Genomic DNA, 70497 nt, shown 5'->3' on the forward strand with positions numbered 1-70497 from the left:
AAACTAATTTTATGAGTGCTTGGTTGGAGACAATTGGAGGATGAAAAATTAGTGGGGCATAGGTGTATTTGTTCCTAACCCACCAAAATTCTATCTTTCTAATTTGGGGAGAAAATTGAGAGGAGAGGAATAGTTGTAGTCAATGACTAAACTACCCCCCTCCTCTTACGTGTTGACCTGTTATTTTTTTTTCTTTCTTGGGCATGATACAGATTGTGAGTGCTTTCTTTTGTTTTGCCCTTCTTCTTTTCTTTTATTTATTTATTTTTCTTTCCATCTCTCCGATCAAACAAAGCCTAAAGATGTGTTAGTTGAGTTGCGAAGCTCTTAACACCAATAAACCAACTTAAACACAATACAAGTTACTCTTTACTCTAAATAAGGGATTTCTAAGATTTTGAGATGGATTTATGAGTTGTTGCTTGCATTAAGTTTGTGTGAGAAAATATCTCTCTTTGAAGACATGAGGCCCATAAAAAATTCGTGTTTGGCCATTTTTGCTAGGCATCATGAATAAGAGATGCATGATTTTGAAATGATGCTTCATGCATGCCTAATACTTAATAAGCTTTAGGTTTGATAATTATAATTTATCTATATGCCAATAGCCAATGATAGTATGAAATATGAATACTTAAAAAAAAAAAAAATCACCAAATAAATGAGCGATAGGCTAAGAGCCTTACTACTCAACTCACACTTTTTGGTGATTTCTTTAAGGATGTCAGTGCCTCAGGGCTTCAAATCCCCCAACTCAACCGTTAAATTATCAAAAAAGAAAAGAAAAGAAAAGAAAATATATATATATATTTTTTTTTTTTTATATTACCCAGAACCAAAAGTTACTTTCAGGTCAGTAGTTAAGAGTTATGATTGTTGGAAATAAAATGTAGTTGATAGTTACCCCATAGCATAGCGTAGAACTGAAAATTTTCTTCTAGTTCCAAAAACACATGTATGAGTTACACATTTACATCTTTGGCCGCTGAGCACTAAAAAGTGTATATATTATGCATTTGATATATATTATATATATATATATATTTCTAGACTATTGTATAATTTTTCAAATTCGTATAATCTTATGAAACCACACCTTAGAAACCACGCATTATTCCTTATAAGAGGGAATATGCATAATTGCATATATTCATAAAGTACCTTCTTTAGTAATGCAACAGCACTTACAATTAGACAAAAGCATTATGAGAACATAGATGAATGATGATAATTAAAACAATCATTCATATGTGTTTTCAAACAATTGAATTGATGTTTCAAAAAAAAAAAAAACAAACAATTGAATTGATTTTTATTGATATTTTCATTTTCAAGCACAATTAATTTCAATATAATTATGTGTTTGAATTTTATTAAAAAATGTATCACATCTAATGCATTATACTGCCGTTTTACCTTCTAAAAATTAGTACTTTTTTAATAACTTTATAAATTATATGAATAAAATATAATGATAATTATATGAAATGTAAGGACAAAATTATTTTTAACCAATTTGAAATGTCAAAAATTATATCCATTAGTATTGACTATAATTGACTACTAGTCATTCTTTTTCAAACTTACTGTATTGTGTACTACTTTTCAATAAGAAGAAACAAAAGCAAGAAGATTCCACACCAACTAAATAGGGCAGTTGAGAGAGAGAGAGCGATAGAGGTTTTCTTAGGAGTAATAGGAGGGATGTGCAAATCAAGCAATAAAACAGAGAGAGAATACGTGGAAGCCTTAATTACCACCCTCTCTTAATCCTCCTACCACATAATGTATATACCCTCGCACAAACACGACGACACTAAACAGTTTTTGACGATATAAACTGAATGCAATTCTTGAATATCTTATTCAATTACAAGGTCACAAGATATATATTTAGGGATATATTAGTAAACTAATTTAGAAAATTTTTTATAAAAAAATAAAAAAAGTTACAAATTTTTTTTGACAATTCTTTCACTTTTTTATATATTTTTTTTAAAATAAATAATTAATGTGTACCTTAAGGTCATACATGATTCATATATTTAAAACTATGATAAAATATCAATCTTCTAATTTATGATCAATTTTTTTTTTTTGTCATTGAACAAAAACATTTATTTGAACTCAAATTTATTTTTTTATTTGCTGACAAAAAAACTTTCCTAATTGAATTTATTGTATAGACCACATAATATAATAATAATCTTTTTTTAGAAAAAGACTGTTCACTTTGGTTGTTTTGTTCTTTCTTTCCCAAATATTGTTTCTTGGAATGGAATCATCGTCATTCGTCACCCACCATTTCCATCCATCTTATAATAAGTGGTAACTCTCTCTCTGTCTCTCTGTCTCTTTGTCTTTGTGTTTCTCTTCCAATATCTTAAAAACAAAAAACCACTAAAACAAGAAAGCAAGAAAAAAAAAAAAAAAAGAAACCAAATCTGAGACACTAGTGTCTGAAGAAAGCACCCACCTCTCTCAGCGTTTTCAGACAAACAAAACGACCAACTTCCGATAATCCCGCAACTCTCTCTCTCTCTCTGTCTTTAGATTTTTGTGTTCTTTTCTAAATCCTTGCTTTCTGGATTTATCTTTAGCCTCCTGAATTCCTGGGAAAAAAAAATTCTTTTCTCTGCCACCATCTCCACCTCAATTCATTGCCAAACACACAGTATCTCTCTTTCTCTCTCTCTCATATATTTTATTTTTTGAATTTTGATAAACGCAAACTTCACTCACTTTTTGTTAAATTTCTTAACCAAAAAGTATTTTTTTTTGTTTTTTTTTTTTCCTAATACAGTAGAATGGATTTGTGTTTTGTTTCATAATTATTCTGATTCTTTTTTTTTCATGCAATAGAATTCCAACTACCTTTATTGTTAATATTATTTTTATAGTTTTTTGAATTGCTGTGTGAACGTTGACTAATTATTTGTATTTTGTTTAATTTTTGTTTCACTATTTCAGATTCAGATATAATAGTAACAGTAGCAGAAAGAAAGAAAGAAAGAAAGAAAAATGGTGAAGAATCTCAAAAAAGCTAATCCATCTGTGGTGCTCGCCGCCGATTCCAATCTGGTAATCTCAATTTCATTCTTAACTTTTTCAATCTTAGATACTGCCAGCTTAATAATTTTCTCTAATTTTTTTTCCAAGCCTCTTTGAAATTAGCATATAAGAGAGACACTTAAAACATGTTTCTGTGGCTTTTTTTCTAAATGATTTTCTCAGTTCCATGCCTTTTATTTCCCTGGAAAAATTGGTAGGAATTAAAACAATATGTTCTTCAAGTTTTTGTTTTTTTCCCTTTTAAAAAAAATATTTTTGAATAATTATGCTTTCGGATGGAATTGGAAACCAAGAAATCAGCCTCTATAAGCTCTTGTTCATGATTGATGCCTGTATTAAATTTGAATATTATTGCTTACCCATCACTTCTCCATCTGCAAAATTGGGAGCTTTGTGTACTGGGTACGAGTACGACCTTTATTATTGCATCCATTTCAAATTTTCCATCAATATTTTGATCAAAATTGGAGCTTTTCCCTTATGTTTTTATCAAACATGGAGTCTTTTCCTCTGCATTTTACTGATTTGTCAACTTGGGTAAATAATTTCAGGCTCCATCAAAGGACACAGGCCATCAATCTGATGCAATGTCGTGTATATCATCTGCTGGAGATGCAACAAGTAGCATCAAAGGAAGCGAAGTTGACCATGATTCCCTTACTACAGATCAAGGCGGTTCTTATTCAACCAGCAGCTATTATGGATACTATTATCCAGGTTGGCTCATGCTAATCAAATACAGTTCAGACGATTCTAGTCTTGTCTTTTTATTGATTGTGTATTTATGTTTTCACATCTTACAATAGCGTGTTCACAGGTTACGATGGTTCCTATGGAGAGTTGGACAACCAAGGGTACTATGTTGGTGGGGATGGATCGGAATTTCAATATCCTGTAAGTATCTCAATCTGTTACCTGATTGAAATTTATATGCTTTTAAACACTAGTTATTATAACCCCATTCTTTTGGCTTGTTCCCTGCAACAGTGGTATTGTAATTTGTGATACTATAGTTTTTAGAATCTCTCTGTGATGATGGGCCTTGTTTGCTCATTTATCCCGTGAAATTTGAATTTTCTGCATGGGATTAATTTTCTATAGAAGAAATTTTGTCACTTGTGATATAGATTGCACGATGCAAATATACCTATATGCAAGATGCACTAGCTCCTCTGGATATAGTTGTTACTACAAATTAATATTGATTAACTGCCCAAATATCTTTGTAATTTGATCTGTTGGTCTTTAAGATCTTACATTGGAATATGGAGATGTTTCATTGGAATTCCCATTTTTGTTTTGTGAGTTTTACCATATGATCAGCATTTATATGCAATTTGACATTTCATAACAAGTCGAACTTACATTGGCTTTTGCTTCATTTAGGTCATGCAAGCAGATAATGGATCTTTTGCCTACTTCATGCCAGGGTTTCAGCCTAGTTACGCTCCATACTTGCCTGTAACCACAATTGGTGTTGATGGACAGTATGTAGATCAGCAGGCATATCTATCAAGCCCCATGTTTCAACCACCTGTTGCCTCCCCTGGTTATTATGCCCCTAATTTCCCTTACGGGGAGTTGTTACCGTCACCCTATATGTGGGATCCATCCCTTCGTGTTGGAGATGGAGCTTTTGGAAATAGCTATGCTGGCTTTCCAGAATTTTCAGACCCTAAATCCAATTTATCTACCCCAAGTCATACCCGTGCTCCTCTTTCTAAAGGCTATTCTGAGTTTAGCAGTCCGTTGGGTATCAATAGCTCCCTACCATCATTGGATATCTCATCAGGCCATGGCATGCGCAAGCAACTAAAGCCAGTGAACAAGGTATTCTAGCTCTTTAAGCTGTGTGTTGTTACGTCCTCTTCTCAGGCAATTTTAGTGAATTTTCTATTGATTTTTTGGCCTTTCCTCATGGCACATCTTTCCTGTCAGATGTACTCACTAAAGTTTACTTTCTGGTTTCAAAGTTTTCAGCCCAAAATCAAGGGAAGGGTGCTTTGCTTTATTCAAACAACCTGGTTAATTTAAAAGCAAATGTGACGGGTTGGGGCAGCACTGAGAAGATGAAATCAAGAAGCAAGATTAATGGTGTTACCACTATCGGTTCCCTTAATGAGCAGAACCAGGGTCCTAGAACAGCCAATGCAAAAGGTGCATTGTTGTCTGGAGGTAATGCTGCTGGACCCTTGGCAACTGATGGGAATGGAAATAGTAACAGCATAACCTCTCTAATCAGGACGGATCAATATAACCTTCCTGACTTTCCGACCAAATATGATCATGCTTTTTTCTTTGTTATCAAATCTTACAGTGAAGATGATATTCATAAGAGCATCAAATACAATGTGTGGGCTAGCACTCCTAATGGGAATAAGAGGCTGGATGGTGTATATCAAGATGCCCAAGAGAAGATGGCGGAGAAAGGCAGCAAGTGTCCTGTGTTTCTTTTCTTTTCGGTATGCTCTAGAGTTCGTTATGGTTCTGATGTTGGTGTTTCCACTCTGCACACCCATTGATCCCCAATAAAAGGACTAATGTCTCTTTTTGTTTGTTCGCTTGGTTCAGGTTAATGCAAGTGGTCAGTTTTGTGGAGTAGCAGAGATGATTGGCCGAGTTGATTTTAATAAAAGCATGGATTTCTGGCAGCAAGACAAGTGGAATGGTTATTTCCCTGTCAAGTGGCATATAATAAAAGATGTTCCAAACCCTCATTTACGACATATAATACTTGAGAATAATGACAACAAGCCTGTTACCAACAGTCGAGACACGCAAGAGGTATGCAAAACTAACTAGTAGACAAGTACTGTTTTATTTTATTTTTCTGTATTTTTATAATAAAAAAAATTTGTTGTTTTATTTTACTATTATTTCTTTTAAATTTGGTAGCAAACTTGTAAGCCATTTCTGCCATGCTTATTTTTTTCATCTTCCATTTTCAGGTGAGATTTCCCCAAGGTCTTGAAATGTTGAATATTTTTAAGAACCATGTTTCAAAGACATCCATATTAGATGACTTTGATTTTTATGAAAGCCGCGAGAGGGTGATGCAAGAGAAGAGGATGAGGCAATCAGTACCCCTTTTTAGCCTGCAGGTTTTGTCTTCCTCCCCCCTTATGCTTAATCCTTTCTAACAAGTTTCTCACTTTTCAAACTTTTCAATGAGTGCATGTAATGTGGGGCCATATAAGCATAATTAGAGGTGGAGGGTTAGGAACATATGTCCGGTCTGGACCAATAACTAATTGGTGGAGTTTTTTATCTTAAGATTCTTAAAATGATTCTCCTTGATTACAAAATGATTAAAGAATAAAGAAGGGTTCCGCATACAAATAGCATGGTGGAGCGTGGTGTGCCAATGAAATTTGACTTTATTCCATTCTATAGAATGGGCCTTTGGAGTTCTTTATTTTAGTTATACTTGAGATGACAAGTCTTTTTTATATTGATATTTGATTTTGATGTTGTGTCTTATTATTCATTATTTGGCAGCAGAAGATAGATGAATTAAACACCAGTTTTAAATCATAGATCTGTTGGCAGTGAAGAGCATTGAGCAACCTGAGGTCGGAGACAAAGTGAAGAAATGAAGGTAATAGGGCCGGATGGTTTTCCCGAGGAAATGAAGCTTCATTTTGGAGGCTTTTACTTGGGTCCAATTGCTGCTGATACCAATGCACTTGGATGGAAATAAGAGTTCTCAGGAAAAAAAAAAAGGGATTAAATTAATTTATTGAAGATTTTCAGTGACCTTTACTAGGAAAGGAATGGAAATGTTGATCCTTTCAGAATTGAGTTGGTGGCTTGGCTGGTTGCCAAGGAGTTGCTGTTAATTGTGTACCATATAGTATAAAAGAAACTGGATGATCCCATTGATTTATATGGTTATGTGGTGTCATGCAATCCAAGTTTTTCCCATTTTTTCCTTTTAAAAGTTTTCTCTTTGTATAAAGTGTGTATCTGGGTTTCTTTTTCCTTTTCCTTTTCCTTGTTATAATTTTTCCCGTATTCGAATTTCCTCTTTTGGACTAGACAGCTAGGCAACACACGTTGCTATATGTGTAGGAATATCTTAGAAAGAGACGTGAGTGGTGGTGGTGGTGTTTGGTCTCTCACGTGGATGAAGTAGAAATTTGCACAAGGCATGAGATAAATTTTTCTAAAAGTTGTAATTCTAATCATAATGGGTTTGAGTGTAGCACATAGCATGGATTTATTTATTTGTTTTTAATCACTCACTTTTAACTAAAAAAAACAAATTGAGGGAATCGGAGAATTCAATGGGAGAAAATTCTTTTCCGAACCTTTATTGACGATAATATAAATAAGATTTACAACCCATAACCACCATGTACACAGCCAAAAAATTCCTCAGCAGACCAGATACAGAGGCAAATTAGCTCATATCAGTTACATTGTTTCACACTTGCTGAGCATTTTGCTAGCTCTGTGGTTTCAGTATCTGCCTATTTCTGTAGTGTCCACCATTGAAATATAGCAGTGAATGCGAAGCTGCTCTGTTGTAGTCATGCAGCAACGAGTCTACAGCCAAACGTGCATGTCGAAATTCATAGCAGTCCACACAAGTCACAACCAGGCTCCATGTCTCCACTTCGAAATTTACTCCTAACAATGCCAATACATTTCTGGCCATAGGACATACCCACAAGTAACACATTCATAACCATCTCTGTGCTTTGATTGGAGAAGCCGTAAGTTAAATTTATCTCCATGTGTCAGCTTATAAGATTGTTTCACATGGAAATTTTAATAACTTCATTTCTAGTGGGTACAACTTTGGTATGTGATGAACCCAACCCAAGCCTAGCTAGTCCAACCTACTAATATCACACATGACATGAATGCATGTGAATTCATGGATATGATCAAAGTAGAAGAGCAAGATTTGCATAGATAATTAGTTACAAAATAGTTAGTTACATATTGTTTTTACAAGAGTTTGATATATCATCAATGATGCAAGTTTCTCAACGTCTTCTCTAAAGTTCTCCTTTCTTTTTTTGATTTATTTTTAGAGGGTAACTATTTCAAATTAAGTTAATTTTTCTCACATTATCATTCATTTTTCAGTTCATTTCATTCACCTACATTAGAACTCAAGAAGTTGTAGTTCACTTTAAAATTTTCAATTAAATTCAAAAGACATAGTTATTGGTAAATTTTCCTTGGAAATAAATAATATTGTTTATTTTTCATTGATCAATGCATATATGTGTTTGAATTTAATTAGGAAATCAAATCTATTACACTCCAGGAACTATACAAATATAACTTGACTTTCTCTTTATTCCTATATATAATGAGATTTTTTTGTGTTTATGTTTGGTTGCCAAAAAAGTACAAGAAAATTTGACAATGTTCCTAAAATTTTCTTTTCTACCTTTAAAATTTGAGAAATTAATTTTTTTTTTCAATTTAAAAATGATAATGTGACATTTTTAAATTTATTATTATTATTTTACTAGTCACGTCAGCGTCAATAATGCCAATTGTGCACGATGTGTGCCACATAAGCATTTTTTGATATTGAATTGATAGTAGGAACTAAATTGATTGCAAGTTGAAAATAATTTGGATCAAATTGACTGTTACCAAAATGTAGTTGTGCGCACCCAAAGTATGGCTAACGGGCTTAACCTGTATTTGGGCTCACAATCTATTTATATCGTGGGCTTCATGTTTCCTACTATGGGTAATATTTTGCTCGGAGACCCAGTTGTGCACTCATTTTCGTAAACCCTCTTTTTCTCCTGATATAGTCACTCTTATTCTCTCTCTTTTCTCTCTGGAGTTGCCAACCCTCTCTTCTCAATCCATTCTCTTATTTATAGCTTGAGGCGAGTGAAGGTGTCATGATTACTTCCTTACTCGTGCAAAGGGGGGTCAAATCTTATCGTTTCTAAGTGGATGTTTCATCGAGAAAGGTGGTAATGGCATTGGAATTGATTCCCACCTTCAAAAGACCACTTGGCAGCGATATTCCCTAAGGCACTTCTAAGCAGCTGAGTACAGGGCGTCTTCGAGCTATGATACTCCTGACCAGGTTAANATCAAGGCAAATCTAAATCCCCAAACCCACAAACCAAACAAAGAGAAAATAGAAGAATGAGAATAAAGAGAGTGTAAAAATAGCGAGATTGAATGATGGTCATGAACCACCGCTATTGCCGGTGCTTGTGGTCACTTGGGCTTAGCTATCACTGAGCTTGGTGCAAAAAGAATAAAGAAAGTGAGATTGAATGAAGGAAAACCAGTACTAAATGTGGAAAAGGCAAGCAGCGACTTACAAGGTCTAGTCATGGAGGCTTTTTGAGAGAGAGAGAGAGAGAGAGAGAGAGAGAGAGAGAGAGAGAGAGAGAGAGAGAGAGAGAGAGAGAGAGAGAGGAAGAAGAAGAAGAAGAAGAAGAAGAAGAAGAAGAAGAAACTATTGAAATACAAAGCAATAGTAACTATATATATGTACATGATTATTGTAGCAACAATGCTATTTTACACAACTTTAACTTGATTGATGTGGATGATTTTGGAGCTTGGATGTATAAATTGAGCCCTTGCGTTACTTTACATTGTTTGGTGCAAATGCTCTAATGATCACATCTTCATACTTGAAGTTTAGGGACCTTAATCATATTTTCATAATGAATGGAAAAGGAGAATGTGAAAATTAAAGAGAACAATGGAAAATGGTAGAAGATGTGGAAGCGAAAGTAAGGAGAAAAGAAAGGAAAGAACAAATGTGATTTGGCCTAACGGCCTACCACCACACCAACAAAGGCCAAAAGACAACACATCTTGAATTACTTAACTTGAAAACACATTACAAGAGCCCTATATTTATAATGAGACTACACATAATAGTCAAACATAATCTAAATTGCATATTAATTGTCTAAATTCCATGATTTTCTCTAACAATCAATCTCATAATTTTATTTTACAAATCAATCTCTTGATTTTTGGTCTTCATTAACATCGAAAGTAAAATATACTTTCCAATGGAGAATGATGGCTATACCATATGGGGTACCTAATCCCCCTGGTAATTCCTTGCGGGATGATGAATTTAGGCTCCCAATTTATTTATTGGTAGGTATCCTAGCACTCCTACTAAATGTTACCTCAAACACTGCCTTGATAGCCCAAACTCCTCCCCTTCCTTGCCACCAGCCCAACTCTAACCCTCATTAACCTCTCCTCTAACTCTCACTCTTCCTCACTTTCCTTCTGAATTCCTTTCCCTGTGTTTTTCGACCAACCCCCTTCCCGTCATCCTATCTTTCCTTTTATAATCTCCTATTAGTGGGGTTCCAAATTATTACTTTTGCACCAATCCCTATACAATTCCACTTTTGCCTGGAATCCCAAGAAAAGTGATTCCTTCTGAAGATTCTCTTGAAACTTGTTCCTGACGTCAAATAGCGTTCGACAACAAACTTCCCAAAGGCACTATAGTGCTTGGGGGAAACGACTTGAATATGACTGTCCTTTCATTGGTTCCTCCTAGCTTGTTAGTCGGTATTAGACCTGACTAACTCGAGATCTAATCGTCCCCCAACCTTACATCCTTACATTTTTGTTGTTAGGCTGGGTCTATCCCTAAAGTGTTGGGCCAGTTTCAGTTACTTGGGGCAGCTTCGATGGTTTGGACCAGCCTTGGACCTAGTCCTTGAGCCATTCTTGGTTAGCAGGGCCCAAGTCCTTACACTGTATATATAAATGAGAAGCTTTCCCACATTTTAGTCTCATCTAAGAGTCCTACACCTACATTAATCTTTCATGGCAAACAACCATATACATCACACGCCCTTTTTACTTGATAGGGAAAATGTTATGCTAGTAAAACCCTCAAAACCCACATCTTCAGGACTCTTTTCTCTTTCTAGCATTGACAAAGATCCCCACCTTGAGATTTTTTGCCAAACTGTTAATGTATATCGATTAAATGTTGATTCCTCTTATTATGATAATCATAATTGCACCTCAAGTTTTGATGGGCAAGTAGGCATAGCTTATGTCATCAAAGAAGCCTTCTCCAAGGTTCTGGTTTTTTATCATCCTCTGGCAGGCAAGCTAGAAAAGCATAGTGATGGAAAACTTCATATCAATTGCAATGAAGATGGAGTGCCATTCTTAGTGGCAGCTACCAATTTTCAGCTCTTTTCCCTTAATTATCTAGATGGGGTTGATGGTGAAGTATCCAAATAGCTTGCCCTTGATTTACCTTCTAAAGGTGACTTAGTTTGCCACCCTCTTGTCTTGCAGGTGACCAAATTTTCATGTGGGGGTTGCACAATTGGGATGGGCTTGTCACACTCCATATGTGACGGATTCGGTGCAGCCCAGTTCTTTCGAGCTTTGGTTGAGCTTGCAAGCGAAAAAAGTGAGCTCTTGGTGAAACCTGTGTGGGAGAGGGAAAGACTGGTGGCAACACCTACTAAAAAGCCTTTCCAATTAATGTTTCTGGATGGGCCTTCTTTAGCAACTTCACCATATATGTCAATAATAGACCTCTTGCACGAATGCTTTCATGTAAGTAGTGAAAGTATAAAAAAAAATCAAAATGAGTTTGATAGAGGAATTCGGAACAGAAAATTTGTATGAAAGTTTCACGACTATTGAGGTCTTGGGTGCCTATGTTTGGAGATCAAGGTTTAGAGCTTTAAAATTGAACTCAAATGGGAGAACCAATTTCTGGTTAGTTATGTGATCTGGAAACTATTGAATCCACCTTTGCCAGATAGGTATTATGGGAATGCTTTTGTGTCTCAAGCGTTGGAGCTAATAGGTGGTGAGCTTAATGAACTACCACTCTCTAAGGTGGCGAAGCTTATAAAAGAGAGCAAAAAAGGTGCTTCCACCACTGATTACATCATGACCTCACTACGCATGTTAGAAAGATTCAGACAACTTGATATAAAGTTTAAAGATGATGTTGCAATCATGGTTTTAATAGATTGGAGGCAACTGGGTTTCCTAGAAAATGTAGATTTTGGTAGAATAGAATCAGTGAACATGATAACCCTGCCATGGAACATGATAGGGTATGTAGATATGTGTGTGCTCTTGCCTCCCACCTCCAAGGTGGATGCTTCAATGAAAGGTGGGGTTAGGTTATTTCTTTCCCTTCCCAGCGCTGCCATGGCCAAATTTAAAGAAGAAATGGACACTCTCAAGCTCTTGTAAATGATGTTGTCTGCTTCCAAAAAAAGAAAATTTGGATGCTGCTGTGCACACAATGAAGACATAAATATTTGAAGTGGCAGCTAGAACAATGCCAACAGACTCCGTGGTTGGACATCATGAATTAGATTCATGCTTAAGTATTGTATTGTTGTGAAAATTAAAGTAATGCTTGAATATTTATATAAAGTTTTTTTTTCTACAATAAGCTGAAGAAAATGGTTCAAACTTCACTAGAATTATCTTTTAGCAGGAGGTTCTTCATACTTTTTTTTTTGAGAACAAGGTTCTTCGTACTTGAATAACCAAACGTATGATGTTAGTTTTTCAATTTTTTTTTTTTTTTTGAAAAAGTTTCAACCTATGGTGTTCGCTCTTGATGATAGTTCTTTATTATCAGACCAAGACACTAATCAACTTTTTATATAGGTGAGGATTAAACCCTAGATCTCTTATATAACCATCAGAGACTTTACCAATTGAGTTTATTGGAACCTACTTTTTATTAAACTTTTGGTGCTTGAATATCTTCCAAATCAAATGTATGAATAGTTATCAAAAAAAGAAAAAGAAAAATCAAATGTATGAAGAATCCTCGTGCAAAATGAATATACTTATATGGAAGGTCAATAATAAATGATCAAGCTAATTTACTACTATTCAATATATATTTAGTATTAATTACACCACCATTTCTTGAGGTTTTACAAATTAACACTCCTCTCCAAACATTTCATGAAATGACACTCTTCCCTTTTTAAGGTTTGTAACTTCATATAAATGCAACATTTAAGGCAGAGTGTTATTTAGAAAAGGAATATTTCATTATTGGAACTTTTTTCTAAATGAATTTTAGTTGAAGTAGAATTTTAAATTTCTTAAAACTTAGGTAAATTTTAACGTAAATTCCATTATTGGTAATAGTGTTTAATGGCAAAAAGAAAGTAGTTATGTAGCACAACCATGCTTCTGAGATACAAATTTTATTATACAGTATATGATATGATTTGAAAAAAAAAATGAACATTAAATAAATTCTTTGTATTGCAATAACAAAATTGTGTTAAGAATTAAAAACTAATTATATAAATAGGTCAACAAATTACATTTCTTTTTTTCTTGCTATCCATGATAAGCAATTTGCAAATTTGAAATGTTTCAATCAAATTGGTTGTAATCATTCACTTATAATATTATTTGCAAATATCTAATACGATTTAATTTCTAAAGATGATAAAAAAAATTAATCATTATTGGTAATGGACAATTATATATTTATATTCACTATTCTTGTAAAGTGTACAAAATTGTATACATTTGTTTAGTCTACAATATAAAGGATAAAAACCGAGTCCTTACCTAATTTGCCCTACTTCATGGTACACCCTTTCTTAGGCCAAGTGCTTATAAGGCAAGGGTGGGAGGCATCTCTCCCCGATGTGAGATTGAGCAAATCTGTGCAAGTGGGAGCAAAGGTTGACCTTGCCCATCCAAAAGCGAACAATACTTGATTGGGGAAAGATTCGTTCCTCCCATAAAAAGGCACATTTTGGGGTTAAGGGGAAACCCCACCTTCCTCTTGCTAGTTTATTAGACTTGCTCAGGAATGCATAGTGCATGCGATGCGTAGCAGTTTTTGAGACTTGCTTTGTGATTACACACACACTATGGTACACAATTTCTTAGGCCAAGTGCTTATAAGGCGGGTGGGAGGCGTCTCTCCCCGATGTGGGATTGAGCAAATCCATGCGAGTAGGAGAAAGGGTCGACCCTACCTATCCTAAAGTGGACAATACCTGATTGGGGAAAGATTTGTTCCTCCTACACTCATCAATAATTATTTTGTTAGATTAGAGATCATTTGGGATGGACTGAAATTTTCAACTTCTTTGTAATTTTAGCTTATTTTTGCTACTATTTATGAATCTCACTGCACTTTTTGATACTATTCATTAGTCTTATTGTACTATTTAGCTTATTTTTCAACTTTTTTCTATATTTTTAGCAAAAAAATTCAAGTTTTAACTATTAATGAATTTATCAATAGCACAACTATTAATGACCACGCTTATCAATTTACAAAACTAAAAATTTAGGTCCCTCAAATTTGAGTGCAAGATTTAGTTCCCTCCTCAATTTACAGAACCAAACCACATTTCAATGCAAGATTTCAATTTGGGCCCTTTGGGCTAAAAAGCCCAAGCTACCATGTCATACGAGAATAGGATAAGAAAAACTAATAACATGCCTAAATCCTGTAGCTAAAAAATCTTTGTATAATTGTATCATCCAATTCAAGCACAAGCCAAGCTCTCCTTCTATTTCAACAATGAGATTGCTTCAAATCAATTTTTTTTTTCTCTCTCTTTTACTATTTCGGCAGTGAGATTGCCACAATTCAATTTTTTTTTTCTCTCCTCTCTCTTCCTATTTTGGCAATGAGATTATCACAATTCAACTTTTTCCTCTCTCCTCTCCTCCTATTTTGGCACTTTAATTGCCACAATTTAATTTTTTTTTATCTCTCTTCCTTTCTCCTATTTTGGCAATGAGATTGTCATAATTCAACTTTTTTTTTCTCACTGCCCTTTTCTTATATTTTAGTTTGTGTCGGTCAACTAGGCAATCAAGCACGGGCCAAATTTTGGGCAGCAAATATTTTTTGGCAATGATGTTGTCGAAATTACTTTTTCTCTCTCCTCTCTTCGATGACATCATTTTTCTTTCCTCTCTTGCTTTTTCTCACAATTTAGTTAACGATATTGCCAAAATTTATCTCTCTCTTTACTCAACTAAATAACTTTAAACAGTACATATATCACAAATAAACTCGCATTTAAACAATGTTTAGCCAAAAGATCTAACCATTGAATTTCATATTCTTAACATGTATATCAAATTTCATTCAAATCAGATGTTAGTTATTATTCAATCAATGAACTTATTTTTTATATACAATTTTAGATCATAAGAACTTGAAATGTTAACATTTATTTGATAACATAGTAATTGATCTTCGATCTTCTTGAAATTTTGCAAGCATAAAAGATATAATAAGAACATGCATTTCATCGGTTAGATTTTTAAAATTCACACTCGGAGTGTGTTTGGTATTAGCTTTTAGTTTTTATGTACAACTTTTTAAAACCTCACTTTTTTCTTTATTTTAAGTTTTTCAAATTTTTTTAAGGTACAAGTATACTTTAATACAATTTTAACAAATAAATTTTAGCAAAAAACTAAATAAAAAAATTTAGCAAAAAACAAAGAAATCGTCTTCAATAAAATAATTAAAATTATCCCCCCCACCCAAAAAAAGCCCCTCTATTTATTTATAGGACAATCTGCCTGTCCCGCTTTTGAAAATAAAATAAATAGTATAAGTAAAACGACAAAAAATTATTTTGCTTATTACTGCATCTAAAAAAATTGAACAAGCCCATGCAAGTAGCCGAGCATTTGAGTTCTTGAATTTTACTTTGACGCGTCTGATTCGATTCTCCCATCTTTTATTTATTCAATCTTACTATGTATTCATGAGTCATGACCATAGTTTTGATCGCCTAGCTTCTAACAAACGAAACAATTTTGGGTTCCAAATTTTCCGTACAATTCATCCATGACCAGTTCGCCGATCCCGGTGGATCTCTTTGTGTCGAAAAAACATCCAGGCCTTATAGGTGGCAATCTCGGGTTCGCCAATGCCTCTGGTAATGTTACTTTCAGAGTCAACCGTCAATCCTCACCTAAAAATAAGAGGCTATTCCTCGGTTCCACGGGAAATCCCCTAATCTCCATCTATCGTTACCGCGTGAGTCTCTCTCTCTCTCTTTTTTAATTTGCAATGCCCACCAATTGTTTGAAACAATGTCTAAACCAACATGTTTTTATTTTTCCATTTTTGTTGATAAGCTAAAACTATGAAAGCATTGATAATATTATTGAAATTTGAAGGTCAAAACACTTGCCAATATGAATTTTGGTTATTGATTGAAAAAATTATGGAGTTTAAAATGCACATTGCAAATGTTTGAATTAGAAAATGGAGGCTTATATGTGATTGAATTTCTAATTTTGGATATGGGTTTTGATTGGTTTAATGGCTGTTGTTGTAGAATGGATCGTGGCAAGGCTTCACGGGTGAAGACGATCAAAAGCAGTGTATATTCAGAGTGCAGAGGACGGTGAACAAGCTCAACAGAACAGAGTTAGAGGTATTTCTTGTTGGTGAGAATGGGGAAGACTCAGCCTCCAAGTTAAAAGTGAAAGGTTGTCCTTTCCAGAAGTCCTGCACTATCTACAGAGACAATGACATTGTGGCTCAGGTACAAATAATTGATAAATATTGCTAGCATTGAAAACTGAAGCCTTAATAAATCAGATTTGCTTTGCATTCTGTGGAATTTACTGAAAATTGCAACAAAGACATATTGTTTTAAGCCTGATCAGTAACTTTGCGGCCCCATAATTTGTTATTTACCGGAAGTTTAAGTACATGTTTGGTGTGTGTGATTTGTGTATAGACTAGAAATTATTGAAGATTTTTAACAACAGCATACATTGGATAACTGGACAAAGCAATATGTGCTTGGTGCACATTTAATAGCATTGCTCAACAAACTGCTTAATTAGCTACTCTCCGATAGGATACATGATTTTTGCTTTATGTTCTGAGCTTTTAAACCATGCTTTTCTTTTGTGGCCTTGTGTATCTTGTTGAGCTCTCAACTTGAACAGTTGAACTACATTACTCTTGTTGGGGAAGTTATATGTATAGGTAACAGAATGACATGATTATCAGGTCTTATTCATCTCGCAATAGATTTATCTAATTTCTCATGCATGAATTTTTTTTCTTTTCATATTTGTAATGGATTATCTCATGCTTCTTCATCTTGTCATTCCTTAAAATTATGTCTCATAGATTTGTCAAGAGCCACTAGCTGCTGCAATGTAAATGTTGTAGATTGGTTATATATATATATATATATATATTTTTCCCGCTTAATTTTATAATTACAATTTTATTCACGTCAGTTTTTAACATAAGGTCTCACTCTTATGTTTTGATGCAGACTAGCCTCATGTACAAGTTACGGCAACTTTATGCTAAAAGGAATAAATTTCGACTAACCATATTTCCTGGATCTGATGATCATGCTTTGGTTGTGGCATTGGTTGTAATATTTCTAGATTGAAGATAATAGAAGAAAGAAAAGAAGAATTTTTTTTTTAAATTTTTTTATAATTAAAGAAACTGAGGATTTTCTTTCATTTTTTTTTTTGGACTGAAAAGAAAAGGATGATTTAGCATGTACATTTACACGTTATCACTCCACACAAATACGTCCATGCATAGAGATTAATAATTAAAAAAAATTCATAAAATATGCCTTCCGGTTGTGTATTTAATATTTATCCATCTATTATATATATATATATATATTAGATGATTGGATGGAAGTCCAACCCTCAAAACATCTCGTTCTCATTAATGGTTTCACTCATCAAGGGCAATGGTATGAAGGAAATTCTTTCCTTTCGTTCGAAAATCCTATTGCTCTTGCAACATGCTGGAGAAGTTATTTCAATAATCAAATTCTTGATGTTATCCAAGAATTATGGAGAGACTACCATTTCTTAGGCAATACAAATAGAATTCATGTCTTTGGTATTAAACCTTATGTCTCTGCTATCCGTCATTTAGAAAGAGCTGGTCATATTGATCCAAGAAAGTTCCTTACGAAAAATCCTGTTTTCGAGCCACTTCTATACTGTGGATTTTGTAACCAGTATGCTATCTACCATGAGCATGAATATGTTGAGGATTCTTCACAAGATGATTGATTTCTCTATTTGTCTGGCTTGCACAAAGGCTAAAAATACTGCAGTTTTCGAAAAATGCCTGACAAGCCCATGCTCCTACTATGATATTCCTGTACATGGCCATGCGTCTGACAAATTTGGTGTTCTTTATTTTGATGACTCCCACTTTGGTTGGACAAAAGGACAACATGTATGTACTAATATTCTAATAGCTCCTACTCCTACATGCACCACTATTGGTTCTTTTTGCTTTTTGTCATCTCCAAGTCAGAAGCTCTTCTGCCTGTTTTCGAGCCACTTCTATACTGTGGATTTTGTAACCAGTATGCTATCTACCATGAGCATGAATATGTTGAGGATTCTTCACAAGATGATTGATTTCTCTATTTGTCTGGCTTGCACAAAGGCTAAAAATACTGCAGTTTTCGAAAAATGCCTGACAAGCCCATGCTCCTACTATGATATTCCTGTACATGGCCATGCGTCTGACAAATTTGGTGTTCTTTATTTTGATGACTCCCACTTTGGTTGGACAAAAGGACAACATGTATGTACTAATATTCTAATAGCTCCTACTCCTACATGCACCACTATTGGTTCTTTTTGCTTTTTGTCATCTCCAAGTCAGAAGCTCTTCTATTGATTATGCCAAATTTGCTGAAGATTTCAAGACAAAAAGTGGGAAAAATTACTGTTCACGGATTACTGTTCACAAGATTACTGTTCACTTTTTACTGTTCACTTTTACTGTTCATGACACTGTTCACTCCGAATTTTGCCTATATAAGGGGGCTGTCCCTTAAGTTAAAATCAGAATTTTCTTCTTAGAACTTCTTCTAAAGAGAGTTTTCTTCCTTAGAAGCCTTCTTTGAGAGAATTCCTTGTTATCTACTATTACCTTGTTCACCTTATTTCTATTACTACCTTGTTCCTACAAACCTTGTAACTAGGACTAGTTCAAACTTTGTAACTGTTAATCTGAGATCTTGTATTCACTACTACTACTGTAAGTGTTTAACTCTACTTTCAATAAAGAAATATTTTCAGTTAATTTTATGGAGATTATACTACTTGTTGCTACCGCCACCTTGGACAGATTACCGCCATACCAGACGGTTCTAAATTGCTTTCATTTACTTTGAATTATCTTGTTATATATTGCTTGGCTGGTTCTACCGCCTTATTATTGCTTACTTTCAACATATATATCACTGTGCTTCCGTCTCCATCTCTTCCCTTCAGCTGTGCGTCCCCTATATATATATATATATATATATATATATATCCATCTGCGTTAATGTATATCTTTTCTAGGAAGAGACAGAGCTACATGCATGCCAAAGAGTATTGTTTACAATTTTCTATCACCTCCTTACTTATCAAAAAAAAAAAAACCCACTTCTTGACACAACTGTAGGACAATGTTTTTTCTTTTTCTAAATGCTTTTCCACTGTTGGCTAAGTGAGTCAAAAATAGCAAGAAAAAAAGAGTTGCAAGGAATGAGATAGAATACTGCTTTGTTTGTTTTGGGACTGTCTTATTTTTCAATGTTTGGTAACAACTTTAAATGAGTTGAAAAACAATTTCATAACTTCTCTTATTTAGCTTGCTGTGAGATAGAATTGTTTTCCACAAAAATTTAGTGGAAAACAATCTCTAAAAATAAGTCATACTTTTTCTGTTGACCAAAAATAATTTTTCTTGGACTCATATTTTTTTATGCAACAAAATACTGAAAAACATGAAAAACTATTTTTACACAAAATTTTCCATCGAAACAAACGGAATGTACAAACAGAGTAGAAATGATAAAAATTATCCATCCTACCTGACCCACTACAAAACTCTAGGAGTATAATCAAATTTTCATTGGTGTAAATTATTATTTAGTCTAAGAAATATTTTAGTAAAATGTATTATCTAGTTGTTTTTAATTACTTATTGTCAAAATTGTGTTACTAGCTCTAATAACCAGGAGTCCATTTGTATGAAAGGATAGAGTTACAAAAATAGTTGGGAAAATGGAAAAATGGGAAAATGGGAAAATATAAAATATTATAGTTTTTTATTACATGTGTTTAGTATAGAAAATGGAAAAGTTGAAAACGTAATTTGCGCGATTTTATTGTGTTGCTTGTATTGCATAGGAATTAATTTTTTCAAAAGTATGTTATAAGTTATTTATTTCATTATTATATATGAAAATAATAATATTTTTTTATTAAATTAGTAAAAATTACATATTACTAAGTGAACACATTACATTTATTATTTTCTTTTTATCTTTCTTTTTCCGCTCAATTTGTATGAAAAAATGTGATTATTTGAATTAACACATTTTAATCCTTTAAATTTGAAAATTGTTATTTTAGTACGGAAACTTTGCCCAAAAATCATTTTTATTCTTTAAGGTTAAGGACTCAAATTAACACATTTTAATACTTTAAATTTGAAAATGCTCAAAAGTCATTTTAATTCTTTAAGGTTAAGGACTCTCTCTTTGGACCCCAATGATTTTTGGGCAAAATTAGCGGCCATAAATTGCATTTTACAAATTTCAGAACTGGAAAACACCAAGTAGTGGGACTGTGGGAGACATGCTCTGGAAAAATTTATCATATTCTAAAAAGATCACTTCTTTTATAACACAAGGGCAGATTCGTCAATTTCAAAGAGCTGGGGGAGACTTGGTACGATAGAAGAGGGCAAGCAAGTTCATTGCATAGTATTCAAACATGGGTTTGATAGAGATATGATTTTGATGACTTCCCTTCTCAACATGTACTGTAAATGCATTGATACCAAAGGGGCACGCCGTGTTTATGATGAAATGCCCCAAAGAGATGTTGTTGTAAACAATAACATGATTTTTGGGTTATGCCGGTGTCACTTGACATTGGATGCAATGACTTATGTTTGATAATATGTCTGAACGCGACGTGGGATCTTGGAATTCACTGATTTCAGGGCTTGCTCAAAACTCAGAAGGAAGGAACGCGTTGTTTTTGTTCAAGAAAATGAGAGTGGAGGGAGCTGAAGTTGATGTTATGACCGTGTCCGGTGTTCTTTCAGTTTGTGCTGATCTAGCTGCTTTGGTTAATTTTCAAAAGTATGTTATAAGTTATTTATTTCATTATTATCTATGAAAATAATAATATTTTTTATTAAATTAGTAAAAATTACATATTACTAAGTGAACACATTACATTTATTATTTTATTTTTATCTTCCTTTGCCGCTCAATTTGTATGAAAAAATGTGATTATTTGAATTAACACATTTTAATCCTTTAAATTTGAAAATTGTTATTTTAGTACGGAAACTTTGCCCAAAAATCATTTTTATTCTTTAAGGTTAAGGACTCAAATTAACACATTTTAATACTTTAAATTTGAAAATGCTCAAAAGTCATTTTAATTCTTTGAGGTTAAGGACTCTCTCTTTGGACCCCAATGATTTTTGGGCAAAATTAGCGGCCATAAATTGCATTTTACAAATTTCAGAACTGAAAAACACCAAGTAGTGGGAGACATGCTCTGGAAAAATTTATCATATTCTAAAAAGATCACTTCTTTTATAACACAAGGGCAGATTCGTCAATTTCAAAGAGCTGGGTTTAAATCACGAAGTTTCTTCTGTCAGCAATTGTAAGGGGCTGTGGGAGACTTGGTACGATAGAAGAGGGCAAGCAAGTTCATTGCATAGTATTCAAACATGGGTTTGATAGAGATATGATTTTGATGACTTCCCTTCTCGACATGTACTGTAAATGCATTGATATCAAAGGGGCACGCCGTGTTTATGATGAAATGCCCCAAAGAGATGTTGTTGTAAACAATAACATGATTTTTGGGTTATGCCGGTGTCACTTGACATTGGATGCAATGACTTATGTTTGATAATATGTCTGAACGCGACGTGGGATCTTGGAATTCACTGATTTCAGGGCTTGCTCAAAACTCAGAAGGAAGGAACGCGTTGTTTTTGTTCAAGAAAATGAGAGTGGAGGGAGCTGAAGTTGATGTTATGACCGTGTCCGGTGTTCTTTCAGTTTGTGCTGATCTAGCTGCTTTGGTTAACGGTAAACAAGTTTATGGGCTAGTGATTAAATATGGGTTTGAGCTATATTTACCTGTTGGAAATGCCATCATTGACATGTATGCTAAATGTGGATGCATGGAAGATGCCTGCCAATTTTTCATGAACATGCCAATCAAGAATGTAGTTTCATGGACGTCTTTGATCGTGGGTTATGGAAAACATGGCTTGGGAATGGAAGCTCTTGAGGCATTTGACAATATGGAAAGGGAAGGCATTGTGCCAAACAAGATCACATTCTTGGGACCTTATATGCATGTAGTCATGCAGGATTAGTTCACAAAGGGTGGATGAATTTCAACACCATGGTACATAAATATTCCATCACACCCATGATGGAGCATTACACATGCATGGTGGATTTACTTGCACGAGCTGGACATCTTACGGAGGCTTATAATTTTGTGGAGAGGATGCCAATAAAGCCGGAGGCAAGGCTTCTAACAGCACTTTTTAGTTCATGTTGTTCTCACATGAATGTAGAGCTAGCAAAGACTGTTAGACAGAGATTAATTGAATTGGAACCTGAAGAAGCTGGAGCCTATATGTTGTTGTCCAACTTCTATGGAATTATTGGGGACTTGGAAGGTGTAGCAAATGTGAGAAAATTGATGTCAAAAAGGGGAATAAGAAAAACAAAGGCATGTACACGGATTGAGATAGATAGAAAAGTCCATAGCTTTGAATCAGGAGATGGGTCTCATCCCCTTAACAAAGAGATATACAATTACTTGAAAGATCTTGTTAAGAAGATGAAGAATATTGGATATGTGCCTAACACAAGCATGGTTATGCAAAATGTGGATGATCACACAAAGGAAGAGATGGTTCTCAGTCATAGTGAGAAACTAGCCATTACTCTTGGCCTGATTATCACGCCCCCGGGAACACGTATCATGATAGTTAAGAATCTTAGAGTATGTGCAGACTGCCATTTATTTACTGCATTGGTTTCAAAGATTGAAGGAAGGGAGATTGTCGCGAGAGATTCTAGCCAATTTCATCATTTCAATAATGGATCATGCTCTTGTGGAGATCATTGGTAGAGGTATGGGAGGATCTTTGCCATGAATGATAGTTCATGTGAACAATATAATTGAATGAATCTTTCTCATGCGTGTAAACTACAGAAATTGTCTTCAATAACTTAATTAAAATTATCCCCCCAAAGGCTCCTCTACTTATTTATAGGAGAAGCTGCCTGTCCCACTTTTGAAAATAAAATAAATAACAAAAAAAGAAAAAAAAAAAAAAAAAAAAAAAAAAAGGGTGGATGAATTTCAACACCATGGTACATAAATATTCCATCACACCCATGATGGAGCATTACACATGCATGGTGGATTTACTTGCACGAGCTGGACATCTTACGGAGGCTTATAATTTTGTGGAGAGGATGCCAATAAAGCCGGAGGCAAGGCTTCTAACAGCACTTTTTAGTTCATGTTGTTCTCACATGAATGTAGAGCTAGCAAAGACTGTTGGACAGAGATTAATTGAATTGGAACCTGAAGAAGCTGGAGCCTATATGTTGTTGTCCAACTTCTATGGAATTATTGGGGACTTGGAAGCTGTAGCAAATGTGAGAAAATTGATGTCAAAAAGGGGAATAAGGAAAACAAAGGCATGTACATGGATTGAGATAGATAGAAAAGTCCATAGCTTTGAATCAGGAGATGGGTCTCATCCCCTTAACAAAGAGATATACAGTTACTTGAAAGATCTTGTTAAGAAGATGAAGAATATTGGATATGTGCCTAACACAAGCATGGTTATGCAAAATGTGGATGATCACACAAAGGAAGAGATGGTTCTCAGTCATAGTGAGAAACTAGCCATTACTCTTGGCCTGATTATCACGCCCCTGGGAACACGTATCATGATAGTTAAGAATCTTAAAGTGTATGTGCAGACTGCCATTTATTTACTGCATTTGTTTCAAAGATTGAAGGAAGGGAGATTGTCGCGAGAGATTCTAGCCGATTTCATCATTTCAATAATGGATCATGCTCTTGTGGAGATCATTGGTAGAGGTATGGGAGGATCTTTGCCATGAATGATAGTTCATGTGAACAATATAATTGAATGAATCTTTCTCATGCATGTAAACTATAGAAATTGTCTTCAATAACTTAATTAAAATTATCCCCCCAAAGGCTCCACTACTTATTTATAGGAGAAGCTGCCTGTCCCACTTTCGAAAATAAAATAAATAGCAAAAAAAAAAGAAAAAAAGAAACAAAGAAACAAAACAAAAAACAAGAATTTTTTTGCTTATTACTGGTACTACAAAAACTAGAACAATTTTCTCAGCTCCCAAACAGAGGGGAAGCCCATGGAAGTTGTCGATCATTTCAGTTCATGAATTTTACATTTACTAATATACCTCACTGAAAGGTTCCTACCCAGTGGGGTTTTCATGTTTCAAAACAAAAAGTTGGCTGACGTGTCTGATTCTATTCTCCTATCTTGTATTTATTCTCCCATACTTCATATTCATGAGTCACGAACTTAGTTTTGATTGCCTAGCTAAGACAGTAGCTTCTAACTAACAAAGTAATATCGGGTTCCAATTTTCCATACAATTCATCCATGACCAGTTTGGCTCATTCGCCTATCCCGGTGGTTCTCTTTGTGTTGAAAAAACATCCAGACCTTACAGGTGGTGATCTCAGGTTTGAGGACACCTCTGGTGATGTTATTTTCAAAGTCAACCATCAATCCTCACATAATAATAAGAGGCCATTCCTTGATTCCAACAGAAATCCCCTAATTTCCATCTATTGTTACCATGTGAGTCTCTCTATCTCTATCTCTCCTTCTGTTCTGCATTTAATTTGCAATGCTCACCAATTGTTCAAAACAATGTTTAAATCAACATGTTTGTTTGTTTGTTTGTTTGTTTGTTTGTTTTTTTTTGGGTAAGTTACACAGGTAGCCATTCTAAAACTACGAAAGCATTTATAATGTGTACTCTAAATTATTAAATTTGAAGATGAAACTTCTATATCTTGAAACTTGCATGTTAATCTCGAATTTGGTTATTGATTGAAAAATTTTGTAGTTTAGAATGCACTTTGCAAAAAATAACTTGTATAATTAAGGTGCTGTGTATGTGATTGAAGTTCTAATTTTGGATAAGGGTTTTGACTGGTATAATGGGGATTGTTGTAGAATGGGTCGTGGCAAGGCTTCAAGGCCGGTGAAGACGATCAAAAGTAGCATTTATTCAGAGTGTAGAGGACAGTGAACAAGCTCACCAGAACAGAGTTAGAGGTATTTCTTGTTGGTGAGAACGGGGAAGACTCAGCCTTTATGTTAAAGGTGAAAGGTTGTTCTTTCCAGAAGTCCTGCACTATCTACAGAGGCAATGATATTGTGGCTCAGGTACAAATAATTGATAAGTGTTGCTAGAAATGAAAACTGAAGCCTCAACGAATCAGATTTTGCTGTGTGTTCTGTGGAATTTATTTAAAGATGCAACAAAGATTAAATTGTTTTAAGCTTTGATCATCACCTTGCGGTCCCATAATGTGTTATTGCTAGAGGTCATGCCCTGCCAATGAGGTTTAAGGATATGTTAGGTGTGTATGATTTGTGTACAGACTAGAAATTATTGAAGATTTGTAACAACAGCGTACATATGATGATGGGACAAAAGCAATATGCACTTGGTATAAATTTAATAGCATTGCTCTTCCTCTCTGCTCAACAAACTGTTTAGTTAGCCCACATGACTTCTTCTTTGTTGTTCGGCTCAATGTTCAGAGGTTTTACCACTGCCGAGTGCCGTAATCTTTTGTTGTTTGCAGTTGTTTGAATTTATATGTGATTTTTTTGGTGGCGTGTTAAGAAATGAGAACTCATTGGCTTCTGCTTCTTCTGCAGCTTAAAGCTTTGGCATCTCTATCTGTGCTGCACAAGCAGAAGTCCAGGAAGGATATAGTACCAATTATTCCACAATGGGTAAATTTTTTATTCTCTCTCCTACATATAGATGTTGGTCAATGTATGCAGGGTGTGTAAGTTATAGTGCACACTCTAGTTGCACCCCTTTTCCACACTTAGTAATGAATATATAATCTCTTCTTTTTACAATCTCTTAAAATAAATTGTGTGGTTACTTGTTAATATGGTTTTCTCATTAATCAATGCTCATACTATATTGAGTGAGATATCTTAGCGTTGATTCATTGGTATGCCTATTGACCCATTTAAGTGGCAATTATACGGGTGAAATTATTGGAGTATTATTTGTGGTCACTGAAAATAAATGGGTTTTAAGGTCTTTTAGTAAACATAGGCTAAGTAGGGATCATATTAAAGAAGCGATGCCACTAAGCCACAAGGCTCTAGGTTATTGTACTTTGTTATGCATTATGCCTGGTTAATATTTATCTAGTTTGGTACTTTTGTCAACTTTCAATTTGGTTTAAACTCAAGTAGCTTGCATTTTCTTCTGTAGGCATTTGAATACAAGAGTCTGTTGCAGGACTATAATTGGGAGGTTCGGCGAGCCACTCATGACACCATGACTAATCTTGTCATTACCGTCGGGTTTGAACCTATCTTGATACAGACTCATGACTTTTGGTTTCCGCTTTTTGTGATGCACTGTTTAGAAATCTGAGAAGTTAATGAGGAGAAATCATTGTTGATATCATTGTTCCATTTTCTTTTTTCTTTTTTTAAAATTACTATTTCTTGAGATTCCATATTGGTTGCTTTTGACCATGTTTAAGCTTCTGAGGTGAAGATTGTGTTTTGAAAAGAATACATTACCATTTCTTAATTCATAGTGGAGGCAAAAGACCCAAAAAAAAAAAAAAAATTATCGGTGCTAATTACATCCACTTCTTTGTGCTTTAGGTCATATTGTAGCTAGTTTGTTTTTAGTACAATCTGTAACATGAATGGATATCTCCTTATCAATTTTTTTGAATGCTGATGGTACTTTGATATAATTATTGTGGCAAGTTAATAAGACATTATATTGTTTTAAGCAAGGGTATCTTGTCTCAAATTTCTGAATTTTTATGTTTTGGAATTCTGTAAATATTTACATACAGTGATAGCATGTTCAAGCTTTACATTTAATAGATTTAATTTCTGCATACTTTTCCATATTTACATACAGTGTAACTGTTGTTTTTGTTTCTCAGGAGAGATTTAGCTCCGCATCTGAAGTCTTTGATGGGACCGTGGTGGTTTTCTCAATTTGATCCTGTTTTTGAAGTTCCTCAAGCCGCAAAACGGTCATTACAGGTTTGCTGATGACGTTGTATTAGAGTCTCTCTCTTTCAATTATTTAATATAGCAATTAGGAAAGACTTCTGCTACCTTTAGGATCTGTTTGTTTTAGCTTAAAATGCCAGCTTTTGTTCACCACCTACTGATATACTATACTGCTTTCTAAAGCCTCACTTTTTCTATGTACAACTATATTTTTACAAAACTTTTTTTAAAACAAAATAAACCTATTAAAATAAGTTCATCGAATGACACTCTTAAGGATATGCTAGACAACAACCAAAGGGGAAACTTTCTCCATTAATAAGTGCTTATTCATTGTCCATTCTGTCTTTCCTTACAGATTATGCAGTTATATATTCATTCTTGGCTTGGGCGAAATTGCCAAAGCAAATTGTCAGTGTCCTTCAGCAATGAGGGGTTGTGGCAATATATTTCCTTGCATGTTAGGAATTTCCTCAAAATAAGTGGTTCTACTTTTAAAAATTATCTCTAGTATACTTCCCATGTACATGGGTTGCACCCCTTTGTGCTTCTTTCACCCAAAAAAAGAAAAAAAAGAAAAAGAAAAAGAACAAACAAAGAAAATTGGGTGTTTGATTTCTCTATTTTGTTGGTTGGAATTATTTGGTGGGTATATTAGGCAGGGATGTCAAAAATAATTGGCTCTAGCTGCAGTTTGGGCCTGCTGGCTTAAAATAATAGTTACTATGTAGGGCCGGAGTGCCTTCCAATTTCAGCTCAACTTTGAGTATTTGTTTTTATTGGTACATGCAACCAGTGGATTTTGGATCCACAACTTCATCCTCTGCCCATTCTTTTGAGAGGAAGTGCCATTTGAGCTAGTGCTCATTAGTAACTCAACCTTGAGTAATTTGTCTTGAAATTTTTAAGAATTATTTTTTTCAACATATGGCTAAGTGTTAATGATGCTGATGGTTGTCAATGAAATGAAATATAATTTCAGAGTATGCTTAGAAGAGTCGTTGTGGTCAGAGCTTAATCTTTTAAAAATTTGTTATGTTAATGAGAAATTTTTATATATTAGCTTATTTTTACAGACAACAGTATATTTAAATATGTCCAACTATTCCCTCCCCCCCCCCCCACCACACACGCACGCGCGTGCACACACAATTGCCAAAATTTCCATAAACTTTACTTCCATGAATTTTAAAGTATGTTTTTTTTCTTTTGAAGGTCATTCCTATCAAATAACCCTCTTAACAGCTTGTCTATGCATTTGTATTCTGGTCCATTGTTCAATTTATGGGCAATTTATATTCTGACTTCGGTTTTAGTTTAATCTTACCGTTCTATTGTGACATCAGGTGGCCTTTCCAGCACAGGAAAAGAGATTAGATGCTTTGATTTTATGCACAAATGAGATATTTATGTATCTGGAGGAAAATCTAAAGCTCACACCAGAAAATATGTCTGATAAAGCAGTAGCTTTGGATGAGTTGAAAGAGATGCATCAGCAGGTAAGCATTTGATGGAGCAAAAGCTAGATCTGTTATTACTTCATTGCAAGAGTGAAAACTAGGATAGTGGGAGATAATATGATGCCTAATATAGAAAAAAGAGGAAGAATAATATGTCCCCTCTCTCTCAGCTTCCAACATGTAATGTTTCTCTTCCAACTCTTTTTTGGTAACGAACACCCACCTCCTTCCCCCAAACCCCACCCACCACCACCCCCCCCCCCCCCCCAAAAAAACACACACACACACACACACCACCCCCAGATCAAACAAAGGAAAAAAAAAAAAAAAACGAAGTACTCCAACTTCCCTGTGTTTTATCATAGTTACATGGGCTTCATTTAAAAAAAATAAAAATTGACTCCTGCCTCCCTTGAGATTTATACATTGCATAAACTTAAGTTTCTTTTGTAATTATACTTATAGAAATTTGATGGCACAATCCAAGCCTTAAGAAATACTCTAATGACCTAAATACATTGATATTTTTTTTACTTTCTTAAAATTTTTTGGGATGATCAGATTGAGAAAGCTATAGCCATTGGTGACATGGATTTTTTCCAGCAAGAGTGCTAGTCTATTGGTCTACCATTACTGGTGGAGCGGGAGGATATGCACCTATCCACTCCTCTCCATGTTGTCTTAATTGACTCTCTCATACTTGCTTAATCAAGCATGTCTCTGAATGTCAATATCTGGAGATCTTTTAGCTTTTAATTGGGGCCCAAATAATGAGGTGATTCTATCCATTTGAACCACGGCTCCTTTATTACTTAGTAAAAAAAAAAAAAAAAAACATGGACTCTTCACAGCACAAAAGGCATGCCGCTGATCAGAAGATAAAATTTATATATGTAAGCACATATTTGATTGGTCAAAAAGCATATTGCAGAAAGTTCCAAATGAGTTAAAGCTTGTGGTCTGGAAGTGAAAAATTATGGACCATGAGGCTGAATCAAAACCATTTTTACTTCACTCAAAAAAAAAAAAAAAAAAAAAAATCTAGTTCAATTGTCTATCACCAACAATTACAATCCCAATTCTTTAACCATATTCAAACATATTTTCTGGATTATACTGCGTTCTTTGCTTTGAACTCTAGAAGTTCCATTTCTTTTAGGGATTTCTAATTGGGTAACCACTTTGAGCATCAAGACCCAATTGTGGATTTCTGATTTGGTCACCTCGATTGGAAATGTGGATATTTAACCAAAAGAATTCATCTAGTTGTCACTTCCAGTTGCGGCTGTAGAATGTGTAGATTATATGATTTTTCTTCAATCAAGGGCTTGGTTGGGTTGATTTGGATGACCGATGCTTCATTGATTAGTGTGATTGATAACAGAGTTTTATATGAAGGTTTGCTAATTCTTGGTTGGAGTATAGCCTATTGGGCAGTATATTGTTTAGGAAATTTCTATTTGGAGGCAAGGAGGATGAGGGAAAATTGATGCTAGAGAAATATGAAAATTCTAGAGCAGATGTAGGCAGGTGTAATTTGGTCAATATATAAAGTAATAATTTTTTTTTTCAAAAAAAAAAAAAAAAAAAAAAGATTATCCACGTTAATGGTATAGCCAGTGATCAGAAGTCCTAGCCTGGGAATTACCCTATAATCAAAAAAAAAAAAAAAAAAAAAAAAGATTATCCACGTTAATGGTATAGCCAGTGATCAGAAGTCCTAGCCTGGGAATTACCCTATAATCATACTCCATTTACGGGAGACTTCTCCTTGGTTCAAAAAGCTTTTCTTAAATCCTGTTTTCTTCTATTTTCTTGAACTGCAGGTGATATCTTCATCATTATTGGCACTGGCAACACTACTTGATGTGTTGGTCTCTATGCAATTAGAAAGACCCGATTTTGATAGCTTACCTGCTGAATCAAAACATGCTTCAAAGGCTAGGGCAACCGCTATTTCTTTTGCCGAAAAGTTGTTCACTGCTCACAAATATTTTGTGGACCTTTTAAAGTCTCAAAGCCCTGCTATTCGGTCGGCTACTTTTTCAGTATTAAGGAGTTTCATAAAAAACGTTCCTCAGGTTATAAATGAAGGAAATTTAAAAACTCTTGCTAGCACGATACTTGGGGCTTTCCAGGAGAAGGATCCTTCTTGTCATTCATCAATGTGGGATGCAGTGTTACTATTCTCTAAAAGATTCCCCAACAGTTGGGCTTCCTTGAATGTTCAGAAAAATATACTCAATCGGTTTTGGCATTTTCTTAGAAATGGGTGCTTTGGATCTCAGCAGATTTCTTACCCAGCTTTGGTTCTATTCTTAGACACTTTGCCACCTAAAGCAATTGCAGGAGAGAATTTTTTTCTTGACTTTTTCCAGAACCTCTGGGCAGGAAGGAATCCTTCCCATTCCTCAAATGCTGATAGACTAGCATTCTTCCAGGCATTTAAAGAATGTCTTATTTGGGGATTATGTAATGCATCAAGGTTGGAGTCCTTTTTACTTTTTAATTTGGAAATTTTTAAATGACATCCTATTTTTTCTGATTTAGTTGCTTGTTTTGCTGTCATGTTTATTTTTATTTTTAAGTTATCCCTGATTTTGTGATTTTCATCCTCTGTTTGATGGCAGATTCTGTGAGGGATTGGATTCCATCCATCATTTTCGAGTCACTCTGATTGACAACATCCTCGTAAAGCTTTTGTGGCTAGACTATATGTTTTTTGTCAGTGTGAAAAACCAAGATAGAGTCTTCTCTGGAATATCTGCAGATTCATCTGACAACAGTGGTTTAGCTTCTAATAAGAAGACAGTGGAAACATTGAATGTTAATTATCCAATGAACTATCTGAAAGACTTGGGAAAATTTATTATTGAAATTCTTTCAGGCATAAGTTTACTGGAACATGATCTGCTCGCTGCTTTCAGTACAGAATTTCAGGAAAATTGCCTAGGTATGCTACAGCAAACAGAGAACTTAGAAAGAGCTACTGAAAGTGTAGAACGCATCATTCATTTTATCTTATTACTGGAGCAACATGGAATTCAGAGAGGTGAAAATTGGCCTTTGGTTGATATAGTAGGACCAATGTTGGCAAAGTCTTTCCCATTAATACGATCACAAGTAAGTTACTACTGTGCAAACTCTTCAGATGGTGTAAGATTTTTTTTTTTTTTTTCAAATTTTTTTTTATGTAGAATATCTCACTTTTGTACACTTTTGACACTCATGAACCTGAAAATGTACATTCATTGGCTTGCATGCTTCTATGCTATGTGTCATTGTGCCTAATAAGAACCTGTTATCGGACATGGTACCAGTCATGCTTTAGAGACTTTAATCCTTTGGCCATCTTTAACTAGTGGGAGCCAGGAAGGGGCAGTTTTCCTGGTGTCTGCCTCAGAATGGTCCATGTAATACTCAGTTGGCCCACCAGGCCATTAATAGAGGAAAAAAATAAAAATAAAAAGAGAATAAAAACTTGAGTCGTGAACTAATAGAAACTTGTGTTTATGAGCATAGTGACATTGCAATTTAGTCTGTATAATTTCTACTTTATAAAGGTTTTAAGAAGTGTAAAGGAGGAATTCCATTTATGTCAAGAAGGCGTTAAGAATGTTCTTTTGTAAATCTCTGTATATACTATAGTTTTAGCTATTCTACGTGATGTGCAAGGAGCTATGGTTAAAGAAGAATACATGATGTGCAAAAAATTAATTTCTATGAGGCTTATTTTTATTAAATATCCATTAATTACTAGAAAGTTGTCTTTCTTTTGAAGGAGTTCAATTAGTGATTGATTGAGTATTCTTGTTTGTGTCCTTGATATGTTTTTTTATATACTCTTACTTAGATATTCACTAGTCTTTTTCTTCTTCTCTATGTCAGGACTCACCAGTGAGTGTGAGACTTCTATCAGTTGCTGTTTCTGTATTTGGACCACGCAAGATACTCAAAGAACTTTTTATTCACAATAAAGGTCCCTCCTCTAGTTTTCTGTCAGATGGCAGTGATGGGCAATTAAAGGAAGAGCAATTTATACAGATGTTCAGGGACATTTTTGTTCCTTGGTGTTTGTATGGAGATAATTGCTCTACCAGTGCTCGACTTGATCTGTTGCTTGCCTTGCTTGATGATGAATATTTCTCTGAGCAGTGGGATAGTGTTATAACATATGCAACTAACCTGGAGCATTCTGAAACTATGAATGGGTACCAAGACTCCAACCATATAGCAATATTGGCAGTGCTGTTAGAGAAAGCAAGAGATGAAATCTCGAGGAGGAAAGTGGGGGAAGATTCTGGTACTCGGAAAGGTGCCAATCCAGATCACTGGCATCATGAGCATTTGGAACTGGCTGCTGTTTATGTTGCAAATTCACTTCCTCCCTTCAGAACTTCTGATGCTCGGTTTTTGTGGTATGCGACACTTTCAGCATGATGTATTTCCACTATGTATTACTTTGAGTTAAGAACTGACATCATGGCCCAAGAGTGTAGATGATCAAATTGATACTAGACTTTCATCATAAACATGATACAAAATGAATCAACAATCATGTATATACTCTTCGTAAAGCATCATTTCCATAACATGATGTATTGTCTCTACCTTGGGTTACTTCATTCATTTTGTGGTTTCCATATTATTGGGGTTACTCTTTTACTTGCACATACTGCACCAATGTTGGCCCACATGTGAGGGGGAGTGTTAGAATAATCGGTAATTTAACACTAGAAAAAGTTGAAATTGATTAGATTCACCATTTTCTAATTGCTTAAACTTTTAAGATAATCAGAAATTTAACACTAGAAAAAGTTAAAATTGATTACGTTTGCTGCTGATTACTGCATATTGTGACCTTCATCTGCCTTATCTGCAGTGCTGTTCTTGGTGGTTCGAAAGAAGGCGATGAAACTACTTTTGTGTCCAGAAATACATTGATCTTGATATTTGAGGAGGTTTTCAGAAAGTTACTCAGTTTTGTTCTGGAGTCCTCTTTGACTTGGGTTAGGGATGCAGGTTCTCTGTTAGCTGCTGGGGTAAAGAATTTTGGGATGGAATTGGAAAGCTCTTTGAACGTGTGTGAGATGGCTCTGTTTGCTCTTGAAGTACTTGATGGTAGCTTCTTTTGCTTGAAGACGCTTGGCGAGGAAAATGGACTAGTTACAGGTATTTTAGCTGCAACATTTATTACTGACTGGGAGTTTAGCATAGGAACAGCAATAGGGGATGCAATTGATGACGAATCCAGGGAAATAATTAAGGCTAGGTTGGATTTTGGTGAATCAGTGCATGCGTTTCATTGTAAGATAAATAATCACTTCTGGAAAAGCCTCAGCATAAACCATAGGATGAGAATAGGAATTATCTTGACTCAGTCTATTCGTTCTGCTGTTTTCAATGAAGATAGACTAAATGCCGATAAAATCACATCTTTGTGCTGCCTGTGGATGATTGAAGTTCTTCAATGTCTTTGTCAATATCGGGATGAGGAACAAAATCTCATGGATCAGCTTCTGAGCAAGAATGATACTTGGCCATTGTGGACTAGTCCAGATTTTAACACCTCAAAAGGAATAGCTGCGTTGGATGTCAAGAATGCAACCATTGATATTCATGTGAGTGGGCCTTTTGGATTACTTTTTCTGCTCTCTTGATATTTGTTGTTGATTGCTTCATATTATTTTTTTATATTTATTTTTTTGGCATTGCCAAGTTATTCTTGAGAATTCCTCTATAATAATCTTTTGCTTTGATTCTTTGTCTTGTCGATTTGGAGCATGGTAGCATGCTTAGTACTATTGCATTAATCTCTCCCCCCCACCCCCAACTAAGGTGTGCAGTTCACATTGTTAGCATGATACTTATTTGTTGTGTCTGCTACTGGTTACTGCATCTGCTGTTTCTTTGATATTCTCTCTATTTTTATTCTAAACTAAAAAGTGTATATTCTAGTTCTTTAGAAGTTTTAAATGAATCCCAATGTATGAACTCTATGGCCTATGTAAATTCCATCTCAGGACAGACAGGCATTGGAACTTCCATTGATGCCTCTAGCATGGATATAATTTTATGACTGTTGTTATTCCTTGAGTTATTAGTTATGACCACTTGCACTGATGCTGCTTCTGCTATTGCTTAAAGCAAGAACTTAACACCATTCCATCTAGTACATATTCAAATCTTGTGAACTATGATCTCGTCAAGAATAGGCCTTTCCTGCAGGCCTTTGTCTGCTGTGACACATGACCAAGTAATGGTCAATCCGATATCATTTTAAGTTATATGTAACACAATAGTCCTGATACCAGACCCTGTACCCACGAAAAAAAGAGTATAACTGATTTTATTAAAATTCATGTTTTTACTTGTATAAATTGTGTGCGCAGTTTTTCAATCAGATATAAGAACTGTATGACTTACAAATTGCAAATATATGCCAAATGCAGGCCTCTGGGAATAACAAGTTTGTTTCTTTCATCAACAAACTAATCTTGGAAATTGGTATAGACACAGTCGTTGGTTTTGTTAAACATGATCCTTCTCCACCTGAGGAAGCAGCCAATGAAGAGGATACTGCTCGAGCCTGGCTTGCCGCTGAAATATTGTGCACATGGAAATGGCCGGGAGGCAGTGCTGTAGCTTGTTTCTTGCCTTTGCTGAGTTCATATGCCAAAAGTAGAACTTATTGTTTCCAGGAAATCTTCTTGGATTCCGTTTTCAATATATTACTTGATGGTGCTCTGGTTTATGGAGGAAGAAGCGCACATAGTTTGTCTGTTGTGTGGCCTGCTTCAGATGATGAAGTCAAGGTTATTGAAGAACCCTTCTTGAGAGCTCTTGTATCTTTTCTTTTTACTTTGGTCAAAGATGATATATGGGAAACAGAGAAAGCTATGATACTGTTTGAATTGCTTGTAAATAAGCTTTTTATTGGCGAAGCAATAAACAGAAACTGTTTGAGAATTCTTCCTCCTCTTGTGAATATTCTTGTACGATCATTATGTAGAAGAAGCATTGCATCTGGTGAAACTGGTAGAGATGCTAATCTTGATTTTTTAGAGGAAAATCATATGCAGGAAGCTATTGAAGGCTGGCTCCAAAGACTTCTATTGTTCCCACCTTTGATTTTATGGCAAACAGGAGAAGGTAAATGCATTTTTTTTTTCAATCAATTACAATAAGCTATTATTATGTGTTTCACAATATTTATTGACACTATTGATCGCATGCATGGAGTACAGGACCTACTCTAGAACCTAAACATAACTCAATACAAACATCACAGATTCTCTCTTTAATTTTATTTTTTCTTTTTTTGGAAGAAGGAGAAGGGGGTGTTTTTTTTTTTTTGGGGGGGGGGGGGGGGGGGGGGGGTGAGGGGGGGGGGGGGAAGGTGTACAGATCGATAATATAGAGAGTTGGTAGAAGATATAATATTTAGACCATTTAGCTTCTTGTTATTGGTAATTACACATGCACCCTATGGGTCTTAAACCCATGACCTCACATTCCACTTGCTTTTACATGGAGAATGTGCCATTTTAGCTAGAGCTCATTGGCTAGTCCGTTTGATGTTTCGAGTTACATCAATATCCTACTTGGGACCATTAAGGGTACATTTGGTACATTGAATGGAAATTACGACATGAATTGTAATATTTATTACTAGGAATAAAATGTAATGTAATGTAATAACTAAACCTATTCATAAGTTTAGTTGTGAGTTATAACATTAGAATAAAACTTAAGATTTATTTTAGTAAACGTCTTACTCATACAATTATATCTCCTTAAAAATTATTATTTTTTAAATTTAAGAGAGATATATATGTTATTTTTTATGATTTTTTATTTCTATAATTGTTAGATGTATATGGAAAGTTTGTTTATTTGGAAATATATTAAAATTTGAAATTATTGCACTTACTAAGGAATAGCTAATACAACCCTTTTAACAAGGAATAGTTCATTTTGAAGAATAGCTATTCATAAAGAATGCCTATTCCTTATAATAAAAACATAACCAAACTAAAGAATAGTTAAACCATAGGAATAACTATTACATTACCGTGCCTATTAGTCTACCAAACATGCCCCAAGTGACAGGGCCCACTTCAGTAATGTTCTGCACGCAATGAAGGCACATTGGTGGTTTCACAAACAGTTTATTTTAATGATGCATAGTATTTTGTTGTTAATGCTACCGTGTTATGTCTCTTGTAGATATGGAAGAATGGTTTTGGTTGGTTATATCTTGTTACCCTTTAAGTACAATGGGAGGTATACAGGCATTGAAGCCAGAGAGAAACATAAGCACTATTGAGAGAACACTCTTGCTTGAATTAGTTCGAAAGCAGAGACATGTTGCTGGTGTAACTGCTGCAGCTAATCAGCTACCAGTGGTGCAGATGTTGCTATCAAAGCTATTAGTTATTTCACTTGGTTATTGCTGGAAGGAATTTAATGAAGAAGATTGGGAGTTTTTGTTGTCAAATATAAGGCGTTGGATTCAATCAGCAGTTGTAATGATGGAGGAAGTTGCTGAAAGTGTGAATGATGCTATCACTAGCATGTCTACTTCTGATAATTTGGAAATTATTTCTCAAAACCTCAAGCAAATTGTTATGGTTTCAGATTCGTTTCCTATAGATATTGCTACAAATGCCCTCCTATCATTTTCTCTGTTTTCTGGGCCTCTTATACTCCAACAAACAGAAGATGCAAATAATGTAAATCCCTTGAGAACAGAAAGATGGGATCCCATCAAAGATCGGATTCTAGAAGGCATTCTTCGCATATTTTTTTGCACTGGAATTGCTGAGGCTATTGCAAGTTCCTGTTGTCATGAGGCTGCATCTATTGTAGCATCTTTTCGACTTGAACATCCTTACTTCTGGGAGTTAATAGCTTCGAGTGTTGTTAATTCTTCGACACATGTTAGAGAAAGAGCAGTAAAGTCGGTTGAATTTTGGGGGCTAAGCAAAGGGCCCTTTAGCTCTTTGTATGCCATCCTTTTTTCCTCCAGACAAGTTCATTCGTTGCAGTTGGCCACTTATTTTATGCTTTCAACTGAACCTGTGTCACATTTAGCCATCATTGGAGAAGATACTGCATCTTATCTGGTTGGTGATACTACAAGTGACCAGGATCCAAGCCGTTTGGATTTGTCATCAGAACAAAGAATACGTTTGAGGGAGGAAATATCTTGCATGATTGTGAAGTTACCTTATGAGGTTCTTGAAATGGATTTGGTGGCACCACAACGGGTAAATTTGCTTTATATATTAAATTTAATCCACTCTGCTCTGCTCTGTTTTCTTTTCTTCTTTTTCGCACTTGTATCTATTTCATATTATCTATATGATTGATGTAAAAATTTGATGATTTCAGTAATATCCTGATATGTTAATCGACTTTTCAGGTAAATATCTTCCTTGCTTGGTCCTTGTTACTATCACATTTATGGTCGTTACCATCTTCATCATCTGCAAGGGAGAGATTGGTCCAGTATATACAAGATTCTGCAAATTCAGTGATTCTACTTTGCCTTTTCCAGCATATCCCTGTAGAACTGTTCATGGCACATAGTCTGAAGAAGAAAGACACAGAGCTTCCTCCTGAGATAGCAGAAGTTGCGAGTGCAGCCACACGTGCCATTAAAACCGGTTCATTGTTGTTCTCAATGGAATCTCTTTGGCCTCTTGAAGAAGTGAAAATAGCTTCGCTTGCTGGAGCAATATTTGGTTTGATGCTTTGTGTTCTTCCTGCTTTTGTTCGAGGGTGGTTTACTGATTTACGCGACCGTTCTACATCAACTGTAATTGAATCTTTTACAAGAGCATGGTGCAGTCCAGCTCTCATTGCAAACGAATTATCCCAGGTGTGCATGGTTTGAGGTGCATTTATTGTTTATAGGGAAATAAAATGTTTGTGTGATAAGCTCACTTTAAAATCCGAAATTGAACTTTTTTCTATGCCTCAAGATATAAATTTATTAGCTTTTGAATGCCCTCCAGAATCTATTATTATCAGTTGTGTGGAAATTAATTCTTTCTGGAAATGACAAAGCACTAATTTTTAAGTAGATCTTTTCACTTTGGTTGGATTTTAATGCCTGGACATGGTGACAAGTGATCATTTAACGTCTCTTAATAAATGTGATTGTCACTGTTTTTAGACTTGCCCCCTATTTATTATTTTATGATTAGGCACCACCTTGATTTGGTTATTTATAATAGATACTCTGGTATTAAAATAACCCTTTCCATTGATCATTAATTATTTGAGAACCACTGTAATACTGACATTGTTGCTTTTCCAATGCAGATTAAGAAAGCCGAATTTGCCGATGAGAATTTTTCAGTTAGTGTAAGTAAATCAGCAAATGAGGTTGTTGCAACCTATACAAAGGATGAAACAGGAATGGATCTAGTCATTCGTCTTCCTGCATCTTACCCATTACGCCCTGTGGATGTTGATTGTACGAGGAGCCTAGGAATTAGTGAAGTGAAGCAGAGAAAGTGGTTAATGTCTATGATGTCATTTGTCCGTAGTCAGGTATTTGTTATGCATATTAGTTCACCTTTCATTATTTTTGTTTGTTTCTTTTCTCTTCCTCAACTAATAGGGTCCAAGATGTGAAATCATTCTTTATGCTATTGGTGAACGTGATTCGCTCATGGGACTATACCTGGACGTAGCAGCAGAAGTTGAAGTTGAGTAGCTTAATCAGATGCAAGCAGTGTTGCCTGTCAATAAAATACAATATAGCAGTTTTCAATGGAGGGGAAAAAAGAGAGTTCGCGGGGAAGGGGGGGGAGGGGGGGGGGGGGTGGTGTTGTTTGGGTGGTGGGTGGGCAGCCCGCAGATGGATAAACTAGAGTTCCATTCAATTGGATGGCTGTGAGGCTAATCATGTTATGATTAGGATTAGTACATTGACAATGAAGATAATGTACTTTGTTTCTATGATGCAGAATGGAGCTTTAGCAGAAGCTATCAGAATTTGGAAGAACAACTTTGACAAAGAATTTGAAGGTGTCGAGGAGTGTCCTATCTGTTACAGTGTCATCCACACTGCCAACCACAGCCTTCCTCGCCTTGCTTGCAAGACTTGCAAGCACAAGTTCCATTCAGCCTGTCTCTATAAGTGGTTCTCAACTTCTCACAAATCATCTTGCCCCCTGTGCCAGTCTCCATTCTGACCTAGTGATCAACCTGGAGTCACAGTCTCAATGAATTTTGCTTGTCTGATTGCACCGTATATCATTTAGCCAAAAGAAGTTGTTGATGGTATAATTGAAGAGTAGAAGCATACATCCAGAGAACATAGCTGTTAATTTCTTCTGCAAAACAACTCAAATGCATAAGCCAATGCTCCTATTCTGGGCAGTGTTTTTTATTGTCCTTGCTCTTTACAAACCCCAGACTCGTTTAGTGGATGAAAGGGACAGCATAGGTGTAGAGGAAAAACTTGTAAGCTCCTCTCTCTCTCTCTCTATCTAAGTACAATATTCTTGTGATCCAAGAATTAATGATCATGCCTTTTGTTTTGTTCAGTGCTGGTAGCTAAAGCTTCCTTTGAGATCATTGATGAGATGCATTACACTCTGGCCAAATCAAGATCGTAAAATCTTTTGGAAAATGTTCTCAACCCTCAATGAGTTCCTAATGAAGTCGGATGTTGTCTCCAAGTAACTACATACTTCTATTTAGGTTTTGAATGTTGGTTCTTAGCTCATGCACATATGCAGAGAAATATACCCAGAATTTTGGGTACATTATATATGTAAATAGATCAAGTTTATGAAGTCCCAATTTTGTTTCCCTTTTTGAATCTCAGTAATGTTGAAAGGGTTGAAACATAGTGATATGCAATCTTGTTTGTTTTATAATTATTTTCTGCAGCTAAAAGTTTATTTGAATGTTAACGTTGCTAATGCTCATAACACCCTCCAGAATACTAGAATAGCTTGCAGTCAGGACTGACCATTGGCTTGCTGGTACCCCTGATGTGCCCAAACATCATTATACAGATTAGTCTGGATAAGCCCTTCTTCCCCATTCTCCAATAGAGAAAAAGGGAAAACAATGAATTCTAAAAATGGGGAAAAGAGGGAGGAGGTTAATGTAGGAATTTTTCCAATAGATACGCTCTGTTTGTTTCGATGTAAAATATTTTGAAGAAAATATTTTTCAATTTTATAGTGTTTGTTTTGCAATAAAATATTTAATCAAAAGTAAAATGTTTTCAATCAACCAAATCAACGTAAGCAAATTTATGTAAAATATTATACACTTAAAATTTTGGTAAAACATTTTACATTTGCTCACTCCTTCGTGTCCTGATACTTATCGCTCTTTTTTACTCCGACAATTACTTTATGCTCAAACTCTCCCAAATAAGCTCTCTCCAAAAAAAACCTAGCCACCTTCGGTCCCCTCTCCTACCAATCCCAGGCTCTAAGGTCTGAGGCACCACCGATTAGCTTCAGCTTCTGTCAGCACCGCCCATCACTAGCGATAACTCTCCCTTTCACTCTCAAGTTCTCTCTTCCCCACAAACCAGAGCCACCAAGGAGCTCATCACTCTCAAGTTTGTCGGGGCTCTAGCCATTCTCTCTTACCCATCTCAGATAGACAAAGAAAGTCACGAAGAGGCTTCTTGAGAGGTGTGATGTTGGTGGTGGTCAAGGTAGCTTTTCAGCATGATCTGATAGCGGTGGTAAAATGAGGTGTTGATAGAGATCTGGGTCTTTGCAGGTTGGGTCTGAATTGGTTTTTTTCCTCTCTCTCTCTCTCTCTCTCTCTCTCTCTCTCTCTCTCTCTCTCTAAAATAGAGATCCGATGATGGTATTTGGGTTTGTTTTGTTGGTCTTGGGTGTTTGGGTTGTTGATGTCGGTGGCCGATTGGATGGGATAACAGTGGGTAAGTGAATGATGGTGGCCAATTGGATGGGATTATGGTGGGTAGGTAGATCATAGATGACGATGAGTGTGGTGTCTAGATTTGTGATGGTTGGCGGCTGCTAGCTTTGCAATGGTTGGTGGTGGCTGAGTATGGAGTGGTTGGTGGATGACAATAATTGTGTTGGCTAGGTTTGGAGTGGCTGGCCGTGGTGGCTATGTATGTGGTGGTTGGGTTTGTGATGGCTGGCTTTGTAATGGTTAGTGGTGGTTGGTTTATGTTTGCATTTTCAAATGTTTAGGTTATATCAAACTCTTGCTAAACACTTGAAAATGAAAATATTTTACATGTAAAATATTTTACATTTGAAAATATTTTACTTCGAAACAAAAGGAGCGTAAAATTTCATGTGTGCTTAAGCAAATCTGATTGGAACATCAGGTTTCCCTTCTTGTATATTTGCTTGATGGTTGCCACTAATTTGATACATTATATGTTTGGTTAGTCTATTTTTATTTGTTATGTTTTGCAGATTGATAATCCATGGTTATCAAGGCTCTAAAGGGAGGAATCTCCTCTAATTTATAATGTGTTGCTTTAGAACTAATCTACTCTGTGCTAATTCAAAAGACTATTCGCTTATTTTAAATCATATAATTCATTAAATCATTTTAACAAGTAGTATGTGGCAATTAAGTCGTGTATTACTATTACAAGTACATATGGAAAATCTTTTGAGTGGTCATGTAGTGAGAGCATTAGCATTAGCATTAGTTGTACTATGTCAAATGTCATTTTGACACATCAAAACCTATTTTATTTTTTTTAACATATCATTTTACAATACACTTTACATCACATCTTCTATTTTAAGATTCTAACACGTTTAAGTAACCTTTTTCTTTTTTACTCTTCTGCTTGCATGGTTACAAAAAAATATTTTGTTTTTTTCTTTAATCCTAATTAGTTTTATGTATTGTAATTGGGATCAATGCACACAGTTTATTTATTTAGTTATTTATTTTTGATAAATTAAAAAAAATCATAAAAAAGGTTAAGAGAAAGAATAGTTTGATATGAAAAAAATGTTGTATGTTTTGTTAAAACACTTGGAAAAGATAATATGAACAAATAAATTGTTAGAGGGTTAGAGTAGATAAGCCTTTGATAACTCTATATTTTGACAATTTAAATTTCACAATTAACTTTAAAAAAAAGAAATTTTTAAGAAATTGTACATAAAAATTAAAAGTTAAAAGCTAAATGAAAAAACTGAAGGCAACACTCAAATGACTAAACCCTAGGGCCAAAACTTACCAAAAATAAATAAATAAATAGGCAAACACAGAAACCTGGCTTAGCAAAAAAGAAATTTCTTACAAAAAATGATAAAGGAATTTCGAAGGTCAAAACTACAAAATGCTAAATGATCTATATACGGTACATTGTCTTTGGACATTAATTCCATTAGGAAAGATGATCTTAGCCAAAAAGTAACTGCTGTAATGGAACTTGCTACTTCAGTGGTAGCATTAGGGTAAGAATCCAATGAGGGCAGAATTTCATTAATTTTCATTAAGGAGATCAAAACCAGAGGCAATAAGAGCAAAACATGCGCCTCTGTGGATGCACATCTATAACAAAGGTCAAAAGGAGAGTATATTATGTCGATTGTCGCATGAAAGGAACCAACCCCCTCATCTCTGATCCATTTCCATTGGCCAAGTAATATACTTTCTTCCAGTTTTCCTCCGAGAATACTTCATGTTGTACTAATCTTTGCCTGCCAGAGATAACAACAAACAAAGCTTAGAACCTGAAACATGATTCACAGGGGAAAGTGCTTTAGAAGCATTTTACTATTTAGGGAGTATAGCAAGGCCAGAAAAAAACGTTCATTCTCAGAATTTTTAGAGAGTATCATATTCTCACATAATGAGTAAAACATAATGAATCCAAATAGTTTGAGATATGATATGTCAGTATGTCGAGAGAAAATGCAATATATTTATAGAGATGTGCCAAGTGCTCTCTTACTATCAAGTTCCTGTTTGAATATAAGAGACAATCACCTATCACAGTCATTGACCTGCTATCAACTGATAGAAGGTCAAGGACAAAACATTTGACAGAATGAAATTCTGAATTAGATTGTAATACAAGTTTTGGGACTGAGGTTTTGTTCTTGTTATTGTACTACTTCAAGTTATTCATTCATTTCATTCATCTGTTAATTATATTTTATAATCAGAAAATCATTCAAACTTCATGAACATAGGCTAGTTAAACTTTAATTAGCAGATGATACTAGACAAGTTGAATTATTTAACAAATTGTCCACCCAGATGACGCCACTGTCTAATGTTGGAAGATCGGTACGTCAACACTATTCAACATTACAAATACTAGCAAGCATATAAATTTCATTAGCATACCTAAGGTAATAATGGCAAACAGATGCTGCTTCATCTAAGGTGTAACGAGGACAATTAACACGAGCATCTTCAGGAACATCTGGCAAGTCTTTGCGTAACTTTCCTACAGCAGTTGAATGAGAGAAAGCACCCACCATCATGTCATCATGCATCATAGACCTAAAAGCGTTCACCTGCAAATCACACAAAAGAATTTCATATAATACACATCTCTGATAGTGATATGTATATAGACACACAGTCAAGCTAGAGGAATTAATCAAATACCAACTTTTCATTTCCAAGAATAAGATTAACACCTTTGTCTACGTAACTTTCATTTGCATTAAGGGCTATGACCAATATGTAAGGAGTAAAGGAGTGGGTTCACTAGAATTGTTAGAATAACCATAAGGGTAAAACTTAGGTATGGTACATTAGGTTCCCCAACTGAATTCAAACACATGGTTGGAGAACCCAACGTACTACACCTAAGTTTTACCCTACATACAAAGCCAAAATTTGGGGCGCCCCCCCCCTCCCCCCCCCCCTGGGGTTGTTGAAGTGCTGAAGTTTTATACATGTTAATAATTGCAGTTAAGACAACATATATTTGAACTGAACGGTTGGTGCTAACCATTGTGAGCTCTCTAGCATGTACTGGTCGTCGAGAATGAACCTTTACTGCTTCCTCATACTCACTGAACGTAAACCAGCTGTTATACTGGGGAGAAGTATGAGCAAAAATAATTAAAACATAGGCTTGCAGTTATAAAAGATCATATCATAGGGTTCGGAACAAATGATTAACCCAAAGAACAGGAGAATGTGTGAAGTTGATGCAAGAAATTGAGTCTCACTTGATCAATTGCTATAAGCACGGGGATATTTTTCACAAGTGATAACTCTTTCCTCAAACGAACTACCACTCCAACAGCCGCATGTGTGTGCTTGATTCCTGTGTTAACCAGGTCATAAAGCGTTGAACCTTCAGGCATTGCCATGTTATCAACATCTTTCAACTGCCCAACACCAGCACCCTCTCCCAATGGAATTGGATCACTGATTTGGCATGGTAGTTGTTTTAAGTGGGATTCATTCCATTTCAGAAAATCCTGGAGACAAACAACTCATAAGGAATATATAGACCCACTGCATGATACAGTTGAAAACAAACTACCAAACAAGTCATAATAACTGCTAATATATCCCAAGTAAACATTGCAAAAGAAGCAAGAACATGGACCTTTTTTATTTTTATTTTTTTCAAATGTAATCTAAATGATACGTATCAAAGAGTGTCTAATCCAAAAATCAATGTCATGCTAACAGAGTTACAATAAGCGAGCATGAAATTCAATGAGCTAATGACCAATTTCACATGCTGCATCACATTGTGCATCTTCAATGAATTAAAGTTCCAAAATCCAGAACCAATCCCTGACATTGAAAACTTAAAAGACGAAAAGGAAATCTTTTTTGTTTATCTTAATTCTGCTTTAAAAAGAATAAGTTTCAAAAATTGACAGCTCCCAATATGTGACTGAACAACTAGCCGAAATAAAAAAAGGGGTTAATGATCTTGCCTTGAGAACATTTTCAGCCTGAAGAGGTGTGTCCCAAAGATCCGTATTTGGGTTCTTATAGAAAAATCCTCCATGGGTCCAATCTCGGCCCCTGGGAACATAAAAAACCAGCCAACCTTCGTCACGAGCCCAATGAACAAGCATTGCAAGTGCAATACTCTTTCCACAGCTCACAGGACCATCCAACACTACCTGCTTCCTAAGTTTGGGACCTAACAAACATTAATTACCACCATAAGCACTGTCTTCCGAGTCTGTAACTGTGACACCTAAAAAGAATTTAAGCTACAAATATCTTTTCAAATTCTAACCTGTCATCTTACAATAAATCATTTGTCATAATCTACATCATTTAGAACCCAATATTTGATTTTTTTTTTGTCAAAATGCTCACCTTTACTATGAGAGAGTGTCCATGGGGGATCAACAATTCGGCGAAAATTATCACGAAGATCCAAAAAGCTCTGCCGAACAAGAAGAGCTGGTCGAAGCGAGTCCTCGAATTCCTTCACCATCCCAGTCGGTAGACCCTCCGGCAACGCCGATTTCAAAGACTCCATACTAATCCAAATCCACACAAAAATGACCAAATTATCAAATTATTAAGCTATAAATACAAGTGGGTTTTCGTTGAAATTTTGATTTGGGTACCTGAATTTGAAGTAGGAGCAAGTGTCTTTGCGGGAGAGAAGGGAGAGGGAAGGCGTGGAAGTGAAGAGGGGAAGACCATTGGGACCCACATCGAGGGTGGGGTCTTTTTCGTCCATGGCGAGGCGCCGCGCCCGAGCCTGTGCTTCTGAGACCGCCGCGTCGACCTCCGCCGGTCCGGCGTCTTCCCCGGATTTATTGAACTTGCCCTTCTTGCCCTTGGTGGCGGTGGCATTCTTGACAGAGTAATTTCGAGCTGAGGAAAAGGAGTGGTGAGGAGGAGGTGGGGTTGGGATTGGTGAGGATTGGAGAGTCCATGAATGGGGTTTTGGTTTTGAGCTTGTAGCTGTTGCGGCTCGCAGAATTGACCGCAACATTTCTCTCTTTTCAGTGTGAGAGTGAGTGTGGCTGATCCTTGAGGTTTTTGGGTTTTAGGAAATGGGAAAAGCAAAGCGAGAAAGCAAATCTTAGCCGTTTATTTTTTTTTGTTTCAATCCGGACCGTTTAGTTGAGTTTAGTAGTAAGCCTATGGGTAGGGTATAAAAGCAAAACAGAACCAAAAAGAAAAGAAAGAAACAGAGCCGAATGATTGGTAAAAAAAATACAGAGAACGAAAGAGGCCAAGAGGATGAACGAGAGTGCGACTGCCACCGCTCACCATCCTCCACCTTCAGATAATCTCCCACTGTCATCGGTGATAATTTATTTATTTATATTTATTTGCTGTGATTTATATTGATTTTAAATTTGATTCAGGTGTCTCGTTTCCATTTGGTTTTGATAATTTTTTATTTATTTATTTGAATTTTAGGGTTTCGGAAAAGAATACTGGAGGAGCATCCAGATTTTTGCTACGCTTTTTGAATTTGTTGTAAGTATGCTATTCTAGTCATGATTTTTTTTTTTTTTTAAATTTCTTTTAGCCCGAGCCTGTGCTTCTGAGACCGCCGCGTCGACCTCCGCCGGTGCGGCGTCTTCCCCGGATTTATTGAACTTGCCCTTCTTGCCCTTGGTGGCGGTGGCGTTCTTGACAGAGTAATTTCGAGCTGAGGAAAAGGAGTGGTGAGGAGGAGGTGGGGATGGGATTGGTGAGGATTGGAGAGTCCATGAATGGGGTTTTGGTTTTGAGCTTGTAGCTGTTGCGGCTCGCAGAATTGACCGCAACATTTCTCTCTTTTCAGTGTGAGAGTGAGTGTGGCTGATCGTTGAGGTTTTTGGGTTTTAGGAAATGGGAAAGGCAAAGGGAGAAAGCAAATCTTAGCCGTTTATTTTTTTTTGTTTCAATCCGGACCGTTTAGTTGAGTTTAGTAGTAAGCCTATGGGTAGGGTATAAAAGCAAAACAGAACCAAAAAGAAAAGAAAGAAACAGAGACCGAATGATTGGTAAAAAAAACAGAGAACGAAAGAGGCCAAGAGGATGAACGAGAGTGCGACTGCCACCGCTCACCATCTTCCACCTTCAGATAATCTCCCACTGTCACCGGTGATAATTTATTTATTTATATTTATTTGCTGTGACTTATATTGATTTTAAATTTGATTCAGGTGTCTCGTTTCCATTTGGTTTTGATAATTTTTTTTTTTTAATTTGAATTTTAGGGTTTCGGAAAAGAATACTGGAGGAGCATCCAGATTTTTGCTGCGCTTTTTGAATTTGTTGTAAGTATGCTATTCTAGTCATGATTTTTTTTTTTTTTAAATTTCTTTTGTTTTAAGTAATTTTATTTGTAAATAAATTTAGGCAATATATTTGATTGATTTTTTATTTTTAGGATTTCTGTTAATTGTGTAAATTGTGGTTGATAAATAAGGATTGAGAATATAGGGCTAGAAGAATTTGTACTTTTTTGTATTTCCATTGCCACCATTTCAGAGTCTGAAAAGGGTTACGCCTTACAGTCTGGATCCTTTTGTCCTTTTATGTTGTGGCCCTTGGGCCTTGAAGAGTAATTTAAGTCTCATAAACTTTATTTTGCAGTGAATTCTTCATTCTAGATTATTTTACTCACATTGTTGGATGGTTGAACAACAATGTGGAAAGGAGGGAGAAGGAGTGAATATTATTTATCAAATGAGCAAAATTTAGATACAATATCTTAGGTTTCCTATTTAAAATTTTGACATCTGTTCCATTTAACAATACAAACAAACGGTGATAAATTTTTTTTTTTTTTTTTCCATTTCCTTTTTTTTCCTGTACTGCAACTGCAAGAGAACCCAGCTTCAAATTTCAGATCTTTCGAATGGTAGGATCTGTGCCTTCTGCTAAAAAATAAATAGATGAGCTATGCTTTCTGCTCCAAATAAATCCCAATAAAGTAAAAAGCAAAAATCACTGTGGGAAATCCAATAGTCACTAGCTCTCAAAAGGAAAACAAAGAAGTCTATCAGCCCATCAGTTGTAAACTTGTTCTCATCTCGGCCCATCAAAAGCTATGCTTTTGCTTTCCCACGGTGTTCATCAAAAGCAAACAAAAAAGCCCCAGCAGAAAAATAAAGAAGAAAGGAGAAAATAAAGAAGCTAGCAGTTTTTTATCACCGGAGAAACTATGGAAACCCTAACTTTAACCCTTCTAACACTAGATCTATCTGGAAACCAGCGATGGAGAAGGTGATGTCACCACGGTGGAGCCGTCGATGTTGAAGAGGTTGAGCTTTGTGAACGATCTGAGAGCGGCGAAGACCAGTCCGGCGATGAAGAAGGTGACGATTTTGAGAAGAGGCGAGAAGGAAGCTTTCTGCTTTTTCCCCCTTTCTTCCTTATTTTTTTGCTGGGGCTTTTTTGTTTGCTTTTGATGATGATATCTATTTATCCTACGATTTGAAAGATCTGAAGCTAGGTTCTTGTAGTTGCTGTACAGGAAAAAGAAGGAAAAGGAAAAAAAAATTTAGTTTTAACGCCGTTTGTTTGGATTGTTAAATGAGACATATGTCAAAATTTTAAACAGGGAATCTAAGGTACTATACCTAGGGTATTGCACCTAAGTTTTGCCCTTATCAAATTTATTGATAGCATCTTTGTGCTTCTTATATAAGAAAAAGATAAAAGTCTAAAGGCTTAAGTTTAACGCAATATTTTGGTAGACTGTATTGTCTAGTGCTTTTGCTTTCAGTGGATTGTATGTAGTACAGGATAGGCATTAAATATTTTATTCTGAAATATGAAGAGTTCAAACTAAAATATTGGTGGCCACATTCTTGATAAGTTTCGCAGTTATCTTTTGCCACAAATTGCAGAAGCTTTGTTATGTGATCGTCATTGGTTATACTTATATGGAGTACCAGGTATATCATAATTTTTAATCCTTAATTATATTTTGATGGAAGTATTCATTAATCTATTTTTGATGTACTAATGAATGCTTTACTTTCCTTTTTCAACTATACATGATTATGAGGAAGAAAGCCTAGTGGAGGATTTTGGCAACTTGTGCATATCTCAATCTGTTCATTTGTTGATGAGGATTAGGGGAATAAAGTTGTCAATTAAATTCAACCATAGCCTAAAAGCAATTTTTTTTTCTGCATCAAAATTTTGTACAAGTCTAGATGTTAAAACCTTCTGAAGCTGTGGTTGGTGGAACAAGCTTAAGATTTCAAGGAAAATGCCTTAGTGCTATATTATTTTTGAGTTTCTCCATTTTATATGACAAGTGCTTATTTTGTTGACTTTGCAAGTCTCCTTGTATTTTTAAGTAAAGGTGGTGATGCACACAGCAAGCATCACATAAAGTTTAGGGAGAATGGGTACAATAATTTTCCTGAGATTGTGTTTTAGAACCTTAGGAACTCTAAGGTCACTCCTGTTCCATCCAATCAGAGTGGGGTGGCTCTTGTATCTCCCATGAATTACCATGTACTTTGCAAAATATGGTAAGGCTACAATAGAAATAAATTTTATTTTTCTTTAATCTGGGGAGTTCCTTTGTCTATCACATATTGACCCTTAGTTAATGTACTAATTGGAATTGGAAGTTAGATATACGAATTGGGTACTCAGGTACTTTCTTCTAGGGTGTAGGGGCTTGAAGTTATTGTTATTGATATTGTAATTTTGCATGCAGTCCAGCATAGTAGTGGACATTTTGTAGGTCTGTGGTCTTCCTCTTGTGTTATAAGAGTATAAATTTGCATAAAAAGTTTGGATGACTTTTGGTGCTGTAAACATGGCTGGACTTTTAAATGTCCTATATGAATTATGGCATATGTTTTAGATCATAAGAACATTGTTATTAGAGTGCATGTTAATTAAAATGTCCTTTTAAGTCTTGGTCAAATACAACATTTATGATTTATGTAATCTATCAACCAAAACCATGTCTAGTATTCTGCATAAATTATCAGAATCCAAACAGAATGCTAAGAAAATTCTTGCATTTAAATATTTTGTTATAAATTTTAAGGATATTAATTTATTTTTAATTCTTGTGTTCCTTTGGTGTTTATCACTATAGTCATAATGTCATTATTATATGCTTTATTTGATAAATTCCCCTTTGATGTGCAGAAAACTACCAAAATTCTCTATGCAACGAGGTGTGCCCTTATGAACATCTCATTTTTCTAAGTGTTGATAGTTATACCGTGTAAATGCAGATACTTTAGTTACCACTTGAGTTGCATAAATTCCTACAAGTTAGAAGTTGCCATGTTGAGAACTCAGGAATGAATAATCCAGACATGTAGACCAATTGCATGATGCTTTTGATTATCTCTTTTTCAATTATTGCCATGATGGTATTCAAATATAGATGTGAAGAAACACATTGTAGTGGATTTCTTTGTAAATGAATTTTTTTTCCTTCTTATGATGAGCAAGTAGCAGAATAAGTAGTGGTCAAGATACTTATAATGGATTTCTTTGTAGTTTTTCAACTTTCTTTAGATACTTTACAACAAGAGACCTGTTTGTAGTACATGAAATTGGGTTGTATATGATTTCAAGTTACCGTTATTATGAGGTAAAAAACACTATATTTAGCTCCAAGTGCAAGTAGGTGGGAAGAACTTGTGGAAAAATGGTTTCATATAGCATTCAAATCAAGAGAGCTAAAATATTATTACACCCAAAATTTGCCCAATCAATGCACCCAAAAAAAAAAAAAAAAAAATTTAGATACAATATCTTAGGTTTCCTATTTAAAATTTTGACATCTGTTCCATTTAACAATACAAACAAACGGTGATAAATTTTTTTTTTTTTTTTCCATTTCCTTTTTTTTCCTGTACTGCAACTGCAAGAGAACCCAGCTTCAAATTTCAGATCTTTCGAATGGTAGGATCTGTGCCTTCTGCTAAAAAATAAATAGATGAGCTATGCTTTCTGCTCCAAATAAATCCCAATAAAGTAAAAAGCAAAAATCACTGTGGGAAATCCAATAGTCACTAGCTCTCAAAAGGAAAACAAAGAAGTCTATCAGCCCATCAGTTGTAAACTTGTTCTCATCTCGGCCCATCAAAAGCTATGCTTTTGCTTTCCCACGGTGTTCATCAAAAGCAAACAAAAAAGCCCCAGCAGAAAAATAAAGAAGAAAGGAGAAAATAAAGAAGCTAGCAGTTTTTTATCACCGGAGAAACTATGGAAACCCTAACTTTAACCCTTCTAACACTAGATCTATCTGGAAACCAGCGATGGAGAAGGTGATGTCACCACGGTGGAGCCGTCGATGTTGAAGAGGTTGAGCTTTGTGAACGATCTGAGAGCGGCGAAGACCAGTCCGGCGATGAAGAAGGTGACGATTTTGAGAAGAGGCGAGAAGGAAGCTTTCTGCTTTTTCCCCCTTTCTTCCTTATTTTTTTGCTGGGGCTTTTTTGTTTGCTTTTGATGATGATATCTATTTATCCTACGATTTGAAAGATCTGAAGCTAGGTTCTTGTAGTTGCTGTACAGGAAAAAGAAGGAAAAGGAAAAAAAAATTTAGTTTTAACGCCGTTTGTTTGGATTGTTAAATGAGACATATGTCAAAATTTTAAACAGGGAATCTAAGGTACTATACCTAGGGTATTGCACCTAAGTTTTGCCCTTATCAAATTTATTGATAGCATCTTTGTGCTTCTTATATAAGAAAAAGATAAAAGTCTAAAGGCTTAAGTTTAACGCAATATTTTGGTAGACTGTATTGTCTAGTGCTTTTGCTTTCAGTGGATTGTATGTAGTACAGGATAGGCATTAAATATTTTATTCTGAAATATGAAGAGTTCAAACTAAAATATTGGTGGCCACATTCTTGATAAGTTTCGCAGTTATCTTTTGCCACAAATTGCAGAAGCTTTGTTATGTGATCGTCATTGGTTATACTTATATGGAGTACCAGTTGCCACAAATTGCAGAAGCTTTGTTATGTGATCGTCATTGGTTATACTTATATGGAGTACCAGGTATATCATAATTTTTAATCCTTAATTATATTTTGATGGAAGTATTCATTAATCTATTTTTGATGTACTAATGAATGCTTTACTTTCCTTTTTCAACTATACATGATTATGAGGAAGAAAGCCTAGTGGAGGATTTTGGCAACTTGTGCATATCTCAATCTGTTCATTTGTTGATGAGGATTAGGGGAATAAAGTTGTCAATTAAATTCAACCATAGCCTAAAAGCAATTTTTTTTTCTGCATCAAAATTTTGTACAAGTCTAGATGTTAAAACCTTCTGAAGCTGTGGTTGGTGGAACAAGCTTAAGATTTCAAGGAAAATGCCTTAGTGCTATATTATTTTTGAGTTTCTCCATTTTATATGACAAGTGCTTATTTTGTTGACTTTGCAAGTCTCCTTGTATTTTTAAGTAAAGGTGGTGATGCACACAGCAAGCATCACATAAAGTTTAGGGAGAATGGGTACAATAATTTTCCTGAGATTGTGTTTTAGAACCTTAGGAACTCTAAGGTCACTCCTGTTCCATCCAATCAGAGTGGGGTGGCTCTTGTATCTCCCATGAATTACCATGTACTTTGCAAAATATGGTAAGGCTACAATAGAAATAAATTTTATTTTTCTTTAATCTGGGGAGTTCCTTTGTCTATCACATATTGACCCTTAGTTAATGTACTAATTGGAATTGGAAGTTAGATATACGAATTGGGTACTCAGGTACTTTCTTCTAGGGTGTAGGGGCTTGAAGTTATTGTTATTGATATTGTAATTTTGCATGCAGTCCAGCATAGTAGTGGACATTTTGTAGGTCTGTGGTCTTCCTCTTGTGTTATAAGAGTATAAATTTGCATAAAAAGTTTGGATGACTTTTGGTGCTGTAAACATGGCTGGACTTTTAAATGTCCTATATGAATTATGGCATATGTTTTAGATCATAAGAACATTGTTATTAGAGTGCATGTTAATTAAAATGTCCTTTTAAGTCTTGGTCAAATACAACATTTATGATTTATGTAATCTATCAACCAAAACCATGTCTAGTATTCTGCATAAATTATCAGAATCCAAACAGAATGCTAAGAAAATTCTTGCATTTAAATATTTTGTTATAAATTTTAAGGATATTAATTTATTTTTAATTCTTGTGTTCCTTTGGTGTTTATCACTATAGTCATAATGTCATTATTATATGCTTTATTTGATAAATTCCCCTTTGATGTGCAGAAAACTACCAAAATTCTCTATGCAACGAGGTGTGCCCTTATGAACATCTCATTTTTCTAAGTGTTGATAGTTATACCGTGTAAATGCAGATACTTTAGTTACCACTTGAGTTGCATAAATTCCTACAAGTTAGAAGTTGCCATGTTGAGAACTCAGGAATGAATAATCCAGACATGTAGACCAATTGCATGATGCTTTTGATTATCTCTTTTTCAATTATTGCCATGATGGTATTCAAATATAGATGTGAAGAAACACATTGTAGTGGATTTCTTTGTAAATGAATTTTTTTTCCTTCTTATGATGAGCAAGTAGCAGAATAAGTAGTGGTCAAGATACTTATAATGGATTTCTTTGTAGTTTTTCAACTTTCTTTAGATACTTTACAACAAGAGACCTGTTTGTAGTACATGAAATTGGGTTGTATATGATTTCAAGTTACCGTTATTATGAGGTAAAAAACACTATATTTAGCTCCAAGTGCAAGTAGGTGGGAAGAACTTGTGGAAAAATGGTTTCATATAGCATTCAAATCAAGAGAGCTAAAATATTATTACACCCAAAATTTGCCCAATCAATGCACCCAAAAAAAAAAAAAAAATCAATTTCTGTATCAATTGTGTAAAATATAAAATTTCAAAATATTTTAAATTAAATGGCTAAGAGGGGTCATATATGATGTTTGTTCAACTGAATGACTTCCTAGGGCTAACTCAACTATATGGCCATGTGCTAACTACTTCCTAGTATTGCATTTTTCAAGCTATAAACAAGTTTTGTCCATGTGTTTAAAGATTGCTTTGAGAAAATTCTGTAGGTACATAATGCCTTTCATTTCTACATAAGTCTATCACTAATACAATCATCATATAATGTCTTGCTTTTTATTTTATTTTTTCCCCTTTACTTTGTTTTATTGTCAAATTTATTTTATTTAACTCATTGCTTCTTTTTTCTCCTTAGAAAAATAAAAAAGCATGTGCTTATAAAAATAAAGTTATTGAAAATTGGACATTGAGATCTTGTTTGGGAGGAATAGAACTCTTAGAGTTGGTGCAAAATATATGGACGATGTAGTTGAAGTTATGACTGAGGAAGGAGAAAAGTGATGAATTCTCCTATTGCACAACAACACGTCAATATTTGGTATCAATAAGTTATGCAATTGAGCCTTGTCAAAGAAAAAAGAGTAGAAAAGATCTACTTTGAAACAATTTTTTAATTTGAGATTTTGAATGTTGTTAAAAAAAAAAAAAAAAAAAAAAAAGCCCATGTATATGTACTCTCTCTCTCTCTCTAAAATATTTTAGTTGGCAAGACATTTTTTTTTTAGTTGGCTATGATGGAAGATATTGAGTCATTATCTTTTCAATTGGTCTATCAATGGCTTCTCCGTTTTGAATTTTGTGTAAAAACACATATTTTGGATACTTCATCATCTCTCTTGAAATAAAACTTTTTAGTTGTTAAGAACTTTAAGAAAAAATATTTTAGTTTGAGATTTTAAATGTTGAGAAAAAATTCATGCATTTAAGTTATCTCTTCATGTTGATATAGAACATTTTAGTTGTCAATAGTTGGCCAAAAAAAAAAATAATAATAGTTGGCTATAATGACAGATTTTTAGTCATCATTTTGTCAATTGGATTATCAATGGCTTTTTTATTAGCTAATGTATTTATTTAAAAATGTTACTAAAATTAAAATGTAGAAGGTTTAAAAAAAAAATAATTGAAAAAAATAGAGTGATTGTATAAAATTCTTATTGTCATTTGTGTAAATAGAGGTTTTAGGGAGTATTTTGGTTTTTTTTAGATTTCAAGGGTCCTTCAGTTATTTTTTAGGTTTCCAAGATATTTTGGTAAGTGTCTAGGTTTTGGGGCATTACGGTCATTTTTTTAAGTTTCGTGGTCATTTAGGTCCTTTTTTTAGTATCTAAAGGTATTTCGATTATTTTTTAAACTTAGAGGGTATTTCATTCATTTTTTAGGTTTTATGCCATAGTCTCCAACCTCAATGAAGATGGAAAATTATAGATTTATGGGCTAGTATCAATTATCTTTGTAATTAATAGAGAGATAATGAACTGTGCTTAGTTTTTTTTTATTTTATTTTAGTAAGCATTAGTTGGTGTAGCTTTGCAATTTCTGTAACAATACTATTAATTACTTGATTATGTCATTGAGCCATTCATGTAACAACACTATTAATTTTGCTAACTTGCAAGTGGACATGTTGATAATTAGCTTTGCACATTCTTTTTATTTAAATTTGTATTGTTGAGTTTTCAAACATTGTTATGTAAAAGCAAAGTAACATTATTTTGTAGAATCTTGTGCACTTGTTGTGAAGCTCTGAATTTCCTGATTATGGTTTAAACTTGGAGTGTGTATAATCTTAACATTGATCTATATATATTATATTTTTAAATATATTTAATTTTAGTTTCAATTTTGGAAATGCGTAGGAGATATTTGTGAAATTATCTGTTAGAAACTTTGAAATGATGTTAAACTATTTTATATGCATGTTATGCAGTCTTGAAGGTGACTCGTCAGATTGAGAAGTGCACCAGATTGTAGGAGCTCTCTCAAGTTTACTATGCTCCTATTGGACCCTTGGAATGATAAGTCAAGGAGCTCCTGGATTGTGCCCTGCCAAAACCTCCTACACCTTGTCTAATTAATAACTCTTTTTTTATTCCAACTGGTCAATTGCAGTTTTGGCCTTAGGGAATGTAAGAATTAGGTTTGGCCCTTGGAAAAAAATGTTGAAGTATGGACTATGGAATAGACTTGTCATGAGTCATGACTGACATTATTTTTGCATTTTATTGTTGCTATTGTATAATTAAATCACTGAGCAAGTTGTTGCATCTTTATGTCTTAGTTATCTTGTCTTGATGAATATATAAAATTTTAATTCTTAATTTTTAATTTTTAATATATATATATATATATATTTTGCAAATAACATACTATGAATGAGTTCTGTATATGTGAATCACTAGAACTCAATCTTGTACTCTAGTCTTAAAGGGTTGAGTTTGTTAAGCAATTTTGAGTCTTTAAGACTCAAAATGCTAGTTTACAAATATGTTTAAAAAACATGCCAACTAGAAAAATTGTTTCAAAAATCATGTTAAATGGCAAAAAAATCCTACATCAGAACAAGCAAGTTATTTGATATGGTTTTATAAGATGATATGGATGCAAAAGAAGTGTCATTGAAACCATCACTATTGAAAAATTGTTGTTCCCAACAATTTTGTTTTAGATGGTATAATCTGAGAGCTTAACAAACATATATCTATTTGAACATTGAAATTTCATTTTGTGCAGTGCAGGTTTGATTGGAGTTTAAATTGGCAAATTCAGTGGTTATGAACGTGGGATTTAATGTTGGCTTCAAAAAAATTTCGTTTATTACATTAAATATTGGGGTGTCAAAAGCTTTTAATGGAGTTAGTAGAAGTAAGAGTATGAAAAAAAAATAAAAATAAAAATTAGTAGAAGTAAATAATCAAACTTTTATTAGATTTTTTAAAAAAAAATTATTACTAGTGTTAACTGAAAGATAATTTTTAATTAATTGAAAAGTTTAGTATTGAAGTTTCATTTAAAGCTAACTATCTTAGTAATTTCATTTAGCCTTAAAAAATATATGAAGAAGAAACAGAACCATCAATGTAACATTGAACTTTTACATAAAAGGGGATGTACCGAAATTTAGAGGTGATAAACGGCAGATATTGCGAACAAAGAGAGATGCAAAGAGAGATAGAGGAAATTGTATCTTTTATCATCGACATTGAAGGGAAGAAGATATGCTATGTGGTCATTATTTTTTTCCTAAGGGTATTTGGTCATTTTTTAGGTATCATTGTTAGTTTGGTCATTTTTAGGTTTTACGGTAATTTTGATCTTTTTTTTTTTTTAAGATTCAGGGTTATTTGGTCAATTTTTTATTTATTTTAAGGGTATTTTGGTAATTTTCTAGGTTTCGTGGTTATTTTAGTCATTTTTTCGGTTTTTGATAATTCCGGCTTTTTTTTTTTTTTTTTTTTTTTTTTTTTTTTTTTTAAGTTTAAGGGTTATTTTGTCATTTTTTTAGATTCTAAGGGTATTTCGGTCATTTTATAGGTTTCAGGAGTATTATAGTAATTGGTGAGAAAAAAAAAAAGGAACCATCAAATGTGACAAAGTACCACCGAATATGAAAAATATACGGTCTAATGTGATATTGGTACTGCCTAATGTGACAATAGAACCATCAAATATGAGAAGAAAAAAATGGACTACCAAATGTGACAAAAGTACAGTCAAATGTGATGTTGCTATTGCATAATGTGAGAACAACACTGTCAAATGTGAGAAAAAAAATTAAAGTACAACCAAATGTGAGAAAAGTACGGTCAAATGTAATGTTGTCACTACCTAATGAGACAATAGAACCATAATTTATGAGAAAAAAATTGAACCACCAAACGTGACAAAAGTACTATCATATGTGATTTTAGTACCGCACAATTTGAAGATGATACCATTAAATGTAAAAAAAAAAAAAAAAAAAAAAAAACAACAACAACAACAACAAAAATAACAATAACAACAACAATAACTATAACCGAATGTGGCAAAAGTACTGTCATATGTAATGTTAGTATTACTTAATGTGATGATGGAATTATCAAATGTGAAAAAAAAAAAAAAGAACTATCAAATGTGACAAAAGTACGGTCACATGTGATATTGGTAATACTTAATGTGGTAATGGAATAATCAAATGTGAGAAAAAAAAAAGAGAACCACAAAATGTGACAAAAATACAATCACATGTGATGTTGGTACTACATAATGTGAAGATGGTACTATCAAATGTGAGAAAAATAATAAGGGAACCACCGAATGTGAAAAAGTACAGTCATAAGTGATGTTGGTACTACATAATGTGAGGATGGTACTATCAAATGTGAGAAAAAAAATAAGGAAACCACCAAATGTGACAAAAGTACAGTCAAATGTAATGTTGGTACTGCATAATGTGAGAATGGTACCATCAAATGTAAGAAAAAAAATAAGAGAACCACCGAATGTGACAAAAGTACAGTCACATGTAATGTTGGTACTGCACAATATGAAAATGATACCATCAAATGTGAGAAAAAAATAAGGGAACTACCAAATGTGACAAAAGTACAGTTATGTGTGATGTTGGTACTACACAATATGAGGATGATACCATCAAATATAAGAAAAAAAATAAGGGAACCACCGAATGTGACAAAAGTACAGTCACATGTGATGTTGATACTGCATAATGTGAGAATGATACCATCAAATGTAAGAAAAAAAATAAAGGAATTATTGAATGTGATAAAAGTACAGTCACATGTGATGTTGGAACTGCATAATGTGAGGATAATACCATCAAATGTAAGAAAAAAAAATAAGGGAACCACCGAATGTGACAAAAGTACAATCACATGTGATGTTGGTACTGCATAATATGAGGATGATACCATCCAATGTAAGAAAAAAAATAAAGGAACTATTGAATGTAACAAAAGTACAATCACATATGATGTTGATACTACACAATGTGAGGATGATCTCATCAAATGTGAGAAAAAAAAAAAAGGAAACCATTGAATATGACAAAAGTAGTCACATATGATGTTGGTACTGTATAATGTGAGGATGATACTATCAAATGTGAGAAAAAATAAGGGAACCACCAAATGTGACAAAAGTATAGTCATATGTGATTCTGGTACTGTACAATGTGAGGATGATACTGTTAAATGTGAAAAGAAAAAAATAAGAAAACTACCGAATGTGACAAAAATACAATCACATTTTATGTTGGTACTGCACAATGTGAGGACGGTACCATCAAATATGAGAAAAAAAATAAGGGAACTACAAAATGTGACAAAAGTACAGTCACATGTGATATTGATACTGCACAATATGTGGATGATACAATCAAATGTGAGAAAAAAAAAATAAAGGAACTACTAAATGTGACAAAAGTACAGTCACATATGATGTTGATACTGCACAATGTGTGGATGATACAATCGAATGTGAGAAAAAAATAAAAGAACTACTAAATGTGATAAAAATATAGTCATATGTGATGTTGGTACTACACAATGTGAGGATGGTACCATCGAATGTGAGAAAAAAGAAGGGAACCATCATATGTGACAAAAGTACAGTCACATGTGATGTTTGTATTACACAATGTGAAGATGGCACCATCAAATGTGAGAAAAAAAAATAAGGGAATCACCGAATGTGACAAAAGTAGTCACATGTGATGTTGGTACTGCATAATATGAAGATGATATCATCAAATGTGATAAAAAAATAAGGGAATCACTGAATGTAACAAAAGTAGTCACATGTGATGTTGGTACTGCATAATATGAGGATGATATCATCAAATGTGATAAAAAAATAAGGGAATCACTGAATGTAACAAAAGTAGTCACATGTGATGTTGGTACTGCATAATGTAAAGATAGTACCATCAAATGTGAGAAAAAAAATAAAGGAACTACCGAATGTGACAAAAGTATAGTCACATGTGATGTTGGTACTGCACAATGTGAGGATAATACCATTAAATGTGAGAAAAAAAATAAGGGAATCATTGAATGTGACAGAAGTACAGTCACATGTAATGTTGGTATTGCATAATGTAAAGATGGTACCATCAAATGTAAGAAAAAAAATAAAAGAATTACCGAATATGACAAAAGTACAGTCATATGTGATGTTGGTACTACACAATGTGAGGATGGTACCATCAAATGTGAGAAAAAATAAAGGAACCACTGTATGTAACAAAAGTACAATCACATGTGATGTTAGTACTATACAATGTGAAGATGGTACCATCAAATGTAATGTTTTGGTAACCTAGTATAGCAGGTTGCCTACTAGTAGGTACCATACCCCCCCCCCCCCAAAAAAGAAAAGGTATAGTAGAATTACCCGATTTTTGGTGGTTCTGATTGGCAGGATGTTGGAAAGAAATAATAAAGAAAGATTAAAAAAATAATATTTTAATAAAATGGTAAAATAATAGAGTTTTTAGATGTTAGATGTATTGTAAAATGGTATGGTATAATTGATAAAGTAACTTTTTAGGATGATAAAATAGGATGGGATGGAGATGCTCTTATGACATTTTGGGTTCAAGGAGTTAAATTGGCCTAAGCTTAACTTTAACAACAAACTAGGCCTCAATTTCTTTTATTGATGTTATGTGTGTTGGGCTGGGCTAGGCTCCTCTCTTCCCTTACTCATAAAAATATAAAGTAAGATTCATTGCTTATTTACCGAATATATGTACTTCTTCGTTCCATACATATCAGGTAATTACTAATTATAAGGTGTTCAAAATTGTCTTTTTGATTTTAGCCCTAAACACTATGCTATTCTATTACAAATATCTTGGGGGTGGTGTTTTTTTATTTTTTATTTTTATAACATGGTTCAAAGAAAAAATTTCCTTAACTCTAATGGTGATTATAATTTCAATGGATTACTTGATCCACTCAAGAACCTATAATACCTACAAGAAATAGGATAAGCACTCATTTGAGGGTATTGCGGTGTGATATCGGCCAAAATCCATCCATTGATTAAGATAGAACTTATAGAGGATAGGGATACTAACAAAATAATTAGTAAATAATTTTGTATTTTTGTATCTCCTTGTGTGTGTGTGTGTGTGTGTGTGTGTGTGTGCTGGGGGGGGGGGTGGGGCGGTTGTGAGAGCATCTTATTTTATAGAGGTTGGTTCCAACAACCTTCTCCTTGATTGTAGTCTATCTTTTTACAGTGCTGAAAAGTTGGTTACATTCATGGGGTGTGACTACAAGAATTTGATTCCCATTAGTTGAAAGGTTGTGAGTTGGTTGGCGTAGCTTTTGCACCCAAAGGGGACAATTTAATATAGTGGGGTTTATCCATTCTTGTTGACCCTAGGAGTCATTTGTCTATGCAAGTAGTAGGTTCTCCAAATCCCTTTGTGGTTTGGCCCAAATATAATCAGAATTTGATAGGTCCAAATCTATGGATTTCAAATACTTCAAATCTGGTGGAATTTAGGAAATCTCTCATGCTCGCTCTTTGCTATTTCTCTCTTCCTTGACTTGAGTTTCTCCATCTCTCATCCTCGACTTGCATTTCTCCATCTCTCTCTTCCTCGCAACAAGCTTCTTCTTCTTCTTCTTCTTCTTCTCTCTCTGTCTCTCGGCAAAACTATTCAGGTTTGTCCCTCTCAAGTGCTCTCTTTCTCTTTAACCTCTCTATTTCTCTCTTCCTACTAAATCTGAATCCACAAAGGTTGTGGGTTTTTCTGTGGGTTTCATTTGATTTATTTTGTAAGTTTTGTTTGATAGTAATTATTTGTGATTTGTATTTAGTTTCTATTTCTGGATTTGTTTGTGGGTTTGAAATGCAAATTGTGTGTTTAATGAAATGCCTCTATAAACTGTGTATGAGATGTGAAGTAATAAGCAAAAGATACTATGACCTTTGAAGCCATCTTACTTTGGTTTGGACTGCTTGGATGGTAGAAAGTTGTTGAAGAGTGTTAATGCTGTCAATATTTGTGTCAAATTGAAATGGAGAAAGGGATTTGGGTCATAAGTCAACAACTGGTTGTGTAGGTAGCTCCTTTACTCTAGGAATTGAGTGAGGCAATGTAAGGCACTTGTGTATGTTGTATATAGATGTATGAGGAAATTGCATATGGTCACTGTGACTTTAAAAATAAAATGTTAAAAAATATAATAGATTTTTTTTCAAGGATAATTGTGTTGGGTGCAATGGAAAATTCATTTAACTTTGGATGGTATATTATTGTATTTGAACTCCTGCATATGATAATTGGAGGGTAGCTCATTGGCTTTGGAATTATTTTTAAAACTGTGATATAAAGTAGGGATGACGTGCTATTGATACCGGATTTTGTTCATCTTGATTTTCGTGCCAAAATTTCATTTTTCACAAAAATTATATTTTTAATCACAGGATTATGGAAATGTTTAAAACATTGAAATTTATCCCAATTGGATGGCAGTTTATGCAATTTTCCATGTTAAATTCAAAATTACCAAAATGCTCTTGTTGACCAATCTTTGACTAAGTTGACTGAAAATCAAACCAAGTCAAAATTTTCCCCAAATGATGATTTTCATCTTTCCATTTTAAAATTAATTTCCCCAACCATTGTTTGAAATTTTGACCGCAGTTAACCCACATTTTGACACCAATTTTTATCAAAAAAAGATTTCAATGTTTGAATGGAAAATTTTTTGGTCAATGTCATAGATAATTTAATTACTTTCCTTCAGTTTGACAATTCATAGGCCCAAATAAGACTTAAAAACTAGCAAGTTTTATTGTGAAAAAATGAAAAATGTACTTGCCGATTAAAATTGGTGACATGTCATTTAAGTCTAATTATAGTTCAATTTATTGAATTATAAGCAAATGACCTTAATTAGATTGGCCCCAATTAGGTGACGTTGGAAAGGTCTCTTCTGATGAATTTCATTTTGGTGAGCTTAATTTTCTAAAATTCTATTTAATAAAAGTCAATTTACCAAAAATCCAAAAACTAATTTACTATTGTTATTACTAGTGTATAACTCGTGCATATGCATGGTTATACACTAGTAATAACAATAGATTGGCCCCAGTAAGGTGACGTTGGAAAGGTCTCTTGTAATGAATTTCATTTTGGTGAGCTTTATTTTCTAAAATTCCATTTAATAAAAGCCAATTTACCAAAAATCCAAAAAACTAATTTACTATTGTTATTACTAGTGTATAACTTGTACATATGCATGATACAATTAAAAACAATTACAATTATAAACATATATGAGTTCAAATTATACCTTGGGTAAGGGTTACACATTTTTTAAGTTATAGATATATACATAAGTTTTATTCTCTCTCTCTCTCTCTCTCTCTTTTATTTTAGTTTGTTTTGGATATACACGAGTTTACTTTTTTTTTTTTTTTTTTTAATTGGGTTTGATAGTTATTTATATTAAACTTTTCGTCTTTTGCCTAATATTAACTTACCTAGAACAATTTATTAAAAAAAAAAAAAAAACTTAGATAGGACATGTGATGCAAAATTAGACAACAATAGAAATCTAATTGAATTTTCTCTCAGTTTGACTTTAATTATATATACAGATTTATTAAATCTTGATTTCTTACCCCTTTTTCAAAAGCTTTAAGCTCACTCAATTTGAAATTTGGAAATAAAAAGCAAGTATATTTAAGAAGTAGACCTTATAAGCTTTCCAATGACACCTCATTTGATCAAAACGAAGCTCAGAAGGTTCGAAAAGATTTAGTGGAAAAATAGGCCAAAGTTAAGAAAAACCAATAAAATTGCATTTTGATACTAACTTTGCATGCAGATCCTTAATTGTTCCTTAAGTGCTTTCTTGAATTAGGAGTGTTTCTTAACATCCTTAAACAAAAGGCTCCATAAAAGAACTTCCGCATTAAGACATATTGAGTCGGGAAGATTAGCCAAAATCATGGAAGTTAATGTGTGTAGCCAACTTTAGAAGCTAATAACTTTTGGCACATAACTTCAAATGAATCAAGGCCGAAACCTATAGAAAGTACGCTGTGAAATATTTCAGTGAAACTATTTCATCCAAATCAAAGTTCGGAAAAGCTTTCAAATTAGTGTGCAAAGTCAATACCTGAGTATGATCAAAACTGGAGCCGAGGTAGGCTTAAAAATCAAAACTTTGCACATGCACAGCCTGAAGCTATGCATGTTACCAACATGCACAGCTTCAAGATGCACATTTGGTCCAAAGATTTTTTTTTAAAAGCACCAGCTCCCCCTTTGGTCAGAACACACCAAAAAGTCCTCCAACCCCCTCCTCTTTTATGTAAAAATCATTCTTTGAACTTAAAGTTTCTATTTTTTCTTATAAAACTCATCTTTTCAATCCAAAGCTTCTATGTTTATATTTTATCTGGGTTCATGGATATCAAAGAGACATTTTATGTTAGAAGCTTTGAACTTCATGAAAGGTTATATCTTTTTCTATTAAAAATGTCCATTGATATTAAAAAACCTTTTTTATTTGTTCTTAAATACATGGGTATGGTGTTATTATAGCATAGAAAATTTACATCTTTTTTATAAAAGCTTTCATTTTTATTGCTTTCCTTATTTATCTATGCTTCTATGTCCAAGAAAGGCCACACCTTTGCCTTGTTCTAGCCTTATAGGCACGAAAGGTTGCATCTTTAAGCCAAAGTTTGGGATTTTAATGATTTAATGCGTGTTCTTTGTTTAAAGCTTAATTCTTGAAATGGAAGTTTGTTCATTTCCCTTGCGTTCTATGTTTTTGTAGATGGCATGCTAATCTTTGTGTAGGTATGCCTACGATTAGTTAGGAAAGTTTAATCCTTAGAGTAAAGTTTCTATCTTTGGCTTAAGATTGCATCTTTCTTGAGAAGATGTAATCTTTATGACTAAAAGGTTAAAACTTTATATTAAACTTTCCTCCTTTCCATTTTAATTCCATGTTTAAGGATTCCTTTTATAATAATTTCTATGGCACATGTTGATTTCATTCCTTTTACTATGGCTATGTCCTTTTGCATGCTTGCTTTCCTTTCTTGGAATTTTGACGATGCTTGCATATCTATAGTTATAAGTTTGATGAGGTAGCATGGTGATGTAGTCTTTTATATGTCATCCATCTTTGATAATGAATATATATATAAACAACTGTGGTTCAATCGTAATTTCAAGCTTGGCATAGAATGTCTCAAGAGGCGGTTGTGAGTTCCTTTTCTCTTGTCCATCTATTTTAATTTTAAAAATGAATGTCTTAATATAGCATTGTCGGGGTGCTCTCAACCCCTCTTTTCAAAACATTGTAAATGATATGGTCCATTCCCACTCCCTTGCAATCGTGATTATCACTGAAACAAAGACTAGTGGTTCTCGAGCTAAGGAGATACAGATAGACTTCATTTTGATGGAGCTATCCACACAAATAATATTGGCTTTACAGGTGGATTATGGGTTCTCTGGGATTCTAACCAGATTGAAGTCTCTGAGTTTTCTTCTATAGAGCAGGAGATTCACTCTATGGTGAAGGATTTGTCCTCTAATTCCTCATGGCTTTTGTCTGCAATCTATGCCAGCCCCAGGTATGTAGAGAGACGCCTTTTATAGGATAATTATCCACTGTAGTTGGGATACATTCCCTTCCATGGGTCATCGTGGGAGATTTCAACGAAGTCCTCCTTGGAGAAGATAAATATGGTGGGCGACCAGTGAATATTAACAGGGTGCTAAACTTCCAGGAGTGTCTGAATAATTGTGGTATGATTGATTTGGGCTTCTCAGGCCACAGATTTACTTGGTCCAATCGTTGCCATTTAGCTTAACTCGTCCAAGAGAGAATTGATAGGGTGTTCGCTAATGTTGATTTGAATTTCCTTTACCCAGAAGCACGTGTTAAACATCTGGAAAGAACCCACTCCGACCACAACCCCATTGTTTTTTCCTTGAGGCCTGAGTATGGGGTAAATTTTCCTCGACCTTTTAGGTTGTAGCCAATGTGGCTCTCTCACCCATCTTCCCTATAGTTGTTAGAGATGCTTGGTCAAGTACTACTTCCTTGTCTAATGCTATATCCTCTTTCACAAATAAAGCTAAGATACGAAATAGGGACCGTTTTGGGAACATCTTCCACAGGAAAAAGAGGATTTGTGCAAGGCTAAATGGAATTCAAACTACTCTTGCAAACAACTCAAATTCCTTTCTCATAAATCTTGAGAAGTCTCTTCTAACAGAACTGGAAATAGTTTCTAACTTGGAAGCTGAATTCTGGAGTATGAAAAGTCACATATCCTGGGTCGTTGAGGGAGATAGAATACCATATTTTTTCATACCTCAGCCTTTATTAGAAGACGAAGAAATCACATTTCTAGCATGAAGGATCGTATGGGGAACTGGTTGAATGGAGAGCATGACATTGCTAACTTTATAAGACAGGGGTTTCTTGATCTCTTTACATCCTCCCAATGTAGTGTTGTGCTCAATGAGTGGCAGCCTCCTTTTTGGCACTACTAGATTGCAGAAAAGGATAGATCTTAGCTTGAGGTTCCAGTTAATGATAGTGAAATTTTGAGGCTCTTAAATCCCTTAAGCCCTATAAAGCTTCGGGGCCAGATGGACTCCATACGGGGTTCTTTCAATGATATTGGTTCATCGTAGGCAATTTGATGAAGGAAGAAGTCAAAGAAATTTTCCGCTTAAGGAAAATTCTGGATTATCTCAATAAAACTTTGATTACCTTCATTCCCAGGTGCAAAAACCTTGAGTCTCTCAACAATTATCACCTAATTAGCCTCTGCATTTTGGTCTACAAGATAGTGACAAAAATCATTGTTGCTCATATTCGACCTCTACTGACTAGCCTTGTCTCCCCTTTCCAAGCTGCCTTCGTTCCTGGCTGAAAAGGAATAGATAATGCCATCATCATGTAGGAATTAATTCATTCCATGTCAAAAAAGAAGGATAAGACTAGGGATACTCTTTTGCTTTTCAAGTTCCCAAAACACCTCATATCCCTTATCATGAGTTGTGTATCCTTAACGACCATATCTGTGCTCTTTAATGGTGGTGGCCTTGATCCTTTTTAACCTTCTCGGGGTATAAGACAAGGAGTCCCCTCTCCCCTTATTTTTTTCATATTATGTATGGAAGTGTTGAGTGCTTTCATTGTGGAAAAATGCGAAGAAAAGCCGTGGGATCCGGTTAGGGCCTGTAGAGGTGGTATTAATTTCTCTCATTTATTCTTTGCAGATGATCTCGTATTATTTTCTAAGGCAAAAAAAAAAAAAAAAATGGTAGGGTTGTAAGAGATGTTCTTGGTACCTTTTGCTACTTATTGGGACAAAAGGTGAGTGCCGAAAAATCTCCTGTTTTCTTTTCCCCAAATATCCTGCCAAGCATTAGGGAAGAGCTTTGTAATATCTTGGAGTTTTGGTCTACCCCTTCCTTGGGAAAGTATCTTGGGTTTCCTATCAAACACTCTTCGAGACCCCAAGACTTTGGTACCATAATTGAGCGAATGCAAAACCATCTGGCGGGTTGGGAAACCAATTTACTATCCTTTGCTAGCAGACTTATCCTTACTCAAGCAACCATCTCTACCATACCAAATTATTCTATGCAGTGTATTGCCTTGCTGGCCAAAATGACTCGTTATGTGGATATATTATGCAAAAACTTTCTATGAGGCTCTGTGGACAACAAGAGAAAGCTCCATCTCATAAGTTGGAAGAAAATCACTAAACCCAAGCAAGATGGAGGTCTTGGACTCCAAGTAGCAAAAGAGAAGAACATAGCCTTGCTTACAAAACTCAATTGGAGGTTTCACTAGGAGAAAGATTCTTTATGGGCTTATGTTCTTTCCAACAAGTCTGTTAAACATAGTAGGCAATCCTTAACCAATCGCAAAACCTGCTCTCCCATTTGGACTAGCCTCAAGAAGGGAGAACCTATATTTAAGAAAGGTACTAAATGGATAGCAGGTAGAACCAGCACTCTATCATTCTCGTATGATAAATGGTTGAATGAAGGTCCTTTGAGAAGTTTGATAGTTGGGCCTCTAACCAAAAGGGAGGAGGGTCTTCTCCTCACGGACGTTGTAAATGATAACCGCTGGAGTTTGGAAGAATTATCCTTTGTCTTCCTAAGTACTAGTTTCCAAAAAATCAAAGCAACCCCTATCCCTTTTGCTACTGCTGGTGTGGACCGAATCTCCTGGTTTTCATCTCCTAATGGAGATTTTGACCTTGAAGAGACATATAACCTTGCTTGTTTGATAGATGACCCTTCCCAACACAACCATTTCATGGGCAACTGGATCTGAAAAGTTAATGCTCCCCCCAAAATCAAATGCTTTATTTGGCAATGTTGGCACCAAAGCATTCTAGCTTAAGCAATCCTCACTGCAAGAGGTCTGAACATTGCCTCTTCGTGCCCTCTCTGCAATGATACATCGGAGTCCATTTTGCACATATTGCAAGATTGTCCCACAGCTAGAAGGTTATGGAATTCTTTCCCTTCTTCCATCTATGCAAATTTATTCTATGGTTCAAACTTGTCATTTTGGTTGTAGATTAACTACAGGTCGCAACAACCTTCTACCTCTGGTATTCCTTGGGGAATCATCTTTCCTTTCGGAGTTTGGCGCCTTTGGCTGAACCGTAACAGGGTAATATTTAGAGATGGATCCCCCAAAAGTTAGTCCACTCTGTTGCCATGACTAAAGCGTTGGAGTTTGCCTTCCTGGGCTTAAATGGAAAGATGAGACCCCCTCTGACCACTATCCAAGTTAGATGGATCCCACCTCTAGACAATTGGTTTAAATTGAATACGAACGGGTCTTCTCTAGGGAACATAGGGTGTGCTGGTGGGGGAGGTATCATTAGAAACTCCCATGGGGATTGGGTTTGTGGATATGCTAGATTTGTTGGCTACACGACTAGTGTAGCGGCAGAGTTATGGGCGCTTTGGGATGAAATTAACATGTGCATTGACCTGAGGCTTGCTGTTGTGGAAATAGAACTAGACGCGAAATTAGTGGTGGATCTTTTGCAAAAGGATGCGGGAAGCCTTACTGGGAGTGATTTAATATTAGCATATTGTAAGGAATGTCTCAAAAGAATTCCGAGAATTAAAATTTAGCATTGTTTTAGGGAGGCCAACAAGTGTGCTGATGCACTTGCTAGGAGAGGCGCTCTTTTGTCTCAAGCCCCCCAGCAGATGTCACACTGTTAATCAGCCTCAATGCTGCTGGAACCATGTATAAGCATCTTTGCTCTAATGTTTGTATTTTTTAGTTAATGAAATTTCTTTTGTTTACCAATATATATAAATATGAGTTTTTTTAATTAAAAAAAAAAAGAGTTTTCCAAAACATATGTATATACACATATATACATAAGAATAATAGCCTTTTATAAAGCATGTTTTAAACTTGGGATTTCTACCAATAAGTGTTCTTAAGCTTTTCAAAAATAAAAACCCATATGACTTTTTTTTAATCCTTTCAATTTCATTTTTGGAAACTTTTGAAATTTTAAAACCCATGTGATCTTTAATCATTTCCCTTTTAGTAACCTTTCCAAAAATACAAAACCCATTGCATTTTTAATCATTTTTCTTTTAGGAATCTTTAAAAACACAAAACCAATGAGACTTTTTATTCTCTCTCTTTTTGGGAATCCTTTCAAAAAATGTAAAACCTATGGATTTTTCTTTAATCCTTTTCAGGACTTTTTTTTTCTTTCTAAAACTAAAAATAAAAACAAAAAAAGATATAAATCATATTTTGGGAAA

General features: G+C 34.7%; 6 protein-coding genes and 2 pseudogenes across 22 annotated transcripts; 7 read left to right on the forward strand and 1 right to left on the reverse strand.

Annotated features, from left to right (window-relative positions):
* Positions 1-2219: 2219 nt before the first annotated feature.
* On the forward strand, positions 2220-7030 carry LOC112009985 (YTH domain-containing protein ECT2). Of its 4 annotated transcripts, none has more exons than XM_024070129.2 (9): positions 2220-2328; positions 2971-3081; positions 3624-3789; positions 3890-3966; positions 4459-4902; positions 5046-5534; positions 5644-5856; positions 6021-6173; positions 6571-7030. In XM_024070129.2, the coding sequence occupies exons 2-9, from the start codon at positions 3022-3024 to the stop codon at positions 6607-6609; spliced, it is 1641 nt and encodes a 546-aa protein (XP_023925897.2). In that variant the 5' UTR covers positions 2220-2328; positions 2971-3021; the 3' UTR covers positions 6610-7030. The 4 variants fall into 4 exon arrangements, with proteins under 4 accessions (XP_023925897.2, XP_023898111.2, XP_065630115.1 ...); XM_024042343.2 differs by lacking the exon at positions 2220-2328 and adding an exon at positions 2335-2674; XM_065774043.1 differs by lacking the exon at positions 2220-2328 and adding an exon at positions 2335-2674 and having other exon boundaries at positions 6574-7030.
* Positions 7031-10875: 3845 nt separating this feature from the next.
* Positions 10876-12282, forward strand: LOC112009983 (tetrahydroanabasine acetyltransferase-like; annotated as a pseudogene).
* Positions 12283-15677: 3395 nt separating this feature from the next.
* LOC112009982 (protein LURP-one-related 7-like) lies at positions 15678-19156 on the forward strand. Its single transcript, XM_024042342.2, has 3 exons — positions 15678-16090; positions 16395-16604; positions 17355-19156. Exons 1-3 carry the CDS (start codon positions 15899-15901, stop codon positions 17475-17477), a joined length of 525 nt encoding a protein of 174 aa, XP_023898110.1. The 5' UTR covers positions 15678-15898; the 3' UTR covers positions 17478-19156.
* A 2387-nt stretch (positions 19157-21543) lies between these two features.
* On the forward strand, positions 21544-23384 carry LOC136067798 (pentatricopeptide repeat-containing protein At1g25360-like; annotated as a pseudogene).
* Positions 23385-23522: 138 nt separating this feature from the next.
* Positions 23523-24260, forward strand: LOC136067789 (putative pentatricopeptide repeat-containing protein At3g13770, mitochondrial). Its single transcript, XM_065774084.1, has one exon. The coding sequence runs from the start codon at positions 23523-23525 to the stop codon at positions 24258-24260; it is 738 nt and encodes a 245-aa protein (XP_065630156.1).
* Positions 24137-40799, forward strand: LOC112000439 (E3 ubiquitin-protein ligase listerin). Its single transcript, XM_065774045.1, has 16 exons — positions 24137-24237; positions 25379-25591; positions 26093-26170; positions 26670-26761; positions 27367-27469; positions 28786-28938; positions 30726-31384; positions 31530-32022; positions 32788-33317; positions 33782-34520; positions 35352-36051; positions 37129-38171; positions 38327-38785; positions 39232-39462; positions 39882-40380; positions 40465-40799. Exons 2-15 carry the CDS (start codon positions 25520-25522, stop codon positions 40107-40109), a joined length of 5580 nt encoding a protein of 1859 aa, XP_065630117.1. The 5' UTR covers positions 24137-24237; positions 25379-25519; the 3' UTR covers positions 40110-40380; positions 40465-40799.
* A 2348-nt stretch (positions 40800-43147) lies between these two features.
* LOC112000445 (uncharacterized) lies at positions 43148-46894 on the reverse strand. The gene is made up of 7 exons (XM_065774046.1): positions 46464-46894; positions 46207-46373; positions 45813-46024; positions 45087-45341; positions 44864-44950; positions 44248-44420; positions 43148-43595 (listed from the first exon to the last, which is right to left on the reverse strand). Exons 1-7 carry the CDS (start codon positions 46835-46837, stop codon positions 43475-43477), a joined length of 1389 nt encoding a protein of 462 aa, XP_065630118.1. The 5' UTR covers positions 46838-46894; the 3' UTR covers positions 43148-43474.
* Positions 46895-46944: 50 nt separating this feature from the next.
* Positions 46945-56989, forward strand: LOC112000446 (uncharacterized). Of its 14 annotated transcripts, XR_010629195.1 has the most exons (6): positions 47529-47943; positions 48060-48119; positions 49698-49745; positions 52711-52838; positions 54061-54089; positions 56599-56989. XR_010629195.1 is itself a non-coding variant. In XM_065774050.1 (5 exons), the coding sequence occupies exons 1-4, from the start codon at positions 47089-47091 to the stop codon at positions 52804-52806; spliced, it is 270 nt and encodes an 89-aa protein (XP_065630122.1). In that variant the 5' UTR covers positions 46952-47088; the 3' UTR covers positions 52807-52838; positions 54061-54507. The 14 variants fall into 14 exon arrangements, 10 of the variants coding, with proteins under 10 accessions (XP_065630122.1, XP_065630125.1, XP_065630120.1 ...); XM_065774050.1 differs by lacking the exons at positions 47529-47943; positions 48060-48119; positions 56599-56989 and adding exons at positions 46952-47154; positions 47272-47331 and having other exon boundaries at positions 54061-54507; XM_065774051.1 differs by lacking the exon at positions 54061-54089.
* Positions 56990-70497: the final 13508 nt, after the last annotated feature.

The sequence above is a fragment of the Quercus suber genome, unplaced genomic scaffold, assembly GCF_002906115.3.
Source record: "Quercus suber isolate HL8 unplaced genomic scaffold, Cork oak 2.0 scaffold_85, whole genome shotgun sequence".
In the NCBI taxonomy this organism is placed as follows: Eukaryota; Viridiplantae; Streptophyta; class Magnoliopsida; order Fagales; family Fagaceae; genus Quercus; species Quercus suber.

Coding starts and splice junctions, on each gene's coding strand:
- LOC112000446 (XM_024032584.2), top strand. CDS start 47,878: ATGAACGAGAGTGCGACTGCCACCGCTCACCATCTTCCACCTTCAGAT. Junction 47,944..48,059: donor ATAATCTCCCACTGTCACCG/GTGATAATTTAT, acceptor TTTGAATTTTAG/GGTTTCGGAAAAGAATACTG. Junction 48,120..52,726: donor CTGCGCTTTTTGAATTTGTT/GTAAGTATGCTA, acceptor CACAAATTGCAG/AAGCTTTGTTATGTGATCGT.
- LOC112009985 (XM_024070129.2), top strand. CDS start 3,022: ATGGTGAAGAATCTCAAAAAAGCTAATCCATCTGTGGTGCTCGCCGCC. Junction 4,903..5,045: donor AACTAAAGCCAGTGAACAAG/GTATTCTAGCTC, acceptor CTGGTTTCAAAG/TTTTCAGCCCAAAATCAAGG. Junction 6,174..6,570: donor TACCCCTTTTTAGCCTGCAG/GTTTTGTCTTCC, acceptor ATTATTTGGCAG/CAGAAGATAGATGAATTAAA.
- LOC112009982 (XM_024042342.2), top strand. CDS start 15,899: ATGACCAGTTCGCCGATCCCGGTGGATCTCTTTGTGTCGAAAAAACAT. Junction 16,091..16,394: donor TCTCCATCTATCGTTACCGC/GTGAGTCTCTCT, acceptor CTGTTGTTGTAG/AATGGATCGTGGCAAGGCTT. Junction 16,605..17,354: donor ACAATGACATTGTGGCTCAG/GTACAAATAATT, acceptor GTTTTGATGCAG/ACTAGCCTCATGTACAAGTT.
- LOC136067789 (XM_065774084.1), top strand. CDS start 23,523: ATGGAGCATTACACATGCATGGTGGATTTACTTGCACGAGCTGGACAT.
- LOC112000439 (XM_065774045.1), top strand. CDS start 25,520: ATGTTAAAGGTGAAAGGTTGTTCTTTCCAGAAGTCCTGCACTATCTAC. Junction 25,592..26,092: donor GCAATGATATTGTGGCTCAG/GTACAAATAATT, acceptor CTTCTTCTGCAG/CTTAAAGCTTTGGCATCTCT. Junction 32,023..32,787: donor TCCCATTAATACGATCACAA/GTAAGTTACTAC, acceptor TCTCTATGTCAG/GACTCACCAGTGAGTGTGAG.
- LOC112000445 (XM_065774046.1), bottom strand. CDS start 46,837: ATGTTGCGGTCAATTCTGCGAGCCGCAACAGCTACAAGCTCAAAACCA. Junction 46,374..46,463: donor TGCTCCTACTTCAAATTCAG/GTACCCAAATCA, acceptor GATTTGGATTAG/TATGGAGTCTTTGAAATCGG. Junction 45,342..45,812: donor AGGCTGAAAATGTTCTCAAG/GCAAGATCATTA, acceptor GTTTGTCTCCAG/GATTTTCTGAAATGGAATGA.